This window comes from Neovison vison, chromosome 12 (genome assembly GCF_020171115.1).
Source record: "Neovison vison isolate M4711 chromosome 12, ASM_NN_V1, whole genome shotgun sequence".
Lineage (NCBI taxonomy): Eukaryota > Metazoa > Chordata > Mammalia > Carnivora > Mustelidae > Neogale > Neogale vison.
Genome location: NC_058102.1, coordinates 102,111,710 through 102,181,679, shown reverse-complemented (window position 1 = coordinate 102,181,679; position 69,970 = coordinate 102,111,710). Strand labels below are relative to the sequence as shown.

The window sequence follows — 69,970 nt, the reverse complement described above, 5'->3', positions numbered from 1 at the left end:
CCTCTGGGGAGGGCGCTGCCAGGCGGGAAGGAGGGAGATTTTACAGTGTATTCCCTTCTGTGCTTTTTCAATTTTAAAATAGTTAAATAAGTAAATATATGCTTTGACATACAAAGTAGTGCTTTGACTATTATGAGTAACACAGCACTTAGCCCTCCAAAAAAAAAAAAAAAAACATAGCCCTCAACTGAGCTATGTTGTGATATCATGACTGGAAATTCACCGTCCGTCCCCCACCCCATGGTCCCTCTGGCCCTTCCTTTCTCTCCCCTCCTTGGCTTCTAGTCAAAATCTTACCCCTACATCAGGCTCCAGCCCCGAGGCATCGCTATGAATCACAGGAACCAGTGACCCAAGTGTGGGCTTCCACTAGGCCTGTGAAGGTGGCAAGGCAGACCACATCGGGATCTGGGATCTGGGACGGTCCTCAGGCATCTCTTGGTTGCCACGTCACTCTCACTGAATTAGATCTTAAACTGAGAGGATTCTTGTAAGGAATTTGCAGCAAGAACGGTCTGAGGATTCCAGGAACAGCCATACCGAGGGTCTTCTAATTCAGGAAGGGGATAGTGCTCTGGACCCAGGGCACTCCTGAGCCCGGATCACCTCTTGGAGGGCTGTTGCTTTACCCCCTCTCCTAGGTGGCTTCCTGCTTGTGCCCTCTCTCTGTCGGAAGGTCCAGCCCCTCCCGGTCAGTCCCTTGTGGGCACAGTCCTGACACCAAAGCCCCACCGCAGGCCCCTGGTTCAGGATGGTTCTTCTCAGAAGGCCTGAGGGCAGGGTGGTCATATAGTACACCACAAAGTCTCCAGGACACCTCCAGGCCGGCCTGGCCTCACCTGACCCCCAGCACGGCCCCTCTTGGATGAGCTCCTGTGAACACTGGTGTGGACACCTTCCCCGAGTCTAAGAGCCAGAAGAAATAGCTCCAATGTTTGCTACAAGGGAGAAGGTCCAGATTTATAAATACCTGACTACAAAGGGCCCCACACAGGCACACCCCTGCCTCCTCTCTCCTCCTCCTCCACAGCCTCGGGCCGCCACCCCCACTTCCTGCCTTTGCCAGCCTTCTGGAGTCAGAAAAATATTTGGAGATTTTGGACAATCCATGCACACAAAAGTAAAGAGAAACAAACCACAGAGGCAGCATGGGATTTTTACAACAGAAAGCTCACAATGTGATTTCTACATCGGCGACTCTCTAGCTGTCCGATCTTGGGTCACTTGACCTCACTGAACCTCAGTCTCTTCACCTGTGAAGAGGGAGCAACGATGGCTAATTCACAAGGTTGACAGGAGAATTCAAAGAAAGAATGTGTGCGACAAAGCACATAGAAAATACTCCACAAATAATTCTTACCGCTTCCCCCTCTCCATGCACTTTTACTCTTCCGTCCTCCCTGCAATAAAGTCCCCTGACTTGAGTTCACCCGAGTCTGAGAACACAGTTCTGATAGAGCCCGTGACTCTCTCGCCCTCACCTCCCAGCCCCCACATAGTTCTACAGTGGGGGATATTTGTCCTGGTTTCTCACGGCCCAACACTTTGAATACCCTCCCTGTGTCTGGGGAATTCCCCTTTTCCAAGGTAGCAGTAGGAAAACTTGCTTTACCAGCCTCCTTTGGAGCTAGGTAGCAGGCATGTGACCGGTGCCCCACCAACCAGAGGCACCTTGCCAGTGAAGACAGAGCAAAAGGAGGCAGCCACCACATGGGCCGCACATCCGGGTGATGGAGGAGATGGAGGCACCGGGGTCTGGGAGCTGCTGGAGGGGCAGTTCCCGTGTCTGGGGCCAGCATGGGCAGCCTGAGAAGCACTAGCCGTGACCAGGGAGGGTGGCGGGCCTTTCTGATGTAGTCAGAGATAGGGTCTGGGTAAACTGCAAACTAGCTTCCCTGGTCCTTCCCAAGGTTCCCCGGGAATCAAATATTCCAAAATAAATTCCTTTTCTGACCACAACAGGAATGACTTCTATATTTGCAACTAAGGACATTGATACACACACAACATGTACAGTATCTGATTGTTTTTATTTCAGCCTTATCAAGGTGTAATTGGCATATAAAGTCACGAGATAGTTCAAGTGTACATCATTGTGGTGATTTGATATACATATGCACTGAGAAAGGGTACCCCTATTCTAGTTCATTAACATCTCTATCACCCCACATATCCACATATTTACCAATCCTTCTTTCCTTCCCTTCCTTCCTTTCTTTCCTTCCTTCCTTTCCTTGTTTTCCTTCCTTCTCTCCCTCCTTCCCATTCCTTCCTTCCTGTCTTTTTTTTCTTTTCTTTTCTTGGTGAGAACATTTAAGTTCTAGTCTCTCAACAATTCCAATTGTACAACACATTATAGTTACTTATAGTCACTATGCTCTACATTAGAGCCTCAGACCTTCTTCATGTTATAGCTGAAAGTTCATATCCTTTAACTAACCTCTCCCTACTTCCCCCAGCCCCTATCCCCTGGCATCCACTTTTCTTCATTCTGTTTCTGTGCGTTTTGTTTCCTTTTTAAGATTCCACTTCTAAGTAATATCACGTAGTATTTGTCTTTCTCTACCTGGCTTATTTCACTTAGCATAATGCCTGCAAGATCCATCCATGTTGTTACAAACAGTAGGATTTCCCTCTTTCTCATGACTAAATAACATTCCCCTATGTGTGTGTATATATGTGTGTAGTGTATATATATGTATATATACATACACATATCCCCTGTGTGTATACATATATACATATACACATACATATGTGTATATGTGCACGCACACACACACATATAACATCTTCTTTATCCTTTCATGCACTGACGGACACTCAGGTTGCTTCCATACCTTGACTTTTGTAAATAATGAGCACAGGAGTGCAGATATCTCTTCAATATCCTGTCTTCCCTCCTTTAGGTAGATAGGCAGAAGTGGGATTTCTAGATGGAAAGGTAATTCTATTTTTCATTTCTTGAGGAAACTCTGCACTGTTTCCCTTACTAGCACCAATTTATATTCCCACCAACAGTGCACAGGATTCTCTTTTCTCCACATCTTCACTGACACTTATTCTTGTTTTTTTTGCTGAGAACCATTCTAATACATGTAATGTGATATCTCTTTATGGTTTTGATTGCATTTCCCTGGTAACTGGTGACGTTGAGCACCTTTTCTTATACCTGCTGGCCATTTGTGTGCCTTTTTTAGAAAAATACCTGTTCAGTTCATCTGCCCATGCTTAATCCAATTAGGAGTTTTTTTGTGGATTTTGTTTGTTTGCTAATGAAGTATACAAGTTCTTTATATCTGTTACATACTAGTCCCTTGGCAGATATGATTTGCAAATATCCCATTCCATAAATTAACTTTTCCTTTTATTGATGTCTTCCTTTGCTGTGGAAAAGCTTTTTTCATTTGATGCAATCCTCTTGTTTGTTTTTGCTTTTGTTGCCTTCGCTTTGGTGTCAAATCAAAAAATCATTACCCAGGCTGATGTCAAGGAGCTTATCCCCTATGTTTTTTTCTGGAAGTTTTATGGTTTCAGGTTTTACATTCAAGTCTCGAATCTATTTTGAGTGGATTTTTGTGTATGATGTGAGTTAGGGATCATTTTCATTCTTTTGCATGTAGCTTTCTAATTTTTCCAGCACCATTTATTGAAGAAATTATCTTTTCCTCATTGTATATTCTTGTCTCCTTTGTCATAAATCAATTGACTAAATATGTGTGGGTTTATTTCTGGGCTCTCTATTCTGTTTGATCGATCTGTATGCTTGTTTTTATGCCAATACCAAACTGTTCTGATTACTGTAACTTTACAGTATAGTCTGAAATCAGGAAGCATGATGCCTACAGCTTTGTTCTTCATTCTCAAAATTGCTTTAGTTATGCAAAGTCTTTTGTGGCTCCATACAAATTTTAGAATTGTTTTTTCTATTTCTGTAAAAACATGCCATTGGAATTTTGATAGAGATTGCATTGGATTTATAGATTGCTTTTGGTAGTATGAACATTTTAACAATATTAATTCTTCCATATATGAACATGAACTATCCTTCCATTTACTTGTGTCTTTTTCAATTTCTTTGATCAATGTCTTACAGTTTTCAATGTACAGATCTTTCACCTCCTTGGTTTAAATTTATTCCCAGGTATTTTATTCTTTCTGATGCAATTGCAAATGGGAATCTTTTCTTTTCTTTTTTAGAGAGGGGTGGGGGGCAGAGGTAAAGGGAGAGAGAGAATCTTAAGCAGGCTCCACACCCAGTATGAGGCCTGATATGGGGCTCAATCACAACCTTGAGATTATGACCTGAGCCAAAATCAAGAATTGGATGCTTAATCAACTGAGCCACCCAGGCACCCCTCACATAAGAGTGCTTTCTTAATTTCTCTTTCTGATAGTTCCTTATTAGCATATGTAAACCTGATTTTTTGTGGAGTTGACCCTTGAACAATGCAGGAGTTAGAAGTGTTGACCCTAACACAGTTGAAAATCCTTGTATAGGGATGCCAGGGTGGCTCAGTCCATTAAGCAGGTGCCTTGAACTCTGGTCATGATCCCAGAGTCCGGATTTCAAGTCCTGTATCAGGATCCTTGCTCAGCAGGGAGCCTGCTTCTCCCTGTGCCTGCTGCTCCCCCTGCTTGTACTCTCTCTCTGACAAATGAATAAATAAAATCTTAAAAAAAAGAAAAAAAAGAAAGTCCTTGTATAACTTCTGGTCCCCTAGAAGTTAACTACTAATAGCCTACTATTGATCAGAAGCCTTAACAATAACATAAATATTGATTAACACAAAATTTATATATGTATTATTTACTGTATTCTGATAATAAAGTAAGGTAGAGAAAAGAAAATGTTATGAAGTAAACCATTAGGAAGAGAAAATACATTTACAATACTGTATTTATCTGGGAAAAAATCCACACGTAAGCACACCTATACAGTTTAACCTCGTGTTATTCAAGGGTCGGTGGTATGTGGATTTTGTATCCTGCAACTTTACTGAATTTGTTTATTAGTTCTAACTGGTTTTTGGTGGCATCTTTAGGATTTTATATATATAATATCAAGTCGTCTGCTGTTAGAGACAGTTTTACTTTTTCCTTTACAATTTGGATGCCTTTTATTTCTCTTTCTTGTCTAACTGCTCTGGCTAGGATTTCTTGTACTATGTTGAATAAATGTGGTAAAGAGTGGGCCCTCTTGTCTTGTTTGTGATCCTAGAAGGAAAACCCTTCAGTTTTCACTGTTGAACATGATGTCAGCTGTGGGCTAACATACATGGCCTCTGTGGTGTTGAGGTATGTTCCTTCTATAACTAGTTTTGTTTGCAACATATTCCTCTATTTCTCCACTTTTCTTGACTCTTTGCTTTGGATTCTGCACATTAGATAAAACAGCCTTCACTCCCCGTCTTGAAGGATGGTTATCATGTAGAAGATGAACCTTATTGTTCAGCCCAGTCTAAGCCCTTGGTTGTCTCTCAAAACTATGCGATTGTCCAAGCCACCTTCTTTGTTCACAGTGGCTCCCAGCAATTTAGGGTGTGCCAAAACCTGTCAGTGTCCCAGAGGGGAAGACTTTAGTCAGCACTTAGGTGCAAGCTTATTGGAAGCTGGACCCTCAGGGCAGCAGCTTTTAAAGTATGCAAGTAGATCTCCTTCAGAGAAAGACTGAGAGATGGACACTTCTGTCTGCTCTCGCTGAGTCCTAGGAAGATAGCTGGTTAAGAACTGCTTCTTTTGGTGCATATGGGTGGTTCAGTTGCTTAAGCATCCAACTCGTGATTTTGGCTTAGATCATGATCTCGGGATCCTGGGATTGAGCCCCACATCAGGCTCCACGCTCTGTTTCTTTCCTTTTCATTCATTCATTCTTTCTTTCCTTCTTCTCTCTTTTGGACACAATTCTGTGGGATCCACAAATACAAGCTCTTTTAGCTACCAGACCCAAGTGATCAAGGGCTGCATCCTCTAGGTAGCAGCTGCAAAAGCCAGAGCATCAAACATGTGCACAAGCGCTTTCCAAGAAGACACAGGCTACCTGGAGCAGGCCAGAGGGTGAACACAGAGACAACCCTGCCAGCCTCCCCAGCTCTGCTCTCTGGGAGGATCATAAGTTAGCCCCTAGATGTGTGCTAATTTAGAAGGCTGACTCTCAGGTAGCAGATTTTAATGTATGCAAATATGCCTCTTTCTGGGAAATACAGAGGTGAACATTTCTATCTGCTCTCTCCATACTGAGCCCTGGGGGTATCCCATTAAGGATCATTTCTTTGTTTTCTATAGCCTTGTGGGTCTTATGGATGCAAGCCCCATTGGTTTCCAGAGGTAGGTATTAGGGGACCCCAGCCCTCAAGTGGAAGTATTAAAAGTAAGATATGGGGTCTAAGCTCCTTGCTCTTCAGGGAGAAATTGGGAATTGTGGGTTCTCTCCCAACTGCATGTTGCTGTGCCATGGTGGGTAGAAGTGATAGAAAGAGTGTGTCTCAGGCTTTCCTAACCATTTTGATGTATCTATCCAACATATAGAAATCACCGATTTGATTTCTGTATCTCTTTCAGAGCAAACTGCTCCACGTGTAGCTATAAATTAGGTGAGTCCTCTGGGAGGAGGTGAGTATAGGAGCCTCCTATGCTGCCATCTTGGACCAGACAGTACCTGGTTGTTTCTTTTCTTTTCTTTAATATTTTATTTATTTCTTTGACACACAAAGAGGGATCACAAGTAGGCAGAGAGGCAGGCAGAGAGAGAAGGGGAAGTAGGCTCCCTGCTGAGCAGAGAGCCTGATGCAGGACTCAATCCCAGGACCCTGGGATCATGACCTGAGCCAAAGGCAGAGGCTTAACCCACTGAGCCACCCAGGCACCCTACCTGGTTGTCTCTAACACAGCCCGTTACACTGCATTAAATTTCACCACTGTGGAATTGAGTATAAAATACCCACTTTAAAGACTCCTAGGAGCAATCTTTGTTGCACTGATTAGGAGACTTTGCTTTCCTTATCCACTGTCCATGAGATCAGATGCAGTAAGGAAACAGGAGGAGATTTGGCTAGTTAGAGCAACAGGAACAGAGATCACCTGTATTGAGTTAGGGGCTTCAGTGAGGTTCTCCAGGGGCCTTCTTGAAGGCCCAAGGGCTGGTGTGTGAGACCTAAAATGTAAGTCAGACACAGAAAAGGAAGCAAGAAGATATTACAGCAAACCACTTCCCCTTGCTCACTCTGTGCTGAACACACTGGGCTTTTTATTGTGTCTCAGTGGTGCCAGGCAGGTTCCAGCTGCAGAGCCCTTGCTCTGGCTCTTCCTTCTGCGTGTATCACTCTCCCCTTTTACTAGCTGCCAACATCCCTCACCACCCTCTCCAGTCTGCTCAAATGTCAACTTCTCCATCAGGCTTAGCCCCAACACCCTACATAAAATTTCAATCACACCTGCCCCGCACCACTTATCTCCTGTACTCTGCCTTTTTTTTTTTTTTAAGATTTATTGATTTATTTAAGAGAGACATGGGGGCAGGGGGAAGGCAGAGGGAGAAGGAGAGAGAAACCCAAGCAGAGTCTGTGCTGAGTGTGGAGCCTGACGTGGGGCTCAATCCCACAACCTTGAGATCAGACTGAACCCAAACCAAGAGTCGGATGCCGAACCAACTGTGCCACCCAGCCCTCCTCTACCTGCTCTTTTAATTTTTTCTATGGCCGTCATCGTCTTCCAACATTATATGTACATATAATTTATTGTCTGTCTTTCTCCCCGATAGGGATCTTTGTCTATTTTATTCATTGATATATCCCAAGCACCCAGAACTGTGCCAGGAACATAGGAGGCACTCAGGAAGCAGCTGCTGAATGATGACTAAATTTATACACCATTTAGATATTTATTTAAATTTACCCTTCACCAGGCCCCATGACCCCCATGTCTACACGATGAAGACACAGACCTTGCATTCATGAAGATTACAGTCAAGCTTATCATCTGATGAAATTAAGACATGTTGAGAAATGACTGACACGATAACATGCTCCCCTTCTTAGGAGGTGTGTCATCTTTACAGATAAACATTTTAATTCCGAGAATTGTCCCTCCTCTGACTTGAGGGTTTCAGCCCGGCTATTTCTGAGCTGGGCACTCTTCTGGGTGCATCTCCGATGACACCGAGGAAGCTACTCCACCCACACAGCCAGTCCTGACCACAGAGGAGTCCTGAGACTACCACCTTCCTTCCTCATTGTTAAGACACTGTCTGCATCTGTCAGCGTCTCAGCGACGACAGAGTATGCATCCAAAAGGGGTGACTGAGAAGAGTTTAATGCAGGGGCTAACCACAGGGCGACAGGCTGGTTGAAGGAAACCACCTAGGGATGGTGAAGCACCCCGGGACTGGCCAGAGCTGGCAGCCTCTGCCTCTCTGAGGCATGAAGAAGTCAGGGCAAGGAAGCAGGAGCCAGCAAGGCCTGGAGCTTCAGGGAAATGCTACCTTCCAGGAACTGGAGACTTCAGGAGAGGAACAAAGCCTCTGCCAATCAGCATCCCAGTGGCAAGTGAGCCAGGGGCATGAGGGCCCATCCCATTTTTCTGTCATCCTCCAGGCCCTGGGGTGTCTCCCAGAGGCTGACGAAAAGCCAGAGGGCAAAGGAGCCCACTGGAAGAGGTCCACAACCGCCAGCCTGCTGGGGTGCAGAGCAGGTGGAGAAGACATATGGAGGGACAAACGGAAGAGCCAACATACTCTATTTTCCTTTGGTCAGGCTGGGAAACTGAGGCCCAACCGCGAAACCTGGGGCATCTGTACTCCATACCAGGCATGGGCTTGAGGTTTTCAAGTCTCAAGGAAAAGGCACAACAAACATTATTCAGTCCTGAGAAGAGGGGAAACAGCAGTGTGCTTGTCTGAACATCACCATGGCAACCATGGCACTGCCTACCAGACCCAAGCCCTGGAAATGGCTGGAAGTCACTTTTTCCATCACCCACCCATTCCATTCCTGTCCCTCTTTCCTTCCTCCTCAGTCCCAGAGTAACTTCCCTTGTTTCCTCCATTCCCAAAGAGCGTTTTTTAAGAGAACAATGGATGGCAGTCACGGGAGGGCAGGCGGCCTTTGGGTAGTGACAAATGATGTTCTGTTGGGGAGGAAGTCACAGAATGAGGTGGCACAGGGGATGCCAGAGAACCCAGTGAGGAGGAGAGTCGGTTGTGGGGGAGTCCTCTATACAGGGTGACCTGGCAACCTCACATGTTTAGACGGTTGTCAATAAGCAACTTTGACTGTGTTGGCCCACAAGATATATCAAACTATGACTACCTTGCCCCTGCCCCCCTCCAGGGAGATGAGAGGAAGAAGACTTTCATTCATCCTTCCTTGTCAGTGCACCTAAAATGGTTATCAGTGAGTGACAGACTCTAGAAGGGCATGGCACCAGGTCTCTCTTCAGAGGAGATTACTAGAATAAGGATTTGCGTTTTCGCTTGGAAGAGGAAAGGAAGGGGCCAGAGCCTCATTTGGTGAGCATTTATATGACACCCCTTTGTGATGCTGGTGCCTAAGAGGCCTCCAGGCCCCGGGTCAATCCCGCTGAGCTGGGATACAGTAGAAATCAGGGCAAGGGGTGGCCTTTAAATGCACTCTCTCTCCCTTAGGGCCCCCTTAGCCCAGCTTGGCAGCTCCTTTCATGGTCCATTTTCCCATATCCCCCCCTCCCTCCACCCACTTCCAATCTGTCCTCCTAGACTTAGCTGATTCCCGTTCTTTATCGGCACAAAGTATTTTTCCTCTGGTCATTAACGCTACACTCTCACTCTGAAATACCAAAGCATACACTGCTTATAGCCCTTAGTTTTCACCCAGCATTACACGCTTTTTTTTCTATATGGATTGCCTTGCTTCCCAACAAAAAGCCTAGAACCCTCTCATGCCTAACTCCATACTGGGAACATAGAGTAGGCTCTCAGCAAGTACACTCTGATTCAATGAGGAAGGGAGGCAAGCTTCTAGGATATACCATTGTCAGGATCTTTGCTGTCAGCTGCTGCCATCTTGGTTATTCCCTACGAGAGGGAGCTCTGCCCTTTCTGCCAACTGGGAAAGAGACAGTTCAGCTTCTCCAACTCAATGAATATAGACAACATCAGTGTCACGACTGATTTTCAGTCACCAAAGCACACCATTACAGACTAGCACATTTGAGCCCACAGAAAACTTGCGACCATTGAACAGATGCGGAATTTGAGGAGCAGAGAGGTTAAGTGATGTGGCCCAGGGCACACAATTAGTTCAGCACACAGGTAGGTAGGTCCCTAGACTCCTAGCCTAACGCTTACTGTAGTATGTGCACCTAGCATCCAGTTTTAAAACACTTAGTACCCAGGGGCACCTGGGTGGCTCAGTCAGTTAAGCATCTGACTTTTGATTTTGGCTGAGGTCATAATCTCAGGATTGTGAGGTCAGGCCCCATATCGGACTCTGCACTAGGAATTGAGCCTGCTTAAGATTCTCTCTCTTGGGCCCCCTAGGTGGCTCAGTGGGTTAAGCCTCTGCCTTTGGCTCAGGTCATGATCTCAGGGTCCTGGGATCAAGTCCCACTTCGGGCTCTCTACTCGGCAGGGAGCCTGCTTCCTCCTCTCTCTCTCTCTCTCTCTCTCTGCCTGCCTCTCTGCCCACTTGTGATCTCTCTCTGACAAATAAATAAATAAAATCTTTAAAAAAAAAAAAAAAGATTCTCTCTCTCGCTCTTCCTTTGTCCATCTCCACCCTCTCTTTCTCTGAAAAAAAAAAAAGGTGGGGGGCGGCTATCAGATGACAGATGGGAGATGACAGATACAACTTTACTCCAAGGTGGACTATGACACTGCATGAGAGGGATAACCAATGTGAGCAACGGGAGGGAAAGTGATCATTCTACCCAGCTCACAGGTTGTCTTGATAACACATTCTCCCAGAGACCTGGAGAAAGAAGATAGACATGAGGGTTCACTGAGGTCCTGGGGCTGCCCGCAGGCTGGTCGAAGTCGCCAGAGCTCAAGGGTCACAGTTCCAGCTGACAAGCTCAGAGGTGTGATCGCCCTGCCCAGGACAAGCTAGGAGTGAACCCTACTTGGTGGGTGAGAATGCCAGTGCCTGGGAAGAGAAGAAATCCTATAAACTGAGGCAGTGGCCAAGGGAGGTTGAAAAGCACATGACTTCAAAGCAGTGACACAGATATTTCCACTGGAAGACTCTGGAACACTGTTCAAGTTCAGTTAGAAGAAAGTGGGTCCGGTGTCGGTGGCAGGATGGGGTAATGTGGGGGGTGGGCATTAAGGAGGGCATGTGATGTGATGAGCCTAGGATGTTGTAGGCAACTGATGAATTACTGAAACCTCCGTCTGAAATTAATGAAGTCCTATGTGTTGGCTAAATTGAATTTACGTAGAAAATTTTAAAAAGAAGAAGAAAGTGGGTTCTACACCACAGGTGGTGAGCATGGCTTCCCAAGAAAATGGCAGCAGCTGTCTCTTAAAATTACTGATTCCTGGGGCCACCTCAACCCTACTGGCTCAGTCCTTGAGACGGCGGCACCTCATCTCAGCTGCACACCGGAACCATCCCAGTGCTCAGGCGGACTCCCAGATCTTGTCAACCAGTATCTCTAGAGTTAGAACCTAGGCTTTCTTCAAGTTCTGAAGTATATATCCTCACTGAGTATCCGTGTAGGACCAAGGCTGAGAATGTCTGCTTTCAGGTGGGCTAGGGATCTGTGTGTTTAACAGACTCCCTAGCGGACTCCAATGAACCCCAAGTCCACCTCACTCTGTGGACAAGTATTTGAGAAACCCTGCTAGAGGTAACTTTCCTTAAAGCCATAAGTGTGGCCTACCAAACCAGCAGGGATAATGGGGATAATGGTGGAGGCTAGAGGCCAGGTCCTGGCACAATGCAGATGGTCAGCAATGGGACAAGAGTGCCAAGCAGCGATTCTCTTCTGGCCTGCGGCACCTCAGGAAAGCCACAGAGCTTGGGCCTCTGGCAGGACCCGCAGAGCTGACAAGGCCGGAGGCAAATGGCTTGTCCCTCTGGTGCTGGGTTAACGCTGTCCTCTTCAGATACCCTGAACAAAAGCATTTCCAGTGTATTACCAGATGCCACTCATTCAAAGTCAGTCGCGTATACACGATGTCTAAAGGCAGTGGATCTGGGTTTAATCCCACACTGTACTTGCTAGCTGTGTGATCTTGTGCAAGTTACCTAAGTTCTCTGAGTCTCTGTTTACTCAGCTGCCATATGCAATCTAGTCTTTATGTCTCTATGTAGTTGTGAGAATCCAGTACGATCACTAATAGGTGAAGAACACTTGAAACAATACCAGGCATACAGTAAGAGCCCTATAAAGGTGAGCTACATAAATATATAGTGGCTGACTACGTGCCAGGCACTATTTGGGGCTCTGTCCCTGCACCTTGTGAGTGGGAGGCCCAGACCCAGGAACTCTGGGCTCCCTCTCCGAGGCCCTGGGACAAGCCACAGCCCTTCCGGGGAGGGATCTCCAAAGCGAGGCTCGGAGCCCAGGTCTCCGGAAACCTTTACAGCCCAAAGTTCTAAGCCAGACTCTCCGGGGTCGCCTTCTTCAACCTGCAGAACCCAGGGCTTCCTATTCTTTCCAACTTTCTCTGAGAAGAGGTGAAAACACCCGGGCACGCCCAAGAAACAGAACTGGCTCTTCCCGTGTGGTTTTTGGCTGGGGAAATGTTTCCCTCTGCGCTACGCCCACAGCCCAGCCCTGGTGCACAGAGAAGGCCCGCAGATCCCAGCCCAGGCCAAGGCGGGGCTCTGAGTCCCTTCTAGAAGGAAGCAATTCCCGACGGGAGGGCACCCTGCACCGTAGGAAATGCCACCCGGGCCGTGCCGCAGGAACACCCCTCGGGGCTGCCAGGGCCTGCGGAACGGGGCGGGGTGGGGGGGGGGCGCATAGCGGGCTTAGAGGGGGTGGCAGTACTGGAATCCCGGGGGCGCCCAGGGCCCAGGCGAGCACAGTCTCCTCCTGAAGCCCTCGTCTCACAAAGAAAAACTGCGGGCCGCTGGGTCCAGCGCGCACCCCGGTTTCGGGAAGGCCTAGAGTTCCTGGGCTGGGCCCAAAATGAGTCCCGAAAGGGCCAAGCCCGAGGAGAGGGTGCACGCCGACAGGGCGGCGCCCAGGCCCGACAGGCTCCCGGGGCCAGCTTGCTGCGCTGGGCCAGGGCCCGCCGAGGGGGGAAAGCGAGGTCCGGACGCGGCGCGGGACAGCTGACTCATCCTCCCACCGCCGCGGTGAGTCACCCGCGGGCGCGGCCGCCCCACGGTGCCCCGGCGCCTGGCCCGCGGCGCCCCCTAGCGGTCACACGGGACGCGTCGCCCGGGTCTCCACGCCCGCTGTCCCCACTCTGCTCCGCCAGCCGCTGAGTGGGGAGTGTCTCTCTCTCTGTCTCTGTCTCAGTCTGTCTCTGTCTCTGTCTCAGTCTGTCTCTGTCTCTGTCTGTCTCTCTCTCTGTCTCTGTCTCTGTGCCTCTCTCTCTGTCTTCCCACAATGCATTGTCCTTTTAAAAGATGAGTTTCTGGGCTCTCTCGGGGACCCCAAGCCAATGTCACATTGGAGCCGGAAGCTGGGAGGGCCTCCCCAAGCACCCCAAGCCCCAGGAGGAAAGACCAGTCCCTTAGCTTCCAGGGAGAAGACCTATGACCTAGGCTACCACCTACCACTCCTCTCCACCACTGTCCCCACCTGGGATGTGGGCCCGGGGAACAGTGAGCCTCTCTGGCTTACCCCCACCCACCCCCACACCCCCCTCCCCGCATGCAAAGAACAGGATTTTCATCCAGTAGGCCCTCCATGAAAATGTACCCAATGAATGAATGGGTGAGGGACTTCGGAGTGCAGGAGAAAGGAGCAAGCAAAAGGACAGCAGGGGTCTCCATCCACTCCTCCAGCTACACTTAGCCCTAGAAGTCTCAGAAGACTTCCTCATCAGTGGCCCCCTTCCTCCTCCTTCATCCTCAAGGAGCGAAGACACTACTGTGAGCCCCCACCACGCATTGCCTGCTCACCATATCAGGCCCAAGGGGATCCCAGGCCTGGTCCCCAGCATCCTGAACCCCAGCCCTAAGCCTGGCACAATTACCCATTTACTCGTCCTGGTGGAACTTTGTAGTCAGACAGCAAAGAATTCTCTGGAGATGAACAGGGGACTAATGATAGTGGCCAACATTTACCCAGTACGTGTATCAAACATCTTGCTAAGCCTTTTATGTGCTTTATTTTATTTAATGCTCACAGCCACCTGGGGGAAGTAAGTGCTGTTATGTGTCCATACTCAGAGAAAGAGATGAAGACTTAATAGCATAATGACAATTTGTAAAGAACTTAATTATTTAAGCAACACTTTTTTTTAATTCCACAACAATCCAAGGAATGAGAGATTATTCCCCTGCTTTACAATTCAGCCAATAGGACAAAGCTTTTAAAAAAAAATAAATGATTTATTCAAGATCACAGAGCCCCAGCCCTCAGACATGGAGCCCCCGGTTTTCTTTCTGTCTCTGTCCAGGGTCACCCCACCTCTTCCTACCCCCTGAGCAACAAGAGTGACTCACTCTCTTAATGCACTCCACATCCAGATTCCAGCACCCATGAGTAATTTACCCTGCTGGTAGCTTTTGCTTCAAAAACAAACCTAAACAAGGGTGCCTGGGTGACTCAATCAGTTAAGGGTTCTGACTCGTGATTTTCGCTCAAGTGGTTATCTCAAGGTTATGAGATCTAGCCCTGCGCCCAGCTCCGCACCCAGCATGGAGGCTGCTTGTCCCTCCCGCTCTGTTCCTCCTTCTGATCTCATTGGCTCTCTCTCCCTCTAAAATAAATAAAATCTTTTAAAACAACAATAACAACCTAAACAAATCCCCCTGCTAAGCCGCCAGCTTCTTGGGACAGGGATTTCTTTTTCTGTGCTACGTTCCCTGCTGTCTCTGCAGTGCCTGGAACAGTCTACAAATCTGAGGCTCAGTAGAATCGTGTGGAATGAATCTAGTCTCTACACCAAATGAGACCAGGCGGCCCCTAACAGACTTCAAAAAGATTGGAAGATAGGGAAATGAAGGCTTGGGAGGCAGGGGACAGTTGTGCTCCTAATCCTTTCCAGGAGAAAGGACACTTCCTAGGGCTCTGTCAGCTGCCAGTCTTTGTGCCTCATGCCCTGTCAAGGTCAGAAATTTCTTCTTCAAATCGAGCCTTGAACATACTCTCACATTCCCTACATACTTTAAGGGCCAGAAGTAGGGTTGGCATCCTTCTGGCTCTTTGTGGCTGCTTCCAGAAGTTACCCTCCCTGCCATCCCTTATAAACATCCTTGAAGAATTCGGGCATCCAGCTTTAACGCATTGTCCTCCCTCTTGTGGCATCTTCTGGCCTCCTAGCTACTCCCCTTCCTTCCCTGAAGACGAAGCTTCTAGTCCCCATCTTGCTCTACACCCCCTTCCTCCTGTTCCTTCAAGCAGCCTCAGCATCCACACATGGGACCTGCCATCGCTGTGGCCTCCCTTTTCCTGGTCCCCTTCCTTCCTGATGACAAATTTCTCCCCCCTCAACTTCCCACTCCTGAGCCACACCTTGGATCTTATCATGTATCTGAAACTGCCCCACCTCCCCAGGCACGTGTCCCATCATCCTAGCTCCCGCCACCTGCTCAGGGACTGCCTGTAAACCAATCCTTTGATGTCGCAGAGCTCTCCAGCCTGTAGCCCCTCCCCCTCCTCTGGCTTCTCTTCGCTCTCCACCAGCAAAGAGTCAGTGGATCGTCATTAGGCTCACTCCCTTCCACAAGTCCTCAGTCCCCTCCCTTCCCTCCCATCATACCCGCCTAACAAATCCTAAGCCCCGAATGAACTTCTCCAGGCCACACAGAGTCGAGAATTGCTGGCGCACACACAGCAGTCAGGCAGATGGCATTGCCGTGACTTCTTGCTTACCACCCTCCAGGGGGCCCCAGGAGCAGCCAGCCATCCTAAGACGTTTTTTGAGGCAAGCTCCCTGTCCCACTCCCGAATTTCACCAGACCGCTTTCTTCTCACCTCCCCAGAACACAGAGCCATCACACAAGAGCTTTCTCAACCTCCAATGACCAAATTCACTCCCCTATACCAGACCCCATCCCCTTCTCCTCTGCAGACACCATGGATGACGGATCCCTCCACCCAGAAACCAGCAGTCCCCGAGAGCCCTGGATCCATCCTGCCCTCTCGACATCTCCTCTTCGCCCTCTCTGCCAGCTGTCTTCATTCTCTCTGCCACCCGCATCCTTCCCTCCAACATCACACATGCTCCTAGAAAGACATTGGCTTTCTAGTTACATTTTCTTTATTTTTATTTATATTGAAGTACAGTTTTCAATGGGCAACACAGTGACTCCGCAGCTCTAAGCTTTGTGACAGACTCACCATGATAAGCGTAGTTACCACCTGTCACCGTACAAGGTCATTATGATATTATTGACTCTATTCCCTGTGCTGTTCATCCCCATGATTTATTTATTTTGTAATTGGAAGTTTGTACCTCTTACCCCCCTTCATGTGTTCCGTCCACCCTCCATACTCTCTCCTCGGGCAGGCACCAGGTCATCCTCTGTATTTATGAATCTCTTTCTGTTTGTGTGTTCATTTGTTTGGTTTTTTTGGATTTCACATATAAGAGATCCTGCGGTATTTGTCTCTGTCTGACTTATTCCACTTAGCATAATGACCATCCGAGTCATTGCACATGGCAAGGTATCATTCCTTTTTATGGCTGATAACAGCCCATTGTCTATCTACTACACCTTCTTTATCCAATTCATCTGCCGATGGACACTTGCATTGTTTCCTTATCTGGGCCATTGTAAATAATGCTGCAGTGGACATCAGGTGCCTTTATCTTTTGGGATTAGTGTTTTCATTTTCTCTGAGCAGATACCCAATACTGGAATTACTGGATCCTAATGCTCTATCTATTTTTAAATTGTTGAAGAGCCGCCATACTGTTTTCCACTGTGGAAAGCATTTTAAAAGCCAAAACAACTACCAGAACCCCTGTTCTTTCTCCACATCCCTCTTGCCCAGAACTGTCCCTTTCTCTGTCGATCTTGAGAGCCTAGATCTTGAGAGCAGCCACGAAGCTCGAGAGAGCTGTCTGCACTCCCGTACCCCTGTTCTCCCTCCTGCTGGACTCTGCCCCTAGCTTGGGCTGGGACAGCTCCATGTGGCCCAGCCCAGGGGGTGCTTCTCCTCTGCCTTCCATTGTCACAGCGACCACCCCACAGTGGATCACAACCTCCTCTCGTCCCCTGGGCCCCACGCTTCCTACGTGTCCTTCTAGTCCTCAGCGTCTGCCTCTTCCAGCCAACTGTAAACATCAAGGTCTGGTCCTAGGCCCCCATCTTCTCCAGTGTGCTCTGCCTCGGCCATCTCCACCATCCCCACGACCTCAGATATCATCTGTGTCACCGCAACTCCTGGAGTCTCTCTCTCCTCCCCACAAGACTCACCCAACTGCCTACTGACATGGTCCCTTGCAGGCCTCCTAGGACTTTAAAAATGGAACAACACTGTCCACTCTTCCCCATCAGCAGGCCAGGCCACCCTGTCACTGACCTGGACCCCATACCATCCTTGTACTTTGTGCTGTCTCCAACTCTTCTCCACCCCAAACAGAGTGATTTTGTGGCTTTTGAAATTTATCTCAAGCTTGTGCATTATCATTTCTAAAACATGAATTAAAAAGAAAAGAAAAACAATCAAAAGCAGGATCTGGAAGAGATACTGGTACACTCATGTTCCCAGCAGCATTGCTCACCATGGCCAAAAGGTGGAAACAACCCAGTGTCCTTTGACAGATGACTAGGGAAACAAAATGTGACATACATACCCTGGAATATTATTCAGCCTTAAAAAGGAAGGAAATTCTGACCCACGGTACAACCTGGATGAACCCTGAGGACATAACACTCAGTGAAATAAGCCAGTCATCAAAAAATACAGTGTTTGTGTGTACCGTATGATTCCACTTATATGGGGCGCCTGGAGTAGTCAAATTCATAGAGACAGAAGGACAATAGGATTGCCGGGGGCTGGGAAGTGGGTGGGGTAGGGGGAGAGTTGTTATTTAAGGGGTGTAGAGTCTTAATTTTGCCAAAAGACTTCTAGAAGTCCATTGCACAATGTGAATGTACTTAAACTACTGAGCTCACCAAAACTCACCAAATGGTGAGGATGGTAAATTTTATTACAGTAAATTTAAAATTTAAAAATATGGTAGATTTTTTACAGTTGAAAATAAAATAAGAAAAACTTAAATGAAGGGGTGTTTCTCACCTGTTTTAAACCCTACAACAGCTTCTCCTTTCCCTGAGAATATTGATGTAATTTTTGTGGAGAAGTGTTGGTGAGGTCCAGAGCCGACAGCCAAAAGGATTTTCATAAGCTAAAGAAGACTCACCGGATACCTAAGGTTGTCTTTCCCTCTAGCAAAGCATTCCCCTTAAGACAGTTGGGAGCTTCCTGAAGGAAGGTTATCATCTGCCTGCCTCAGTATTTGTCAGTGGGCTGCAGGTCATAAGGACATTTAATTTTATCAACATTTCCTTCTGCCTTTGTTGCCCACATCAAATGTGACTTCTGCTTCCCTGACAGCCTCAGCTCTGCTCCTGGTTCCCTGCTGAGCCCCTGCTCAGCCTCTCAGATGGACCCCTAGGCCAGGCTCTTCCTCCCCTGGAAAGCTCTGTTTCTGCCTCTTTTATCTTTTTTTTTTTTTTTTTAATACTCCATCTATTTATTTTAGAGAGTGGGAGAGAATGAAAGAGAGGGCACAGAGCAGGGGAAGAAGGGACAAGCAGGGGAAGGGGCAAGCAGACTCCCCACTGAGTCCCACTCAATCCCAGGACCCTGAGGTCAGGACTTGAGCTGAAGGCAAGACGCTTAACGGGCTGAGCCACTCAGGCGCCTCTGTTTTATCCCTTAGTCTCATCGGAGCTGCTATTTCCTCAGGCCACCCCTAGCCAACCTCCCCAGAGATTTCCCCATTTTTCCATGTTGCTGTCCCCTGTTCATTTCCTTCAGAGCACTTTCCTTAATTTGCAGTTGCATGCGGGTATATTTACTCTCTGTTTCCCACTAACACAACTGCCACTACCAGCGCCTCCTCCTGGCACTAAGTTCAGGAAAGCAGGAAGCAAGTGTCCCATTTCCCCCCCTTCCTCCTGACACCCAGCACGCTGCTGGACACACGCTAATGCCTCCTGTATGTTTGCAGGTGAGTGGGTCCCAATTGCTCTTTTTCCCCAGTGATGAGGAGGGAGCAGAAGGCTGGCTGAAGACAAAGCAGAAGGGAACCCTCTGCAACCTCCCCCACCCCCACTCCTGGGTGGGATGAGTGGGATTCTTCCAGAAATCTCCCAACTACCTTAAAGTTAATACCTTCCTGGGGGGGGGGGGGGACAACCTTAACTTGACAATGGCAAGGCCACAGGTATCTGATAGGTCTTCTTTAGCATAAGAAGGTTCTTTTGCCCCAGCCCCACAGTATATAATCAGCCACCCCTCACTCCCCAAGTTCAGCTCTTTCTGCCCCCACCCCCAACCCCAGCCCTGTCCCTGTCCTTTAATAAACCGCTTATTCGCACCAAAGATGTCTCAAGAAATCCTTCTTGTTCATCAGCTCTGGACCCCACCGAACTTCACGAATGTTTCAAAACCACATCAGTGAGCATGAACCACTCCCGGATTTAAATCCCAGCCTCCCCACTAAATAGCTGTGTGGCCTGGAGCAAAAAGCACTTTCGCCTCTTTGATCTTCGGGCTCTTTATCTGTGAAGTGAAGGTGTCTCACGAGGTAGTTTTGAGGATTATGTTAAACAACATATATTAAGTGCTTGCCACAGGTAGCCGTCAACAAATGAGTACCTGACATCAGTGCACTTGATACCAGCAAGGGGATAGTATTGCTTTGGGGTTTGGGGCGAGGGGAGGGGGTTGGTTGTCAAGACGTCACAAATCCCTTTGATAGTTTGATTAAAAATATGACAGTTAGGCACTTGGGTGGCTCAGTTGGCTAAACATCTGCCTTTGGCTCAGGTCATGATCCCGGGGTCCTGGGATGGAGTTCTGCATTGGGCTCCTTGCTCAGCAGGAAGTCTGCTTCTCCCTCTGCCCCTCGCCCCAGCTCATGCTCTCTCTCTCTCTCTCAAGAATAAATAAAATCTTTTTTTAAAAAAATTTATAAAACTTTCCTCTAACTAGAAATATGCAGCTTATCACAGGCATATTTTATATATAAGGTCTAGATGTTCACTGACCACGGTCACCAGGTGACGAACCGTCAATACCAAGGAGAAAAATAAAACAAATAGGATTATATTGCTGAGGCCTGGTAGCTTTCGAGAATGCCTGTCGCAAACAGCATTCCAGACGGACTCTCAGAAGAACGCGGCTGGCGTCCCCTAGTGGTACAGTGCCCCCTGGTGGTGATGGGCTGTAATTCCGCCCTGGGACTTCGGGGCCAGAGGAAGGGCAGGATTCCCTGGGAATGTGCTCCACCCAGGGCGTGTACCCTCAACCCTTCCCACGGTCTGTGTCTACCTATTTCTCCTTCAGTCACCTTCCCCGCGTCCCATCTCTGTCCCATAAAAATCTCTTGGGGAAGTGAGATGTTTCCAAGAACAGTTTACCAACTGAAGACTGGCAGTTTCAAGAGAAAAAAACAAACAAAAAACGATAAACAGTTCTCCTCCCCCTGTTTCACAAGTTTGAAATATGACATTGACTGTGGCTGTCACAGACATCTCATTATGTTAATAATCATTACATTCCTGAAGATTTCAGGACTGCTTTAATTACAGGAACCAGCTTACGATGCTTTTGCTTATGTTTTAAAATGTACTTTGTGTGTGTTCACACTGTTGTGCTATGTTATATCCCCAGATTATAAAAAAATCATTAATGGTTCAAAAGAGCTTTATAGAGTCATAAAAGTAGCAATGACGATAGTAATATATAAATCTGACAACCTAGAACAATGTCATGCATATACGGCGAACAGGATTTCTGTGGGAATATAATATGTCTGCATGTACCGAGACAAAGGAAAATGTAATAATGATTATTTTGCACAACAAGCAAAAAAGAAACTGCAGATAGGAGCTGCCACAAAGATTACCTGGAAACTAGGTTTTATTGACGATTCTTCCCTTGTCCCCAATGCATTATCAGCAGTGAAATGTCAAATTATGGTTCAAAGGCATCAAAACTTATATATCGGTCATAGACAGAGCCTACCGGTTTCTTTCTTTCTTTCTTTTTTTCAAAATAAGCACAGGGGAAAAAAAAAGAAACCATTAGTGCAAAAGAAGAAAGACAACAACCAAAAAAAGAAAAGAAAAGAAAAAGCACAAAATAGCACTTTCCAGAATAAAAATTTAATTTTGTGCCAAAGTCAGAAGAAGGCACCAGAAATAGAGCACATCTCTTAATTGTCCTCATTCATTCGAGCAAATACAGGTACAAGGCCACAACAGAGAAGACAGACGACCCAATTGTGAAGTTAAGGACCTAAACACTTAAAGAGAAAGCAGCTTTATCAAACAGCACGGCTGGCCATCACATAGCTGGCAGATCAGGCACTAACACGAACTGTGAAATTGTTGTGAGCATGAGGATGATAGATATGATGGCAAAATAGTGAAGTTTTGTTCTGCTTATCTCTAAAATTCCCGACTACTAGAGAGAAATATCTTGTAATTAGCAGAGAGTATCAGTACAGCTGGAGCACTGGCTTTGGGATCAAGGAGGCCAGAGGTTGAAGTTGTAATAAAGGAAGTTTACTGGGCACCTAGGTGGTTCTGTCTGTTAAGCATCTGCCTTTGGCTCAGGTCATGATCTCAGGGTCCTGGGATGGAGCCCATATCGGGCTCCCTGCTCAGCAGGGAGTCTTCCTCTCCCTCTCCCTCTGACACTTGTGCTCATTCCCTCTCTCAAAAATAAATTTTTTAAAATCTTAAATAAAGATAAAATTTACCTCTCTGTGCTTGTTTTTTCCCTCTAAAAATTGGAAATGATGATGATACTAATAGTAATAACAATACCTATTTCATGCAGTTGGGGTAAGGATTAGTACAAAGGGTAAGGATTAGATAAGAAATACAAAGTCCGTAGGAATGTCTGGCAGACAGCAAGGACTCAGTAAAGATTATTATTGTGAGCATCACATGAATGTCAGTTGGAACACTTTAATTCACAGAGAACCCCCGAGTGTCTTCAATATGCCTCCTGAATCCAATTTAGTGTTGAAGGAAATAGAAACATTTCACCGTGATTCAGGTTGCAGTCACCAAGGATGGATTCTTTCCAATGTGTTCAGGTAGAAACAAGCAGCACATAGAAGAAATTCCTTCCTCCTCCCAACACCTAGAAAGTACTCTGACTCTAGAGGGCAAAGGTGCTCACATGAATTTGTTCTGCTCTATTTTAACGTTTTTATTGAGATGTAACTCACATAACATAAAATTCGTTTTTCAATCGTATGTTCCAGATGTTTTTGTCTATGTACTGTGTTTTGCAACCATCAGCACTAAATTCAAAACCTCTATCACCCCAAAAAGAAATCCCACCCCTATTAGCAGTCAGTCCAAATTCCCTCCCTCCCTGATCCCTTGGCAACTGCTAATTTACTTTCTGTCTATGAATTTGCCTACTCTGGACATTTTTTTAATTATTTTTTAAGATTTTATTTATTTATTTGACAGAGATCACAAGTAGGCAGAGAAGCAGGCAGAGAGAGAGGGGAGGAAGCAGGCTCCCTGTGGAGCAGAGAGCCCAATGTGGGTCTCGATCCCAGCACCCTGGGATCATGACCTGAGCTGAAGGCAGAGGCTTTAACCCACTGAGCCACCCAGCGCCCCTACTCTGGACATTTTATATCAATGGAATCATACAGTATCTGGTCTTTTGGGGTTGGCTTCTTTCACTTAGCACACTGTTTTCAAGGTTCTCCCATGCTGTAGCAGGTGTCAGTACTTCATTCCTTTTATGGCTGAATAATATTCCACAATATGACGATATCACATTGCTTGACGAACACTGTGTTGGTTCTACTTCTTGGCTATAGTGAGTAATGCTACTATGCATATTCACGTACAAGTTTTCCCGTGAACATGTTATCAGTTTTTGGGGGCATATGCCTAGGAGTGGAATTGCTAGGTCATATGAGAATTCTATAACACTCTGAGGAATTGCCAAACTGTCTTCCACAGCCGCTGAACCAGTTCACATTCCCAACAGCAGCTTAAGGGGTTCCAATTCCTCTTTCTCGTCAACACTTATTTTCCTTTTTGTCGTTACTATTATTCTTTTAACTATTCTAGTGGGTGTGAAGTGCCATCTCACTGTGGTTTTGATTTGCATTTCTCTAATAACTAATGATATTGAGCATTTCTCCATGTGTTTATTGGCCACTTATATATCTTTGGAGAAATGCCTATTCAAATCCTTTGCCTTTTTTTTTAATTGGGTTATCTTTTTTACTGTTGAATTGTAAAAGTTCTTTATATATTCTGGATACTACGCCCTTATCAGATATATGATTTGCAAATATTTCCCTCCTTCTGTGTGTTGTCTTTTCAGATTCTTGTTAGTGTGCTTTGGCCCACAAAAGTTTTTAATTTTGATATTATTTGTTTGTTTGTTTGTTCTTTTGGTACGCTAAGAAGCCATTGACTAATATGAAACCACACAGAGTTTCACTTGTGTTTCCTTCCAAAAGTTTTCTATTCTCAGTTCTTTTATTTAGATCTTTGGACCATTTTGAGTTAAGTTCTTGTATGGCATGAGATAGAACTCCAAAATTATTCTTTTTCATGTGGATATCCACTTATCCCAGCATCATCTATTGAAAAAGTTTTGTCCCCATTGAATGGTCCTGACACCCTTGTCAAAAATCAATTGACCAGGGCGCCTGGGTGGCTCAGTGGGTTAAGCCGCTGCCTTCGGCTCAGGTCATGATCTCAGGGTCCTGGGATCGAGTCCCGCATCGGGCTCTCTGCTCAGCAGGGAGCCTGCTTCCTCCTCTCTCTCTCTGCCTGCCTCTCTGCCTACTTGTAATCTCTCTCTGTCAAATAAATAAATAAAATCTTTAAAAAAAATCAATTGACCATCAATTTGTGAGTTTGCTTCTGGACTCTTGGTCTATCCTTACACTAGTACCACACTGTCATGATTACTGTAGCTTTGTGGTAAGTTTTGAAATTGGGAACGTGAGTCTTTCAACTTTGCTCTTTTTCAAGATTGTTTTGGTTATTCTTGGTCCCTTGCAACTCTATACGAAATTTAGGATCAGCTTGCCCATTTCCAAGGGGGGGAAAATGCAGTTTTGACAGGGATTGCATTGAACCTGGTGATCAACTTGGCAAGTTTTGCCATCATAACAATATCAAATTTTGCAGACAGTGAACATAAGATGTTCTTAGATATACATAGATCATCTTTAATTTCTTTTAACAGTGTTTCAGAGTGTATAGGTCTTGTACTTTTTTGGTTAAATTTATCCCTAAATATTTTTATTATGTTTTATGCTATTACAAATGAAATTGTTTTTTTTTAAAGATTTTATTTATTTATTTGACAGAGAGAGATCAAAAGTAGACAGAGAGGCAGGCAGAGAGAGAGGTAGAGGGAAGCAGGCTCCCTGCTGAGCAAAGAGCCCGATGCGGGACTCGATCCCAGGACCCTGAGATCAGGGCCTGAGCCAAAGACAGAGGCTTTAACCCACTGAACCACCCAGGCGCCCCAATAAATAACTTTTTAAAACCCATCGATGTTACTTCTTAAACATTTTATTACATTAGTTTAAATTTTGTGACAATTTTTTAAATGTATCAAAATTTCAGGTACTTTATGTGTACCAGACATCCATTAAAATGGTCTATGGATGCCAAAGTTTGAGAAATACTGAATTAGTAAAAAGAACATTGGATTGGGAGCCAGGAAGGCTAGATTTTAGTCCTGGTTTTGACCTTGGCTATGTTAATTTCTATAAGCCCTAGCCTCCCCATTTTAAAATAGATTGGTATTTTTTGTCCTGGCTTCCTCCCAGGGCTTCTGTGAAAAGCAAATGAGACGATAGGTACACAAGTATCTATTGTGTAGATCTGTAAGACTGTGCAAATGCATTAGATGAGATAACTTTTAAGATCTATATTGTGGCTTCCCCTTCTTTTGGTTCCTTTGTGTATAACCCCACCATTTGTCAAGTAGTCCATTCCTCCTGGCTTTGCATTTATAAATTTGGCTTGTAATAGGGTACAAACCCTGCTTGTCCCTGGTGAAGAAGGTTGCCAGGTCTCCCAAATCCTGCTCTGACCCTTCTGTGTCCCAATGTTCCCTGTCTCTCCATTTCCTGGAGTCCTCCCACAAGTATTTGGAGAGAGCGGAGGCTGCACGGTTCTCAGCCACACACTGCGTATTACCACCCCCCCACCCCCCCGGGCCTGAGGACAGCTCCATGCCCCAGCTTCTTTCCTCCTCTCCCAAGGAAACTCACACCTGAGATACTGTAGACAAAGACGTTCTCCCCACCAATCCCCTCTACTACATCCTGGGCAGCTCAGCAGACAAGGGAGAGAAGAGCCCCACCTGCAGACCCCACCCTCCAGGACTGGATTTATGCTATATTGTGCGCGGCAACCAAGGGAACCACAGGTGACTGTGAGTCAGAGGATAATAAACAGGATTCTTTACTAACAGAAGTTGCCTGGGGCAACTCTGGGAGGGCAGGGCCCTGGATCACTGGGTTTGGCCTCTGAGAACCTCCTAGGACCACGGAGGTCCCAACTAGGATATTAAGTAAGGCTCACACACACCGATATATCATTTGCCATTCTTCTGGGGTTCCTTCTCAAGACCCCCAATATCCTCTTGAACTTTGAGCTTCCCCATCTGGAGCTTCTTTCCTTTCCACAAACTCGCCATGCTATCTCTTGACTTTCCTACCTGAGCTTCCCGCTCCCGGAAATCTCTTCTTCCTTTGACTCAGAAAACACCTATTCATCCTTTACACCTCCGGTCCCTTAAATGTCAGGGCCTCCCCACCCTCGGAAGTATCAGAACCCCAGAAAACAGGGAATCTTATTTCTCTCTCACTTGAGTCAAGTCTGGAGATACAGGGTGCTTTTCATGGAGTTCTCGGGGTCGCAGGCTCCTTCCCACACTGCCAGCCCTACAGGTGAGTCCCTCAGCCTCATGATCCAGGATGACCGGATCTGCTCCAGAAATCAGGACTGGAGACACCAGCAAGTAAAAACAGGACCGAGGGCTTGTGCTAGCTGCTGTGTGAAACAGGTCATTAAACCTGCCAACAGGTTCTCGGCACCATTGGAAGGCAATTGACTTCTTTCCATCAGCTCCCATATTCCTGTCGCCTCCTTCCTGAGACATTCCTGCCTGCAGTCAAGGCAACTGCCAATTCTCCCATCCCACCTGCCTCCTGGCATTCACCATGGTTCTGCCACTTTATAAGACCTCTTATCAACGGTGTGCAAGCGCAGGGAAGTGGGAACTGTCGCCCCACCACCATGGGCAGGCTGAGGGGTGCACTGGAGAAAATTTAAAACAGTGATCAACCAAAAGCCAGCCAGCCTCAAGCAGCAATTCCAAACAACATCAGTGATAAAATATTCCTTTCCTGAAAAAATATTTGGTGAGTCTAAGCTCTAAATCTAAACTAAAACGGCAGTTACCACTAGCTTTCAACAATAGGTATTAGTCAATTAACATTTTTTATAACGTGTTTTTAAGAAACATTATATTCTACAGAGAATTTCACTTCTGTGATTTCCAGTGATACAGCGGCCCCTCGACTCCTGACTCAGGCGAGTGTGCCCCTTTCCAGTTGTAAGACCCCTTCACGCTAGGTCTGCACATCCATCCGGGCAAACTACTCATGTCCGCGTTTAAACAGGAGGGTCAAAGGAAAGGATGACAAGGCTGAGAATGTAAAGACAGAAGAAGTAAATCGAGTTCTTTTACCTCTGTCTACTTGGACTTTTTATTTGTGTTTAAAATTTAAAACAGTGAAAATGAGGATTGATTCCAAGTGGGACAATTTTGTTTAGTAAGAGGAGGCATGAAATGAAGTCATTTCATTTCACGATTACTGCGGAAAATAATTTTGTCTAAAAGAGGAGAAAGGTGTTAAAAACATAATCCACACATTGTCAAACACATCAGCCTCAGCCCCTCATCTCTCCTGACTTTCATTAAGATATAATGCTTAGAGGGCACCTTGGTGGCTCAGTAGGTTAAGTATCTGCCTTGGGTTCAGGTATAATCCCAGGGTCCTAGGATTGAGCCCCACATCAGGCTCCCTGGTAAGCTCCCCGCTAAGCAGAGAGCCTGCTTCTCCCTTTCCCCCTGCCTCTCTCCCTGCTTGTATGCTTTCTCTCTCTCCCTGTCAAATGAATAAATAAAATCTTTAAAAAATATATATATAATGCTTAGAGTCAAAAAGCTTGGAGGCCCCAAACAAAAAAGACACCAAAATACAGGTTTTGGTGAATCTCCTTGTAATCGAATCAGCACAGACCTATGATAGGTCTTCATGTCTTCTCTGTCATGTATATATTTTTGTTGTGGGCACACTGCAAAATTAAAAGGAAGCTAGCATGGCCCATGGATTCGGTTAGAGCATAGTGCAGGGCAGTGGGATGGCAGTATTAATTGGGTCCCAAGTTGTCCCAGAATGCCTAAGTCTTGAGGGAGAATACCTTAGCACAAAGCAATGAATTACTAAAGGTATCTTCTATCATGCAGGTGCTACCACAGCAGAGCTCCATGCCTGATCTATCCATCTTAAAACTATTCATGATTCCCAAGGGCACCTGGCAGGCTCAGTTAATAGACCCTATGACTCTTGATCTCAGGGTTGTGAGTTCTAGCCCCACGGTGGGTGTAGAGAGTACTTAGAAATCTATTCATAGGGGCACCTGGGTGGCTCAGTGGGTTAAAGCCTCTGCCTTCAGCTCAGGTCATGATCCCAGGGTCTTGGGATGGAGCCCCGCATCGGTCTCTCTGCTCAGCAGGGAACCTGCTTCCCTTTCTCTCTCTCTGCCTGCCTTTCTGCCTACTTGTGATCTCCGTCTTTCAAATAAATAAATAAAATCTTTAAAAAAAAAATCTATTCGTAGGGGTGCCTGGGTGACTCAGTGAGTTGGGCACCCAACTCTTCATTTCCACTGAGGTCATGATCCCAGGGTGCTGGGATTGAGCTCCTCCTTGCCACAGGTCCTATGCTCAGGCAGGGAGTCTGCTTGAGGATTCTCTCCTCCTTCCGCCCCCACCCCAAATAAATCTTTTTTTAAAAAATCTATGTGTGGGCACCTGGGTGGCTCAGTCAGTTAAGCGTCTGCCTTCTGCTTTGGTCATGATGGGACCAATTTCCCCACTGGGATCCCTTCTCAGTGGGGAATCTGCTTCTCCCTCTACCCCTCCCCCTGCTTGCGCTCTCTCGCTCGCTCTCTTTCTTTCTCTTTAAAAAAAAAAAAAAAAAATCTATTCGTGATTCCTAAAAAGGATCTGGACAGTGCTGACCTGCTCCGAAGCCCATTCTGCGCCTTCACTGCGAAACCCGGGGTTAGACAGGGTGCGGCACGCCAGAACCCTCAGCCATCCGGTCTGGGTCTTTTCTCCTTTGCATATTTGCATGACTTCAAGGAGGAGGAAGTGAAAAGTTTCACATTTACTTTCAACAGATGAACGCAACATCTTTAAATAAAAAGAACCTATATCAAAGGCATTTCAGTGTTTTACATTTTCGTGAACATTTATTGACTTGTAGAAAAAAATTTCATTTACTTTACTCCCAAATTATTGAAAGATGGAAAGTCATGGTCTTTTCTTCTCTCTAATTTGGGTACGAGTCTCCTGCTTGCTGTCAATTATCAATCACTCCCTGGCTCATTTATTCATTCCAACCATGTTGCTACTAGTAATTTAATTACATCTGTGATGTGCTCTCCTGTAAATACTGCATTCAACAACAATCATTGATACATCTTTCCTAAGCCTCCAATTTTCTGCTAATCCATATTTTCTTGTTAATTTGCTCCAAACCTTAATTATTTTAGGAATAAATAATTAGGTGTCCATTGATGCATTCTATTTGCATCATACACATAAATTGCACTTAACAATAGATCAGGTAAAGCTCTAAGGACCTTATAATATTAACTTCTTACGTCCTCATCACAACCATATGAGATAGATATTATTATGGAGATACTGAGACACAGAGAAATTAAATAACTTGCCCAAAGCCAAATGGCTAATAAGTGGCAGAACCAGGCTTCCTGTCCAGGCTGCCTGACTCCATTCATGAGTTAAACACCCGCACTCTGATGCCTCTCTAAAAAATTTAGGTCAGGGGGAAGTTCTGCCCATCTCACTGGGGAAGTACAATCCCAATAAACTTCTAAGTTCAATGTGAATTTGAAATATATTTCTGGTTTTGATCAATTTCATTCTAATCATTCTAATGATATGTAGAGTATGGGAGACAGCAAATAGGACAAAATATTGATAATTGGTGAATCTAAGGAAAGAGCATACAAGAAGTCATTGTATTATTTTGCAACTTTTTTTAAAAGATTTTGTTTATGTATTTGTCAGAGAGAGTGAGCACAAGCAGGCAGAGTGGCAGGCAGAGGCAGAGAGAGAAGCAGGCTCCCTGTTGAACAATGAGCCCGATGTGGGACTCGATCCCAGGACCCTGGGATCATGACCTGAGCCGAAGGCAGTGGCTTAACCAACTGAGCCACCCAGGCATCCCTATTTTGCAACTTCTAAAAAAAATGCTTTTAAAATTAGTTAACATAAAAAATCCTTTTTTGATGTTAATACACTAAAAGTTACATTTAAATCCATAAAGAAAAATGTTAGATCTAAAAAATACGCAAGGATCTATATCGTTCTCCAAAATTCTTTTGGATGTAGTAACAAAGTTTGAAATGAGCAGTTTTAATAAGGAATAGTAAGGAAACTGCCATGTGATTCTTTTGCTTTCACCCCACTCGTCAGCACTCACCACGCAGTCACTGGCCGACCTTGTCAAGGGTGAGTTCCTGGAAACAGGACTCTAAGATGAAGATATGAATGGAAGAGGCTCAGCGGAAGCACTCTTGGCCTCAACCCCTGTGGAGGGCAAATGAAGCAGGACTAGGCAGAGGGAGAAGTAGGGAGACGACATAGCTGCAAGAGAAGCCTTAGCTGACCCCACAGGCAGCCCCGGAGCTGGGATGGCCCTGCAGCATTGTCCCAGATTGGAACAAGGGGGTCAGAACTTTATACATGCACATAAGCCAGTCACTGGATATAAGCTATCCCAGAGGAAGGGGCAGACATGTGAGTAAGGCAGCTCTTCAGCTGAAGCAATCCGTGGAAGGGGAGACTCAGCTTCAAGTTATCAACAATGCACCCCCATTTCACAGATAAGGAAGCTGAGGTTCATGGAGATGAAACAGCTTGCCCAGGGGCCTGCCGGGTGTCTCAGTCCATTAAGCATCTGCTGCTTCGGCTCAGGTCAGGATCCTAGGGTCCTGGGCCAAAGCCCCACATGGGGCTCCCTGCTCAGAGAGAAGCAATCTGCTTCTCTCCCTCTCCCTCTGCCACTTCCCCTGCTTGTGCTCTCTCGCTCTCTCCCGCTGTCCCTCAGATTAATTATTTAATTATTTAATTAAAATCTTTGAGTAGCTGGCCCAAGGTCACAGAGCTGGTAAATGGCTGTATCAGTTCTCTATTGCCCCATTAATGCTGCATAACAAGCATCCACAAAACCTCAAATAACAGGCCAGTGATAAGTCATTAGTTTTGTGCGTGAATCTCCCCATTGGCTAAGAAGGTCTGCTGATTTGGACCAGGCCAGGCCCTGCAGCTGGGCTCACTCCTGCATTTGTGGCCATGGGGGGTCATGTACTCTGCCTGGTCTCAATCAGGATAACTTGACTGCTCTCCTGGTGGTCTCTCCTCCTCCCACAGGCTACCTTGGGCTTATTGTATGATGGTGGGAAGGTTTCCAGAGAGGATAAAAGTGCACAAAGCCTACTGAGGCCTGAGACTGGAGCTCATACTTCATCACTTTACCACTCTATGGGCCAAAGCAAATCACCAGGCCAGGTTCAGAGGGAGTATGGGAGGGTGCTCTCAGATGCAGAGAGCCACAGAGGCATAAAAACCCAGGGATGATCAGCCACAGTGAGGGACCCAGGGGGAACATTTCAGAGACCTCTCTTACCATTATTTCCCAGCCACCTCCCTAGCAAATCTTTCAGAGCATCCATTTCAAGTTCCATCATTTCATGCACCCAGCACCTCGGTGAGCACTATGGTGAGACAAGGTCTTACTTTCAAGGAACCTACAGTCTAGCTAAGAAGAGGAGACCACTTTGGAAGGCTTGGTGACAAGAAAAGCAAGACAAATGGTGGGGGGGGGGCAGAAACAATGGGAACCAAAGGTAGGAAAGGGCACTGTGCACTGGAGAAGTGGGGAAGGTCGGGCGGGGGTTCATTTGGGTCTTGCACAAATGTTCAGCATTGACTCGGATGGTGAGTAAGGAGGGACAGATCACTCCAAGTTCTCCTCCCTCCCCCAGGTACTAAAGGGGGGGATAAAAAGAGATGGAATGGGGGACCCAGGAGGAAAGTCAATTTTTTAAAATATTTTATTTATTTACTTATTTGACAGAGATCACAAGGAGGCAGAGAGGCAGGCAGAGAGAGGGAGGAAGCAGGCTTCCCACTGAGCAGAGAACCCGATGCGGGGCTCAATCCCAGGACCCCAAGATCATGACCTGAGCCGAAGGCAGAGGTTTTAACCCACTGAGCTACCCAGGTGCCCCTGAAAGTCAATTTTTAAATCCCCACTGTGTCCTCAGCTCCTGGGTTGCTTGGACAAGCATTCTGTGCCCAGTATGCCAAGGCCAATCCTATTCAATTTGTATACGGGTTTCCTTCCCTCTTTAGAGAATAGCAGGCTCTGAAAAATCTTTGCTTTTACTGAGCAGAAGAGGGGACGGAGCTGCAGGAGGCAGATGAGAATGGATGGCTTTGAAAAGGAAAAAGAATGGAGCTAGGGAGGGAAGGACCAGGCAGAGGGGCTCGAAGGAGACAGAAAGGAGGATGCTAGAGGTCTGAACAGAGGCTATCAGGTGGGATTTTTGGGGGACAGAGAATGACATGCAATGAGGCTTCTTTTTAAGAAATGTTTCTGTGTGGTAAGCCGCAAGACCCTGTGACCTAGGTCAACAGCCGTTAGCAAAGACCAGTGTTGCTTCTCAAGGCTTCGGGAGTTGGATTTCTGTTTCTTTGAATACTGAGATGACCTTGAGAGTTGAAACAAGACACTTGGTGTTCCTTGGTTTTCTTGTGATATGGCAAACTACACACAGCCACCCATTTATTTTCCCATAGGATAATGGTAAAAGGTGCAGGCTTTGGAGTGAGACAAATAGGAGTTCAAATTTTGGCTTTTCTTCCTGCTGACTCAGCCACCTGAAGCATGTCAGGTAACTGCTCTGAGCCTATTTCCTCATTTGTTCTAGGAGGGTAATATCTGACTCAGAACTTTGGGGAGGATTAAATGAAATGAAACCTGTGAAGTGTTTAATTATGCCTGCACATAGTAACTGCTTTATTAAAATATTAGCTGTGATTATCATAATGATCCCAAAATTTAATATTATTATCCTCATTTCACATATAAGAATGGAGACATAGAGAAGTCAATTCCTTTTGCCCCAGAAGTCCTTGAGAAGGGCTTGCCTTTGAACAAAGACACGCGGAACAAGGAGCCAGAAAGAGTGTGTAAGGCCATGACTGAAGGTCAGTCAGGCAGGTTGAAAGGATTAAGGCAAAACTAGGGTGGAAACCAATGTACAAAGGAAGGAAGGTCAGAGGAAGACATGTGTCCTAAATGCTCACAGAGGTTTCTTGTTTGGAGGTTAGGGGTTGGACCAACTCCCAGCTCTAGAGCTCTGTTAGATGTGGGGATGAGATCCCAGTTGTGCCGCCACATGCTAGTTTTGTGACCTTAGCCAAGTTACTTTACCTCCAAGACTCAGCCTTGCTCTATCAAATGGGATGATACCAGTTGTACCTGTTTGCTTTAGAGTGTAGCAAGAGAATGTTGGTTAATCTACACGGGGCATCCAATACCATGCCTGGCGTACAGACCAAGGTGCCTCAGCCTTGGGTGTCTGTACACGTGAACCCAAACTGAGAACCAGGGTCTCTGAAGGATGGTCTCTAAAATGACCCAGACTGTGGTTCAATGATCTGGAAAGGGGTTCATGCTACAGAGAAGGCCAGATTCAGGCGTTTGAGGAAATTATCTTAAGTTTGAGCTGGAGGCATTTGGGTCAGAGATGAGAAAGAACTTCCTGAAAATCAGGGTTGTCCAATTAAATTAGAAATAATGGTTAGGACTGTGGTGCTGGCATCCACTCAAAGGATAAAATACCCGCCCATCTTCCTGGACTGGGCAAGATGTGTCATAATGAGATGGGAAGAGACAGTCAGCTGTCCTGGACAAATGAGCCTCAAAATACACATGCCATGAGCAAGGGCTGGCGACAATCCTCGACTAAGTAACAAGGGCCACAGAGCTAGAAGTTGACCATGGCAGGGAGCCAAGCTCTTCTAACTTGGAGAACATCTGCAAAGACCCACTGAAGCCTTAAACTTCACAATTACAAGTACTTTTGAGTTAACCTCAGGCTGAAGAGGTGGGGAACCATGGTCAGCATAGACCTGAGGGAGGAAATCAAATGACTCCTCAGGAGGAAAGGGGCTTGAAGGAAGTGAGCATGCCCTTACTAATCAAAACCACTTGAACAAAAGCACAGACCCTGGGAGCAGCATTGTGGAAAGTTATCAGGTAGAGGCCAGGGCTGTCTGCCAAGGTCATTAGCCAGTGTTCTTGCCTGAGGAGGCATGTTGGTTTGCAAGACCGCATGGGTCCATTCAAGTGGGAAAGGGTAGGGCTTGGGGGCGTGCCCACTCCTGGCCCCAGAAACCAAGTCATAGCCTTTCCAGGGGATGCCACTAGGGGAGACCATACCCCTCAAGTGCAATGGAGCAAAGATAGGAAGCTGGGAAATAAAACATTGTTAGATATTAATCACTTTTGATACATTTTTGTCATTATTTTAAATTTTTTTTTAAGATTTTATTTATTTATTTAGGGGCGCCTAGGTGGCTCAGTTGGTTGAGAGGCTGCCTTCGGCTCAGGTCATGATTCCAAGGTCCGGGGATCAAGCACTGCATTGGGCTCCCTGCTCAGTGGGGAGTCTGCTTCTCCTTCTCCTTCTGCCTGCCGTTCTGCCTACTTGTGCTCTCTATCTATCTGTCAAATAAATAAATAAAGTCTTTTTTTTTTAAAGTTTTATTTATTTATTTGAGAGCAAGAGAAGGCACGCACACTCAAGAGGCAGAGAGGGGGTGGGACAGGGACAAGCAGACTCCGCCCTGAGGAGGGAGCCCAACCCAGGGCTTGATCTCACCACCCTGAGTTCATGACCTGAGCCAAAATCAGAGTCAGATGCTTAATCGACTGAGCCACCCAGGCGCCCCTCTTTCATTCTTGAAGCCTCAGCTGCCTAGGAGGAGAGAGGAATCAGGGACATTCCCACAGGTGGGAATGTCATCACCTTAGCATTACCTGCTAAGGAATCTGCTTGGAATCCTGAACCACGAAGCCCTATTGGTCTGGCTGAGTCCACAGGCCCCTCTGGGGACTGATCATGTCAAGAGGAGGAGGGAGCCCCGTGAGAACACCAGCCCGGATGTTCAGACACTGGATTCCAAGGTCTGCTCTAGAAAATCTCAAGAAGCTAAATCTACCCTTGGAGTCCTCAGCTCTTCTGCTCACTGTCCTCCCTCAGCTCCCTTGAAAGGCAAAGGCCCCAGGCTCTCCCAGTGCTCCAGTCTTGGCTTCATGGAAGTAAAGATCTGATGGACTAACAGAAGGTGGAGGGAGTCCTGCCTCCTCACATGGCGAGTGTCGCTAAGCCATCTTAGCGCCCCTTCTTCTGAGCCTTCATCATCCACAGAATCCTCCTTGCCATAATATTCTAGGGAAACCGGTACTAATTCATCAGCAGTGATGTGCAAGGTAAAACTTACACGGTGTGTTCATCCTAACAGGTCAGAATCCTTTAGCAGGAGCACCAAGGAAATGTTGAAACTCTATAATGAAGCAGGAATGCCAAATTAAAGTTAGGGAAGACTCCAAGATATTTAAAAAACAAAGGTGGTTCCTTTGAGCCAGGACAGAGAGATGACAGAATAGGCAAGCCTACCCACAAGTCGACTCTATCTGGATCAATACAGTTCAACACCACAGACACTGGTTGGGCCAGTCCTAGGCCAGGCCTCATGCTGGGGGCTGGTTGTCTTCAAGGGGCTTGGAGTCTAGTGAGGGACATGGACATATGGAATAGCAACAGTATTGGGCAGGATAAGAGCAGTGTCTTAAAAAAAAAAAAAGATTTTATTTTATTCATTTGACAGCGAGAGAGACAAGGAGAGAGGGAACACAAGCAGTAGAAGCAGGAGAGGGAGAAGCAGACTCCCCATGGAGCAGGGAGCCCAATACGGGGCTCAATCCCAGGACTCTGGGATCACAACCTGAGCAGAAGGCAGATGCCAATGACTAAGCCACCCAGGTGCCCTGAGAGCGGTATCTTTTAAAGAAACATAGCAGGGATGTCTGGGTGGCTCAGATGGTTAAGCGTCTGCCTTCGGCTCAAGTTGTGATCCCAGCGTCCTCAGAACGAGTCCCACTTCAGACTCCCTGCTCAGCGGGGAGCCTGCTTCTCCCTCTCCCACTCCCCCTGCTTGTGCTTTCTCTCTCTGTCAAATACATAAAAATCTTAAAAAAAAAAATAAAAAGAAAGAAAAAAAGAAAGGAAGGAAGGAAGGAAGGACGAAGGAAGAAAAGAAAGAAACACAGAGGCCAAAGCAGAGAGCCTTGAAAGCAGGGAGGAACGTGGTCTTGAAAGCAGGGAGGAACGTGGTCCCGTTGGTTGGGGAACCAGCAGGAAATGGTTCATGAAGCAAACAGCTAGTGGGAAGGACCCTGAAGGGGGCAGAGATGGAGACGGGAGGACAAAGGGCCAAGAACATTGTGCCAGCTGAGAGGAAGGGCTTGAGCAAAGGCATGGAATCAGGGCCACTAAGGCAGACTCAGAGACTGGGGACATGTCCAGGGATAGAGTAGGGAAGTAGCAAGGAAAAGGCAGGAAGTGTCATTGGGGTCATATTGAGGAGGTCCTTGAATGCCAGGAAGAGGGTTCGTCCTCCCAAGCCACAGCCCAGAGATCGGCTGCTTGGAGGGTACGAGGTCCCCAGGAAGCCTCCACAGCTGACTTTCAGGAGGTCTTTGGGAAAGCCTGCCCATTCCCCCTTGCCTTTTAAACACGCTCCTCCACGTGTCAGGGTCTTTGTTCACACTGTTGCCTCTTCCAGAAATACCCTTTCCTCCTCCTTGGCGCAGCAAACTCCTACTCATCCTTAAAGTCCCAGCTCAAAGTTCACCTCCTCTATGAAGCTCCCCTGGCTGCTTTATGTCGCTGTCAGTCCCTCCAAAGTGCTCCCGTACATAACTCTTGGCTCGTTCCTTTTATGTATGACTTGTACATCAGTGTTCTGTTCACCATCTGTCTGTCTCTACACTTGTCTGTGGCCTCCTGGAGGCCAGGAACTGTCTCTTATCCTAGGAAGAGGACTATTCCTCATACTGGGAATCTTTGTTCTATACATTCCTCGTACCTTCTGGTGTGGATGAACACTGTCAGTAAGTGTGGAAGGCGCAGAGTGAGGGGGGCAGAAGGAAAGCAGCAAAGGGAAGGAGGGCATCAGTTCTGGTCTGTGCCCAGTGGCCTGGCCTCCTGGTGATAAGCTTCCTCACGTGCCCTGGTGCCTCCCAGCTCGAGCCCTCAGGTTCCTTCCTCTTCCTGACCCTGGGCCAAGGAGGATGCCCCTGCTAGCACCTCATTAACCCGGATGGCCTCCGCCCTTCCCTGAGAGGTGCCGGCCAGGCAGAGCTCTGGGCTCAAGTGAGTCTCCCTGTGAGGGAAGGGAGGAGGAACATGGAGCCCCAGAAAATCACCCTCACGCTCTGGATCCACAAAGCTCTGATCTTGGACAGACAGACCCTTTCTCATCAGCTGTGGTGTGGAGCTGGGGCATCCCTTGATGAAGGCTTTCCATGCTAAGGGTGAAACTCGGGCTCAGAGAAGGAATAGGACTCAAGCCAGAGGTAGGAGGAAAGCCCGGGCCGGCCAGGAAGAAAAACAATCATCCAGGTGCCCCTATCTGGGCCAAGGGCCAGGTGCTCCCCAGGGCCCCAGAGTAGAGGCCGACACTCCAACCCTCTGGCTCTCTGGGTTTCATTCAGCTGCCTGCCACTGAGGTGGGTTTCATTCCACCTCAGTCTGTCTGAAGGCAGCTCTCCACAGCAGAGTCAGGGCTCTGGGAAAACAGAGGTTGTGAGGGCAAGGATCTGACAAAGCCAGAAAAGAAGGACTAGAAGCCAGGAGTTCCACCTCTTGACCCACAGCTTGCACCCAGCCACACCTCCCACTTTTAGACTCCAGCTTTCCCTGGGAACTTCTCCTCCCAAAGAGGGCGAAGACAGGCCCTGAGGCAGTGTCGGGCAGAGATTGGATCTCAGACTAGAGGGAAGTGAAAGGGTTAACTCTCTGTGTGTCCACTGGGCCAGTCCAGCCAGCTCGCCCAGAGCGCTATAAGTCCAGGCCTGTCTCTGGTGTTCTCTCAATCTCCCTTCCCCACTTACTCCTCCTTCCCCCTTCTTCTGACTTTGGGAACAGAAGCTAGGGGCCCTTTGGCACCAGCTCTCTCTGGGGTGTCATTTAATACTGCCTGTAATCACCATCTCCTGGTTTATTACCTCTCTCTCTCTCATGGCTACTCTTGTCACCCCTAAATTTATCTCTCTCTCTCACACACACACACATAGACACACACGAGCTGGGAATGGAAGAGAAAAGGGCTTCTCTTCAGTACAGTTCTGCCCTACTCGAATCCTCTCTGGGAAACCAATGCTGGTCAACCCAGAGGCGGGAAGCAAGAGGTAGGATACAGGAAGCTGGAGGAACTCTTCTGAAACAATGGAGCAATCACATAACAGCAAGCTCAGAAAAAAAGAGGATTTGGGAGGGCAAATAGGAGGAGGGCGGAGGAAATCGGAAACCATCCCATGGTTTTAGGAGGAGAATTAGGTGGAGGAAGTTAGAAATCATCCCATAAACATTCCTCTCCCAAACAAAACGGAGTCATCAGAGTCCACATGAGGACTAGAATCCAATCGTTTATGGATTTAAGCTGGCAGACAGGAGAGGAGCATGGAGGACCCTTTCCCTAGTGCTACAATGAGATTATGCTTTTGAAAGTGCTTCATAAATTCCCGAATGCTCTACAAATGGAAGGAGGCCTATGGGACACTGCATGGCTGGCTGTGGCAGGAAGACCACAGGGCAGGGGGAGGTGCTGGGGCTCACCCCCCCCCCGGCCCCCTTCCCCACCCCACCACAGACTCTTTGGTTTCTTGATTGTAAGATCACAATGAGCCTGCACCGTGGACACTTCTGATCACCAATACCCAGCACTCCTGTCAGGCGGTGTGGGCCGGCCATGAGGTGGGAATGTGAGAATGTGGTCCTTTCATACAGCGCCCCGCCAGTGCCCTTCCTGGAAGGCCTCTATGTCAGCAGCCCCAGCCGGGACTGGGATGACACCCTCACTGGGGTGGAGCCTGGGACATGCCTGTTGGCCAGTGAAGGGTCCTCCCACCCCCAGTCTCAGGTAGTGGGAGAAGCATTGGGTCAGGTCTTTGCCTGGTACCATCCCTGGAGCAAAGGCAAAGTCCAGACATAGCCTTCCACCCGTGACCAGGGCAGGCATGTGAGAGATAAGGGTCACACTTTGGACTCAGCCCAGAATGGGCACGAGGGGGCACAGGAGCCTCACTCAATGGCAGTCCCACTCCCCTAGAGCTGGCCACTCACTGCACCTGAAAGCAAGGTGGGCACCAGAGGACTCCGGGTCATTACTCTCGCCGCCTCCTGCGACGCCCAGCTTCGCCTGTGTGCCTCATTACTCTGGTGCCCGGAAGGGGTCTGGCAGCGAGGAGAGAGCGCCAGCGTGGCGCGCGGTTCCCGGGCCGGTGGCTGGCGAGTTCAGGTGCGAAGGAGGGAGGGGAAGAGGAACCCTGCGCAGTGAGCTCTTCTTGCCCGGGGAGCGTGGCGGTTGCGTCACGAGCACCAGACCCTCTGTCCCCAGGGCCACAGGGCGCTCACACGGCACCGCCGGGTCCCGGGCCCGTGGTGAGAGGGCGGCGCCAGCCTGCGTCCCCGCCCCTGTCCCGCCACCTTCCCTCCCGGCCCGGCCCTGCGCTGCCCCGGTCCCACGGGCCGCTCGGTCCCAGACCCAGGCCGGGCAGCGGGGCTGGCATTGCCGCGGGAGCCGTCGGGGACCGGGAGCCCGGCGGGCGGCAGCGAGGGCGGCGGGCACGGGGACACCTGCGGACACAGGTGAGCGGCGGCGGGGCCGGGCGGACGGGGGCGGGGCGGGATGGGGGCTGGAGCCGGTGCGGGCTGCGCGGGCGGCGCGGGGGCGAGAGGCTGAGGCCAGCCGGCGTCCCAGCTCGAAAAGGACCAGGGGCAGGGAGAGGGCAAAGGAGACGGCGGAGGCAGCCCTCGCAGGGAGGATTATTGGGAAGGGGCCGGGTAGACAATGAACTTTTTCCTCTTTCGCTCATAAATCAGAGAAAAGTAAGGGTAGGGCTGAGCAGGGGCCTCAAGCCCATTTGTAGGGGAACAAGCACATGCTTAGGCCTCTGCTCTCCAGGTCCTGCCCACTCAAAGGGTGGGTCCTCTATCCAGGTTTAAGGGGAAGAGATGGAGCCCCTGGCTGGCTCCCAGCTCCATGGAGGTTTCCCAGAGGGCGGGGAAGACCAAACATAGCCTGCTGTCTCTAAGCCCAGCCACCTGATAGCTGTCCTCCCTCCCCTCCCTGTCTGTGGGCAGGAGGGTCCAGGTAAGGGGTGAGCAAACTGTCAGTGAAGAGCCAGACAGTAAATATTTCAGACTTGAAGTCTATAGGGACAGTCTCTGTCTCAACTAGCAAGAAAGCAGTGGTAGACAACTGGAGATGTGTAAATGTGGCTGTGTTCCAAGAACACTTGATTTAGGGGGGCACCTGGGTGGCTCAGTGGGTTAAAGCCTCTGCCTGCGGCTCAGGTCATGATCCCAGGGTCCTGGGATTGAGCCCCACATCCAGCTCTCTGCTCTGCAGGGAGCCTGCTTCCCCCTCTCTCTCTCTACCTGCCTCTCTGCCTACTTGTGATCTCTGTCAAATAAATAAATAAAATCTTTTTAAAAAGAAAGAAAGAAAGAAAACTTGATTTAGGGACCGTGAGATTTGATTTTTATATACTTTCCATGTGTTAGGGAATATTATTCTTTTAATTTTTTTTCCAATTATTTCTTCATGTCAAAAGCATTCTTAGTTTAGGGCTATACAGAAATAGTGGGTAGGTGGTACAGTCTCCAGGGTGCCCCCACCCGAGGGCTTCCCAGCACCTCTTCCCTAGGCCACAGGGAGGGTATGGCTCGGTGCCTGGAAAGGAGGGACATCCAGGAAGCCTGGGGACCCACCTGTGACCCTTGCACCCAGCTGCTCTGAGGACTACAGCATCCTTTGAGGCCAGTGAGGGAGCACATGCCTGATGTGCTTACATGTAAAGGAGGAGGTATAGCTCCATGGGGCTCCCTCCCCAGCATGTGTGGCCATACCCTAGCCCCACCAAGTCACAGGTAGACAGCTATACTCCTGCAGTAAGTGACAAGCCCTTGACTCTTCTTCCCCCACTCCATCATCTTTCCCATCCCCCTCCCTCTGTTGGTCCCCCACCTGGTGCCACCCACTGATCAAGGCTGGCCCTTCCATTCCTTTTTTTTCTTTTTTTTTTTTTTAATCTTTGCAGCCACAGGGGAACCTTTTCTCCTTGACATTGAAGCTATGACCCTTCAGAGGTGACCCAGGAAAGAAGAGATGCAGACTTTTGTTCCTCCAGATGAGTGTCCCTTCCAAGGACTTGTGGCATCCCGCATTGAGACTTACGGGGGCCGTTATCAGGCCTCCAACCAGGGTTCTGCTGACCGTCTCCATTCCCAAGTTGCCTCTGGGCTGGTGAGTCCAGGCTGCCCCAAGAGTGACCTGGGAGGGGCAGGAGGGAGAATAGTGAGGCTTTCACATCTCTCTTGTAGCTTCATGAGGTGGTCTATTCCTGTCCCTCACCCCTACCTTCTTTCCTGGGTTTCGAGGGAGAGCAGGTTAGTGTTGATCCAGGCTCTCAGGACTCCACACCCATCCCAGGCAGATGGGTGAAGCCAGGCCCTTGGAGGAGGTGCTGTTAGACAGGTCTGAGGCCTGGAGTTGGTTGGGGGGGGGTCACGGGGAGCAGGGAGCCTGGCACTTCCCAGACTCCCGCCTCTACTTGGGAGGAGCCTGTGGGTTCCCTGAGGCCCACTCTGTCTGAGTCAGCACTGAAGGAAGAGCAAAGGTTCAGGGTGTCCCTACTCTGCAAGTGGGGAGGGGTGTGGGGGCCTGCCTTGGCTTCCCCACAGCTCCACCCGCCTGGCCTGCCTGAAATGCCTTTTCTTAGCCTCCAAGCTGCCCCTGCACCCTGAGTACAGTTCTGTTTCCACTGGGGGTATTCCCTGCCTTCCTGGAATAGGATTTGGCCCTGGGAGAGAGGGAGGACAGCTGGGGACTCTCCCGGGCTGAGGGCCGGAAGGGAGACTAGGAAGTATGTGCTGTTAGGCCACAGGCAGATCAAGGAATGTGACCAGGCCTGCCCAGGAGGAGACTTGTGGCCGTGGTCTCAATCTCTCATAAGGAAGCACAGCCACTCCCAGCTGGAAAGGACACGGGCCGCACGCCCCTGGGGAGGAGGCCACACATGTGTGTGCCCTCATCCCCACATGCGAGGGAAGTCGTTCCCACGCAGGGGGAGCTGGAGGGAGCCAGAATGCTGTCCGCACTGTGCCTTGTGCACGCACGCCCGCAGAACAGGGAGCACACATGTGAGCGGGCGGGCCCTGGGGGAGTATCCACACTGGAGCCCAGGCTTGTAGGTGCCTGTGTTCCTGCTCTAGAGGCCCCCACTTTTGCCCCTAGGCCCTCTAGGGGAGCCAAGTTGGCAGGCCCCTGCCCAGCTCAGCTTGGCCTCCCCGGCAGCAGCTGCTGTGACTCAGAGCAGGAGTGACTCACCCCAGACTGGTTTGAGGGGAGAGGTGAGCCAGCCCCACTTGCAGGGGTAGGGGACACCACCTGCAGTCAAGTCTGGCCCCGCTACCTCTCTGGGACTTCGGGGAGAAGGGAGGCCCCCTAAGAACTTACCCTGCTCTTCCTCCTCCTCCAGGATCCCGGTCGCCGACGCCTCCATGGCTATGTCCCCTTTGCCAAGGGCTCTGGCCAGGTCCGAGGTGTGTCTCCTCTGAAGATGCAAGAACCAGAGCCCGAGAAGAAGTATGGAGGCCCTTTTGGGTCTGGCCCACCACACTCCCCTAAATTCAAGGTAAGAGGTCCCTCTTCTCCTGTCCCCAGGCTCACAGCCTGAGCTGTATGGTCCACAGATGATCAGAGCAGAGACAGTGGCCGGCCCCTGTACAGCACGGGATTCAGTTCTGTGGAGAGACCCTCTCAGGGACACATCTGCAAGCCATGCTGCCTCATAAAAATGTCCGTTTTGTAGGCAAGTGTCAGAATGTTGCCTGAGACCGCAGGTCCCTTGGTCTCCACCTGGAGGTCCCTATGAGGGGTTCTGACTCAGAAGAGCCTAGAAAGTATCTTTCCGGTCAGGGAGCCTCAGTCAGACTCCTCTGTCTGGCACGTTTTTTGCAGGCCAAGTTGCCTCTCTGCCTGTGTTCCAGCAACGCCCTTCTGCCCCCAGGCTTCTGTGTCCCCACTCAGGGACAGTGCTACCTCCCATTCCCAGACACACACACGCACGCACGCACGTACCAGCACTCGCAGCCATCCCCAGGCTGGGGGTCTGCGTGCCCAGGATTAATCCCCTTTTTGGCTCCCCCAGGAAGTCAGCAAGGCCCGCCAGCTGGAGATGAGGCTGCATACATTCAGCATGTTTGGGATGCCCCGCCTGCCCCCTGAGGAACGGCGGCACTGGGAGATTGGAGAGGGCAGCGACAGCAGCCTGGTCATTGAGAAGTCCTGGAAGGAGCTGGTGCCTGGGCATAAGGTGGGCCTGGAACACAGAGTCTGTCCCTCCAGTATCATAGATGCCCACAGACAACTCAGATCCGCCCTGGAAGGGGGGGAAAGGCCTTGGGAAGTAGGGTCACGTGGGGAAAACATTTGGAGACATCTTGCTGTAGGTTCTACTCCTGGGTCTGCCACTTACTAGTGACACCTTGATGGAGAAAGGAAGCCTCTCTGGGCCTCAGTGGCTTCATCTGTAAAATGGGGATAAAACCACCTACACACTTGAGGATTAAAAGGTCATCATCTGTGAGGTAGATCTAGTAGCATTCCCTAACTGAACCAGTGCTGTCCCCACCCCAGGAGATGAGCCGAGAGCTTTGCCACCAACAGGAAGCGCTTTGGGAGCTGCTGACCACCGAGCTGATCTATGTGCGGAAGCTCAAGATCATGACCAATGTGAGTTGCTCCCGTCCCCGGCCCAGGCAACACCTCAGCCATCCACCCATCTCCCTTACATGGCCCCCACTCCCCCAGGCCAGGAAGGGAGGGCCATGGAGAGGGGCGGAGGGAAGGCGGGGACACGTAACCAGGAGATCCCTCCCCCGCCATTGGAGACCTGCTGGGGATCTCGGGAATCAGGTTAGCAGTGGTGAAACTGGGATGGGGCTACATTGAAGGGCTAGGTTGGGGTCCCCAGAGGAGAAGTCAGGTGCCTACACCCTTGGCTTTCCCTGCCTCCAGCTCCTGACCGCCGGCCTGCTGAATCTGCAGCGAGTGGGACTACTGACCGAGGTGAGTGGGCACTCGGGAGGACCTGGCCACATCCCAAGCTCTGAGGCCACAGAATGGGGGTGGGCTCCCAGAAAGCCCCCCAGGCTGCTCTGTCTGGATTCCCCATGGCCTCATTTTCCAGGACACTCCCTGCCCTCCTACTCTCCTTCCTGCTCTAGACCCCAAGCAGCCTGGCCTCTGCTCTTTTCCAGGACTCAGCAGAGCTCAGCCCAAGTGCCAGAGGAGTAGAAGGGAAAACCCTAGCCCCTTAGATCTCTCAGCTCCCCTGCAGGTTTCATCCTGAGCCCACCCTCCACCAGCCAAGCTTACAGGTCCTTGCCTGTCGGTGGCCAGAGCTGTCTGACGGTGACCTGCCAAGGCTTGTGGCTGAGTTCTGCTCCCTCCTCCAGGTATCAGCTGAGATCCTCTTTGGAAATGTCCCCAGCCTGATTCGAGCCCACAAGAGCTTTTGGGAGGAGGTGCTGGGGCCCACCCTGAGGGAGACTCGAGCCTCAGGCCAGCCTCTGGACCCTGTCAGCCTGCAAAATGGCTTCTTGACGGTGAGACATGGCAAAGGGCTACATCTGGCTGGGGCAGGCCTGGGAGGGCCCAGAGAGGTCCTGCCTGCAGGGTATGCCTCTGTCACTTGAATTCTTCTGTGGCTTGAAGGGGGTCTGAGAGCACAGCCCCCACCCCAGAATATCTCCTCACTTCCTGCCCTTCATTCCACAGGTATGACCTCTGTCCCAAAAGTTCTTTGGTGTTTGGGTGACTCTGTCGAAATGAAATGCAGCTATCTCAGGGAAGGGTTATACTTGATCTCTTAACTACAGAATCTTACTTCTTGGCCAGAGATGCATTGCCAAACAGCTGGGAGAAGAATGGGGTCTAAGCAAGGCATCTTCTGGGTAAATGAAGGAGGGGCCGTAAAAGGCCCCAGATCACCCAGATCATAGAGAAATGGGACAAGAGAAAGCAAGAGGCCTGGGGTCAGACTTTCTTCCACAATTTTACCTGACCAGGAAGAGGTCTGGGCCTTGCAGAGCCAGAATGGGGTACAGAGGTTGGGGGGAGCACTCATCTCCTGGGAACAAGCCCAGGAACAGGTCTTCTGGGCAAGACTCAGGTCACTAGCCACCACCTGTGTGAAACAGGACCTGCAGAGTCCTGCAAACATTCCAGCTGAATTATTGATGGTGGGAGAGTACGTCCAGAGCGGCAGGGTAGGTCAGGGGCTGTGCACGGGGCCTGAAAGAGTAGCAGTGGGTCTGCCTCTGGGGACCTCATCTTCTCCCTGGACTCCAGAGAAAGGGACTGGCAGTCACAGGTAGGGGAAAGCACCATGGGGGTTAGGGATTGGCGAGAGCTAGACTAAGGGTCAATGAGAGGCTCTCCCTCGTGCTCCCCGTGCTCTGCAGCTGGAGGCCAGATTTCATGACCTTTTTCCCCCTGCCTGCCCATATCTCTTCTTAGTTCAGCCAGCGGTTCCAGCCCTATGTCCAATACTGCCTGCAAGTGAAGCAGACCATGGCTTACGCCCGGGAGCAGCAAGACAATAATCCTCTCTTCCATGCCTTTGTGCAGGTGGGAGAGGGGGTGCTGGGAAGGGGGCTGGGGCGGACCCTAGACCTCCAGGTCATCCCTGAATTCCAGCTGGGTCTGAGGCCGAGGCTATCACTGGAATGGAGCAGCAGGGGGCTTGCAGACTCCTGACCGTCCCCTGTCCTCCTCTGCTGGCAGTGGTGTGAGAAGCACAAGCTCGCGGGGAGACAGATGCTGGGGGACCTGCTCATCAAGCCCCACCAGCGGGTCACCAAGTACCCACTGCTGCTCCAGGCTGTGCTTAAGAGGAGTCCTGAGGCACACGTCCAAGAAGCACTGAGCGCCATGGTAGGTGGCCTGGCAGTGCCATGCCCTCGGGAGCTGGGAACTGGCATGTGGGAACTGATTTCCTGGAACTCTCAGGGGTCTCTTTCTTCATATGTATGTGGCCGCGTGGCACTGACGCCGCCCGTGCTGTCACTGACTGGGGGAGACGTACAGGGGGAGGGGCTGAGCTCTTCCTCCTTCCACACCCCACCCATCACGTAGATTGCCGCTGTGGAGTCATTCCTGCGACACATCAACCAACTCGTCCACCGGAGCGAAGAGCAGGAGAGCCTAGTGGCTGCAGCCCGACGCATCGGGCCCTACGACGTGCTGGAGCCGTCCAGCGAGGAAGTGCAGAAGGTGAGGGAGGGCAGAGGCAAGGAGGCACAGAACAAGCAAGGTCCCCAGGGAAACAGAAGAAGCAGAGGCCTGGCGGAGAAGGGGCAGAGGGGCCACAGAGGGGCCGTGCACATCACTCCTCCCACATGAGGAGTTCCAGAGAGTGAGAAGGAAGTACTCGATGCTTCTTCTCCCTCCAAGAGGGCAAGGATGAGAAGGGAAGGTGCCAGTGACAGAACAAAGAACCACCATGGCTGGGAGGGGGAGGCAGCCCTGCCCAGCCCCACGATCCTCCCCACCCCATGTCCCTCAGAACCTGCGTCCGTTCTGCACCCTGGACCTGACGTCCCCCATGCTGGGGGTTGCTTCTGAGTACATCAGGCAGCTGCTGCTGGAGGGACCCGTGCGAGTGAAGGAGGGGCGAGAAGGGAAGGTGAGGGGCTATGGGGAAGCTCGGAGAAGGTGGGACGGAGATCGCAGAGAAGGGAGGGATGCTGGGAGACTGAATAAGAGTCAGGAAAGCTGGAAATGGCAAAGAGATGTGTTCGTGTATCTGTGTCTGTCTCTGTGTGTGTTGGGAGGAGGACATGGCATGGTGAAGCTCTGGTTGTTTGTATGCCCCTGAGTCAGCCACGTTCCCAGCCTATAAAGTGAGAGACGGGACCAAAGTGACACCCCTTCCAGCTCTAGCGCTCCACAGTTGTGCACTTGTCCCCCGTGCACATGTGCACCCATGCACGCACACAACGCGGGGCCTGATCCATGTCCCACTCTCTTCCCCTGCTCCAGCTGACCCTGTCTCTTTCTTCTACGCATGGCTTCCCAGCTGGACGTGTACCTCTTCCTCTTCTCTGACATGCTCCTAGTGACCAAGCCCCAACGCAAGCTCAACAAAGCCAAGGTCATCCGCCCCCCACTCATGCTGGAGAAGCTTGTGTGCCGACCACTACGGGACCCTAGTATGTCTCTTCTTTGGGGACCTTTTCCTTCTCCTTTCCTCTTGGCAAGGGGAAGGAGCAGTCAGGATGGGCATCAAATAAGGTCTAGCCCTTGAGCAGACCTTCTCCTCCGCCCAGACAGCTTCCTGGTGATCCATCTCACTGAATTCCACTGTGTCTCCAGTGCCCTCATTGTGCAGTGTCCCAGTGCTACAGACCGTGCCCAGTGGCTAGAGAAGACCCAGCAGGCCCAGGTATGTGAAAGCCAGAAGTGGGGAGGGGTGGAGGGGTCCTCAGAGGTCAGAGATGGGAATGCAAGAGGGAAGGAGGAAGAGAAAGAGGCTGGGATGGATGCGGGTTCAGTCCGGTTCGGCCCCTCGGGAGGGAGACATAGCCTTGACCATCCACAAGAGCAGGAAAGAAAGCCTTTGGCCAGCGACTGTACCAGTCACTGGGAGAGCCCAAGACAGCGTCCCCTAAAGGTCTTTACACCCCAAAACAATGATGTTCGGAACTTCGTCTTCCATTTGACACCAGTGGAGCCCTTGCTAGGTGCAGGCACTGGCTGGGTGCTAGGGACTCAGAAAAGAATAAAGCATCATCCTGCCCCTAAGGGAACATGGCCGGCAGCCTAGCTAGACAGATTAGTATACAAATAATGGAAACATGTATGCAGAATGGAACTGTGGCCGAGGAGGGAGTAATTGTTCTGTCTGGTGGGTTGGTTGGGAAAGAAACAGCGCAGAGGTCAGATACTGTGACGACAGAGGGGTGATGGTCTCATCACCATTTGTGGGGATATCTAGGAGTTTGTAGGGGAACAAGGATGGGAAAGAAGGGTATTCCAAATGGAGAAGCAGAATATGCTGATGTGGAAAACATGAAACACCATGTGTGTGGAGAGAACCACTGGCCTAGGAGTTCATACTACCAGGATATGAAGTCCAAGGGCAGGTGTAGTGGCAGAGAGGCTGGGAGGTAGGTACTACCAGATCGTGCCTACTACTGGATGCTATGCTAAGGAAGTTGAACTTTGTCCTACTAGAGATGACAAGGAGCAAGTGAAGGTATTTAACAGGGCAGATTCATGTGATAAAAGCTAGAGGAATTCAAAAGATCCAAATGGAGCTGTACCAGTTACCACAAACTTAATGGCTTAAAGCAGCAGAAGCTTATTCTCTCACAGTTGTGGAAGCCAGAATTCAGACCTCAAAGTGTCCACAAGCCCACTTGTTTCCCCTTCAAGACGCTAGGGGAGAATCCTTCGGTGGCTTCAAGTGTTCCTTAGCTTCTGTCCATGTCACTCCAGTCTCTGCCACTGTCTTCTTGTGGACTTCCTCTCTGTACGTCTCTGTGTCCAAATCTCCCACTCCTGTCTCTTACACAGACTCCAGTCTACCCTAAAGCCAGGATGATCTCATCATGAGATCCTTAACTGAAGATCTTGGCACATCTGCAAAGACCCTTTTTCCAAATAAGCATAGAACCTTCCAAATAGGTTCTAGGGGTGAGGACCTAGACGTATCTTTCTGGGGCCACTATTCAACCCACCACTGGAGCAGAATGGCCAGAGAGTAAAGATTTAAATTGGCCTTTTAAGTCTAGGGAAGACCGTGAGCAGAACGTCAAGGGAGCAGTTGGGTTGGATTATTTTGGGGACAGTGACCATGTCTGTCTAAGTCTGGAGCAAAGGATTTGTGTGAGCAAGTGATGAGAAGGCCAGTTTCTACAGGACTCCCAAGAGTTACAGAAGAGTGTAGACAGGACAAGGTTGAATTGAGTGGGTTGACAAGACAGCCACCATAGATTCTTGAGCAAGAAATTGCCATGGTGAAACCCTTGTGTTCGTCTTGAATTGACAGCTGGCAGGGTGATAGGTGGGCTGGAGGAGGAAGAGATTGGTGGCAGGAGATTTACTGTACTAGTTTTGGTGTGAAATACAGAGGTTTAGTGCCATGTTCTTAGGAACATGTTGCAAAAAGGGGTGAAAAATGTGTAGGGGATGGGGGTAGAGAAAGGAACTACCTCTTCTAGCTAGGTGATCTTGGGTGAATTATGTGCCCACCCCACCCCCCACAAGCTTCCATGTCTTCACCTGCAGTTGACTTAAATAATAACAGTCCTTGCCTCATGGGGAAGAGTCAAAGAAGTCATTCTGATTAAGCAGGCAGCCTACTACCCAGCCCTAGGTAAACGCTCCTGATGCAGGTCATAGGTTAGAAAGGACAAAGCATGACTTCCTTCCCAAAGTTCCCATTTGAAAGATTGCTTTGGCAATGGAACCCCGGAGTGAAATGAAATCTTAACAAAAAGAGAAACCTGTTGGGTTAGTTGTTGCTTCCTGGGAGGGGTGAGTCGAGGGTACTGTCCAGTTTTAAGCAGAAGCACTTTGAAAAGGATGTAGTGGGGGGTAGCCAAGTGGAGATATCTTAGGGGCTTTGGAAAGGATAGAAACACAGCCCTGAGGTTCAAGTGGGGACAAAGGATGAACTATGAAAGTTGCTAAGAGAATAAATCTTAAGATCTCTTACCACAAGAGAAAAAAAATTTTTGTGTGAAGTATATAGTGACAGATATTAATGAGACTTACTGAGGTGATTATTTTGTAATATATACAAATATTGGATCATTATTCTGTATACCCAAACCTAATATAATGTTATATGTCAATTATATCTCAGTTACCAAAAAAGGGGACATTTTGAACTATTTCTAAAGAAATTTGGACTATTTCTAAAGAACGCAACTTCATTATTTTTACAGTTTAGTCAAATTAGTGGTTCTCATAGTGCTTGCTTTAATGAATAGATAATAATGATTTGTCATTGGCACTTTAGGTCATTAGGGCTTCTGGAACTTGTGAAAATAGTTTTGTTCTTTAAACAATTTTAAGCATCCTTCCTGCTGTCTTATCTATAATACCGTACCATCATGAGGAGAGCTTATTTAAAAGAAGGAAATTTGGAGCTTAGTCTCTGTTTAAATAGTATATTGAAAACTATGAATTAGGAGAGTAAAAAATAAATATGAGGATTTTGCCATTAAAAAAAGAAAGAAAGAAGAATGAAAGACAGGGCTTCAAGATCTTGTGTCTTTCAGCCCTGCAGGACTGCTGCTTCCTTGACTACCTAAACAAGCCACAGAACTCCCCAGGCAGCAGGTGGGGGGCCCTTACTGGAGCCCGTTTCCTTCACCACCCCACTGTCAGAACTTTCTCTTCTTCCTTGGGTTCCCGGTCCCAAGATGACACATACCCACCCCACCCCCAGGGGACCCCTAAAACGATTAGGATTTTATTCCAACCAATTCACCTTCAGAAGTCTCACTCCTGGTTAACAGGGGAAAGGAGGTCACTTCTTTTTTTTTTTTTTTTAAGATTTTATTTATTTATTTGAAAGACAGAGTAGACAGAGAGGCAGGCAGAGAGAGAGAGATAGAGGGAAGCAGGCTCCCTGCTGAGCAGAGAGCCCTATGCGGGGCTCAATCCCAGGACCCTGAGATCGTGACCTGAGCCGAAGGCAGCGGCTTAACCCACTGAGCCACCCAGGCGCCCCAAAAGGGGGTCACTTCTGATACATAACCAGGCAGCGCACAAGCTCCTGGCCTCGTTTAGCAAAGCAAAGGACAAAGAAACTGAAATTAGTGTGTCCTGCTGTTGTCTCACACAGAATTCTTAAAGAAAGCTGCTCTCTATTGCCACCAGTCTTTGTAAACTGATGAGGGCTGTAGAACGTCTGTGGGGCCCCTAGATAGAGCAACTGCCCAGGGATGGCTCTACTGCTTTCTCCCCTCACAGAAATGTAGGTGCAGCTTTATTCCCACAGGTCTAGCCTGGAGAGCCCAAGCTTTTAGGAAAAAATGAACTTCTCCAGGGAAGACAGACTAAATCCTGAGAAAGGTCCACGCTTAGGGTCTGAGAAGTGGAAAAAGGAACCAGTGGTGGGAACAAAAAAAAGCCGTCAAGAGACAGAGGTCGAAAAATGGCCGGAGGGAGGCTGAAGCAGGCAGCTGAGGAACTAGCTAGAGCCCAGCTCTCACCTGTTAACTGTTGCTCTCACGGAAGTTACATCGCGTCTCCAACCCCGGTCCCCATCTGGGGAATTGCAGTGATAGTGGGCACCTCTGTGCAGGAGCAATGGGACAATTATTATTGCCGCTTGGCACGAGGCCCAGCACTTAATGGAGCTCCATGAATGTTTGTTATTGTCATCACTAGAAGACAGTGGCGGTCAGTGGCGCCTGGGCAGGGCTGTGTGCTGACTGGGGAAAGGCCTCACAGCGGTTCAGAGTCCGTGGGCACCTTGAGAGATCCGGGCTAGTCCATTTGGGCAGCTCTGGGAGGAGCAGATGAACCTAGGAGCCACCCCAGAGGCAGCAGCGGGAAGAGGCGTTTCCGGTCAAGGCTGTGTTCTCTATCAGAGCAAAGGAAGAAGAATCCTGCTGGGGGGGCCCTCCCTTCCTCTTCTTGGCTTTGTGGAGGGGTCGCATTTTGGCTCAGGAACCAATTTCCTCTTCCCTTCCCAACTTGTCTGTCCTCTTCCCCAAACTGAGAAGATCCTCCCAGGGTTGCTGGGGAGGCTTGGCATGTCCGGGAGGACCTCCAACAGGGGGTTCCTGATGCCTCCCTCGCTGCTTTTTCCTGTGGTCGGGCCAGGGGCACACTGAGTGGAGATGCCTGTATTACCCCACCCCTTCCTTCCAATTCTTTGCTTCCCCACACCATCCCTGTCCTAGACTTCCCAAACACTCTATTGAACTTGGGTTGTGTGGGGCCAAGGGCACAGCATTTCAGCCGACCAACAGGCTGCTCCAGCTCCACCCTGGCCCCAAGAACGACTCCGCCCACCGTCCTTATTTCTTGTTCCATCCCACACTGGAGAGGAGGGAGGAGATCATAGAACGTGGCCCTGATACGCCGGTTTCCTACCCCCAGGCACCATCATCCCTAGCTCTGGCCAACTCTCTAGTCTTTTGAGACTGCTAAGAATCTTTGCACTGCTTTGTCACTCATGAGACTGAGGGACTGGACACTCAGAGAAAGGAAACTTGCCATATAAACCTGATGCCAGTTTCCTATCCCTGTTCATCCACTTTTCCAACATGTCTCTGTCCTGACCCAGATGCCCGCTGTGTTTCTGGAGAGGCTTTGAGAAGGCCCAAGTGCCCAGGAGTTGCGAGTTCATATACCTCAAGCTGGGGAGATAATCAAAATATTTAACAATCAGTATGGCATGGTCATTATCGAATTAGAGTGGGGCACCTTGGGAGTGAGGGGGTGCCCTAGAGACCCCCCCGCTGTGCCATGTTATCGCTCTAGCCACTGGATCTTGAGGGATGGGGTAGTCCTAGGGAAGGGAGACAGGAGGCTGAGAGAGCAATTATGGAAGTACTCCAATATTTGAACAAGGATATGGCCATTCTAGAGAGTACTGATATCAGAGCTGCCCACAGCTGCCACCAGCACCTCCTTTTTGCCCAGCCTCTGCCTTCAACCTCTCTGCAGGTTCTGCTGCCTTCCCTCCCCCTCCACAAGCAAACATTGTCCTTTAGCAGCTTTCCACCCTTTAAGGCTGCCCTTCAGTGCAGTTGCCAAACCAGGACTCAAAGAGAAGGCCCGGTCCCAGTTCTGCTTCTCTTCCCGTGGGACCTCGAGCAAAGCCTTTGCCTCTCTAGGTCCTGTTTCCTCATCTGTAAAATGGGCTGGTATCCATGCTATCCACCCCGAAGGGTGACGGTGTGTATCAGATTACCGCAGGCCTGTGGAGGGGCCCTGTTAGCCACTTCTCAGATGTCACTACTTGATTCTGAGAGCACCTGTGTGAAAATGTTGGGGGAAGAAGACAGAAAATATAGTGTATCCTCTCTCCATTCCTCTTGCAATGGTCTTGCTTTCATCCCTGAAGGAGAGCAGAGGAGAGAGCCTGACCCTGTCCACCCTGGTGGCAGGAGTAACTCGAGGCCCAGCACCATTCAGGACACTTACATCGCCATCACTGTCTATGAGGGAGGGCTTCCTAAAGGAGGGCACAGACTGGAGAGAGGGCTGGCCAAGGGGACATGAGAAGCAGGAAGAACTGTGCAAGCTGGAAAAGGAGACTTCTGTTCCTCCCACCCACCCTTCCCAGGGCCAGCTCGGGAGATCAGATCCTGACTCCATCCCACTGTCTTTTGCTTTGTGACCTTGAAAGTTACTTATTCTGTTTTTCTGTAATAAATTAGGAGGAATAAAGAGTATCTGCCTCATAGGCTTCGTAATATATTCAGAATCTGTGAGGATTAAATGAAATAATGTCTGTAGCACACTTAGCACCAGTCTGGCATACAGCAAGTCTTCATCAATGAAAGTATGGCTATCCCAGGTCACCCTGCAAAAGCTGAAGGCAGAGGAGTATGTCCAACAGAAGAGGGAGCTCCTGGCTCTCTACCGGGACCAGGACCAGGAGTCCCCAGGCACCAGGCCCTCCTCGCCTTCCCTGGAGGGCTCTCAGAGCAGCGCAGAGGGGAGGTAAGACCCACAGGGACCACAGGTCTCTCAAAGTAGGGGGGTTGCGGGGAGGAAGGGAGAGAAGAGAAACCCACGAGGCAGAAAAATGTCAACACAGCTTTCGGGAGCACTGGGAAGAGATTGAGGAACTCGGGCTATGGGTTGGAGCAGAACAGGTTTGGATCAGTCACGCTAAGGACCCCATGGGGCAGCCTCGGGGATGAGTCAGTCTCTGGCTGCCTGGGGGTGGGGTGGGAGGCAGCAAAGGAAACAGACACAAGCAACATGAGCTCCCTGAGAGGAGCAGGCTCCCCAGGCCGGGGATGGAGAGGGAAAGCCAATGTGGATTTGCAGAATGTTCCAGCTGCAGGGATCTGGTGAGTCCAAATCCCCAGAGAGGGTGAGAGGTTCATTCACAGTGACACAACTGTTCAGCAGCGTGGTTAAGGAAAAAAAGACCCATCACTGGGGGATAACCTCAGGGGAGCTCAGGCAGCCTTTGGCAAATACCTGAGCACCTGCTTGGTACGAGGTCCTGACCCAGGTGCTGTGGCTAAAATGCCTTAGGGGAGCTCACAGTCTAGCCAGCAAGATGAGAACATATTCTTATGGTTTAGAGGTGATACCGAAGCAAGTTTGGAGGAGGGGCCATTTCTGGATGGGATGAGACTTCCTGGACTTGAACTTGACCCCTCAGCATGGGATTCTAACCATTTACTATTATGGTTACTTGTAGGACCCCTGAGTTCTCCACCATCATCCCCCACCTGGTAGTGACAGAAGACACAGATGAAGACTCTCCATTGGTTCCAGATGATACCTCAGACTCTGGCTACGGCACCCTGATCCCAGGCTCCGCCAAAGGGCCCTACCATTTGAGCCGACTACGCCCACAGGCCCTTCGGCGTGACCCTCGCCTCATCTTCTCCACCCTGGACCTCCGAGATGTTCCTCTGCGCCCTCAGCCTCCAAACCCCCAAGCTCCCCAACGCCGAAGTGCCCCTGAACTGCCAAGGGAAGTTATCCAAAGAGGAAGCAGCCTTCCTAGGGGCAATCCACCAACCTGGTCGGAGGAAGAAGACGGGACCTCAGTGGGAGGGAATGTGGTAGCGGAAACCTTGCATCGGGCCCAACTTCGGGGAAAGCTCCCCCCATCCCCGACCCACACAGACTCTGCTGGGGAAAGCCCCTGGGAGTCCTCAGGGGATGAGGAAGAGGAGTCCCTCTTCCTGGAAACTGGCTGCACCCCCCACTCCCGTACCCTCCGGGCTGAAGATATGCTCAGAGAGATCCGGGAAGACCTGGCCAGCCAAAGGATCGAGGGCATCCCCGAGCTTGGGAACAGCAGGCCTCGGAAGCTGACCCGGGGCCAACTGCAGAGGATGCGTGGATCCTGCATCGTACAGTTGGACACCCCCATGTCTGTGTCGTAAGTGCCAAAGGGAATGTGGCCTGGGAGGGAGCAAAGAAGGCTGGTATGGAGTGGGAGGGGGTGCCAGAATAGGACCTCAGTGGGGATAGAGTCAGTAGAGGAGGGCAATACCAAGGCGGGGGCCATGGCAAGGAAGGGCACTCAGCCTCACTCTTCACGCCACATCGGACTTGACCCGACTCCCACCTCCTTTCTTTTCAGAGAGGTGTGAGGAACCCTCAGGACTTTCGGCATTTCTCCCAGAGGAAATCTCTCCCCAAGAGTGCTGGTCACCACCCCATCCCTGGACTCTACCTCAAGGACCACACCTCCCACTGAGAAGCCTGGCTCAGGCACTCTGCCTCCCCTGCTCTGAGGGCTTTGGGATCAAGTGCTGTACATTTTTGTACCGTGGACATACCAGAGCCCCACATAAAGTCGTGCATAAAAATGACTGCCTAGTCATCCGTAGACAAGGGCAGAAAGAACCTGATGGGGAAGGGGTCACAGAGTTCACACAGGCTACTCTGTCACCTGGTGGGGTTCCTGGCCCAATCTCAGGGCCTTTCCCATCCCCCACCCCACATCAGGTGCGGGTCTCTGCCCCAGCCTCCCACACCCACCACTCAGAAGGACTATCCCCTCCAGGAGCAGAGCTTTAATTCCAGAGTTTTAGTGTATTTACAAAAGTCCACAGCTCCAGCTGGCAGCCCTATTGTTCTGTGCGCTGTGCTCACGCCTGCCTTCGGACGGTCAGCTCACTCTTTGCTTGTGCAGGCAGGGGGCAGAGGGGTGCCCAGTTTCTATTAGTGTAACATAACTGATACAAAGATTGCTTATCTACTGAGAAAAAGGCCCAGGGACCAACCAGAGGCCCCTTAGCTGCCTTGCTTGGTTCTTCAAACCCAAAATAGGCGGTGAGGCGAGGCACCCCATCTCTGCAGCCACAAGCTTGGGCTCCTGGCACACTCAGCCTCTCTCAGGATCACACACACACACACACAAACACACACCTGTCTCACACACAAGGCTGAGCCCCTGGCAGTGCTCCGGCAGCTGAGAAAATCTATGTACACTTGGAGAGTAGCACCAAGTAGGTGGCTGACAGCCATGCGGGCCCTTCCAAGGCCCTCGTCCACAAAAAGGGTCCGAAGGGCATCCAGCACTGTCCTTCCAGCCCCCCACGAGGGGGCGGCGGTCCTAAGGGCAGGCCCCTCCCGGGGAGGGGCGTGGCCTCACCGCAGGAGGCGGGGCGCCGGCGAGAGAGAGGGTGGGGCACGCAGCGCCTCCTCGATGTCCTCCAGGCAGCCCAGCAGGTCCATGTCGCGGAGCACGCGGCCCAGCAGCTCCAGCGTGGCCTCGCGCCGCGGCGTGCGCCGCCGCCAGGCCGCCAGCATGCTGTAGTGGGCCTCCCGCAGGCAGCACCCGTTCTGCAGCTCCAGCCGCTCGATCTCGTGCTCGCTCAGCCCCAGCCGGCGCACAAACTCCTTCCAGCGCGACGGGGGCACGCCGTCCACCACGGCATACAGCGTCGCCGGGTCCGCGGGGTCGGCTGCGGGGAAGCAGGCGGTGAGCCTCCCACAAGCCGGCGCCAGCGGCCGCCCGGCCCGCCTCCTGCCCCGCCTCCGCCCCCCCCCTACGCGCACGCGCACTCTAGGAGCCCCGCCTGCTGCGGCAGGGAACTCACCTTCTGCGCGCTGAATGTGGTGGGTTCTGTCCTCCCACTTCTGAACTGGGGTGGGAATGGGGGTGGAGGCCGGAGCCGCGGAGAGGATGGGGCCAGCCTCCTGGTAGGGTGGGGCCATCTCTCCAGAGTCTGACGGAGCCCTTAACTTAGACCAGTCACGTGGGGTGAAGACGGACCTGGGGGTGAAGGTGGGGTTGGGGATGGGACTGAAGCCCGGGATGGGACTGAAGCCCGTGGTGGGACTGAAGCTCGTGGTGGGACTGAAACCTGGAACCGAGGCCAGGGTCTCAGGCTCCCCCTAAAATAGAGAAGGCACAGCATTAGCAAAGGAGAGGGAAAACAGCCCTAACCTTCTTTACTCTTGAAGGGGGCTGGGATTAGAGGGAGTTGGGGTTCATTTGGGTACCACAGGATTATTATGGAAAATCAGGGAAGGTTGGGGGTAGGTTCCTAGTTTCATCTTACCTCCTTTGTAGGTGTCGATTTCCCACAAACTGAGAAAAAAGAAACAAAGCGTCACAAATTTCACTTCCTCTCTCAGCCCTGGCCGTGGGGACTTGTGGTGACATGCTTCAGGGCTAAAGTGGCCCCAGGGACAAGAGAACTATTGATGCAATTTGACCTTTCACAAGCCATCCGAGCTGTCTCCTGCCGACAAGGTTCTCAGCAGCAAACTAAGGGGACACTCCTCATACCCCTCCAGGTTGGTCCATCTTGCCCATTCACCCTCCTCCCACATCCCTGCCAGCATGCTTTCCCCTCCCAAAGGCCCCACTCACTCACCAGTGGAGAAGAACCTGGGCATCTTCCGTTGGTAGCGGCACATTAAAACAATGGAGAAGGATAAAACACAAATGCCAAAGAAGATCACCAGGGGCAACAGCACTGTGGTACCTGGAGACAAGGCAGGCTGTGGTCAGAGGAGGGGGCAACAGGAGGCAGCAGGGCTGGCTGGGTGGGTGGAAGATCAAGGATTAGGACAGGGCAGGTGAGCATGGGAACAGGGTGATCTGTCCTCACCTGGGTCCTGAGGGACCGTAACCTTTTCCACAGGGAGTAGACACAACTTTTTGCACTCTGTGTTTTCCTTACAGCTAAAAGAAGAGATAGCACAGGTAAATAGGGTTCCTCCCATAAGAGGAAGAAGGGGGGGGGGAATGACACGGGACAAAAAACTCCAGTGTTGCAAATCCTTTGCTTTATGATTATTTTAGCTCTCTCTTGATATAATGGAAAATGAAACCTCTGCTGGGAAATTAAACTGTTCCTGATGGAGAGGAATGAAACCCAATTAATCACAAAATCATTAAATTTTAGAACTGATCTCCAAGAGGCTGTGTAGAAAAAAGTTAAAAGCAGTGAGAGGTGGGTTATGAATTGCAGCCTATTCATTAGCTAGCAGCGTGTCTCCAAGCAAGCCATTTAACCAGTAAGCTTCAGTTTGTTCATCTGTAAAATAAGGCTCTTGCCCACCTGCCAGAATTGAGGAATTAAGTGAGATCTGTATGCCTGACATATAGTAAGTGCTCAGTAAATGGTAACAGCAACTGAATCCCATGAGAATGATGAGAATCCCCTGGTAAAGAGAGACTGGAGAGCTTTTTCTTGAGATAAACAATCCCTGACTTTGGGAGAGGGATCAAGCATGCATGTGAAAAGTTTTGAAATACATATTGTTGGGGGCAGCCAGAGAGTACTCTCGAACAAGCATATCTTTCCCTGTTGGGAGCATGGAGTGATAAGAACTTCATGGAGGACTAAAAGGAGTTCAGGGGAAGGTGAATTCTCAGCAGGAATCTGAAAGCAGGAAGAGGCACTTTTACCCACCTCACAAGCTCATGGTGAGAACCTCATGGAATGAGTGTGAAAGCTCTCTGAAGCAGCAAAGCAGACTCAGTAGGAAAACAAAACAAGGGGTGCCTGGGTGGCTCAGTGAGTTAAAGTCTCTGCCTTCAGCTCAGGTCATGATCCCAGGGTACCAGGATCGAGCCCCGCATTGGGCTCTCTGCTCAGCAGGGAACCTGCTTCCCACCCTGCCTCTGCCTGCCTCTCTGCCTACTTGTGATCTCTGTCAAATGGATAAATAAGATCTTCAAAAAAAAAAAGAAAGAAAGAAAACAAATAGTTCAGTGTCAGACACTTTGTAGCTCTACAACCGTCCAAGTGAATGTCATCAGCCTTACTGTGAAGGTAAGAAAACTAAAACCCCGAGATGTTAAGTAACTTGCCCAAGGTCAAACACCCTAAGTGGCTTGACTGATATTTAAACCCAGATCAACTGAACTTTAGAACCCTGAGTTCCTTCTTTGCAAGCAAATGTGTAAGACTAGGCTCCGTGGAGCCAAAAGAGGTAAGGAGGCCTGAACAGAGACTGGGGAAGAAATACCATATTGCAGCAAAGTTGCCATCAGTGATAAGAAGCACCATCACTTACTACACCCACCCACCCACACACACACACACACACAGAGCTGCCAGTTAAACCATGATACCTCTCAATTATTAGATGAAGCCTGATTTCAGAGATGTGAAAATGCACGTCCTAGAATCAATGAACTGTAGTAGATCCTGTCACCCCAAAATCCAAATGTCTGAATTAAAAGAACTGCAAGTCTGTGAAGTATGAGCCTCCATTCCCAAAGACTCCTTCAGATTTTAGAAGCAAGTCCCCAGGGGGTGGGGAGAAGGAGTAGCAGGAAGGACTGTCTGGTGTACTGACACGAAGTGACAGCCACTCAAACAGCCAGTAAGAGCCAGAGCATCTTGGGGTGTCTCCCTTGCCCTGCTGCTGGCTCTCACCTGCAGCCACCCCATCGCACCCCAAACCCCCTCCCCACCCAATCCAGTGCCCAGCAGCTGACAGAGATACTTACTGAACACAAGGTATGCATTCATTGACTCTTAGAAAGAAACCCGCGTGACAGGTGCACACAGTGTTCTGTTTCTCTGTGCCTGTAGGGGGAGATGCAGCATAGCTAGGGGAGGGCCCCCCTGCAACCCCAAGGATCACAGGGAAAACCAGAAGGGGCAGGGGGGTAGATGGCCAGAGTGTAGGTGGTCCCACAGACTTCGGGAGTGGGAAGGAATGAAAGTGTTGTGTGGAGGGGGCGGCACAGAGGTAGAGAGCTTCCTCCTGAGCCTGAGCCGGGGCCACCCTGAGGCAGGGGGGAGACTGGGGTTGGGAGAGCCATGCTCACAGGAGATGTGCACTGTGCCATTGAGACAGAGGCTGCAGTTCATGCACTCGAAAAGGGTTGCACTCCAATAACGCCGGTACTGGTTCTCCCGGCAGCCGCACACAGTGTCCTGGGACACAGTGCAAGGAGAAATCTCCACCTGGTTCATTTCTGGAGAGGGGAGGAGATGGAGTGTGAGCCCCTGCCCCACAGCAGTGTGAGTCTTTCTCTGTACATCCCCACCCATGCACTCACCCATGCACAAGCATTCCCGCCCACACCCACGAGCAGAGATGTCTGCCCTCGCACACAGGCGTAGGCACTGCTCTAACCTAGCTACCTGACACTCTGTTCAGAGCCCTTGCTGCCTCCTAAGACTCACCTTTTCGGCATTTGGAGCAACTGAGGCACTGTGTGAGGTGGTTCTCCGAAGCTGTAAAGGTGCCATTTTCACATTCCCTGCAGTCTGTGTCCAGCCCCAGGCCGGGACAGTCCTTGTACAGGTAGGTCCCTGTGATGGAGTAGCAGGGTTAGGTAACAGCGAGAGCTCAAGGAAGGAACCCCTGCTATAGAAAACAGCCAGGATCCCCCACCCCCACCCCAAGTGTCTAAGAGAGGAAAGAAGGGACAAAATCCCAGCCCAGGAGAGGCAGCAAAGTCAGGAGACTGGAGGTAAGGTTCCAGGTTCTAGAACCTCTGGAAAAGGCAAAGGAAGAAGCAGGACCCCATTACTGAGCAGGTTCGCTGTTACCACTTTCTCCTACCTTTGTGGCACTTCGTACAGCAAATGGAATTATCTTGAGGGTGAATATATTTTCCTTGGGGACACAGAATAGCTCTCTTCTCCCGGTTCCTGACGTGAGGGACCAGTGCCATAACCCTTAAGGGGTATATTTCCACCAACAGAGCCAAGAGCACCTGGGGAACAGTCAGACAGAGGAGATCCCATCAGGAGAGGGTGGATGGGAGCCTTGGAGGTAGCAAGTCAAAGCCTTCCCAGCACAAGTCCTTTCTCAGTGGAACATTCTCCCTAGGCCACTCCTGCTCACTCCATGTTCTTCCTCTAAGCTCAGACAGGTGGCCCCATGTGATCCAGTGCTTAATTCTTCCCTCGTTGTTCTGTGGACTAATTTTTGTCCTTCCAGGTCAAGGCTAGTGGACCCCAGGCCTGAGCTCTATTTTATCCTTCTTTTTCCATAGCAGCTAATAGTGCTGGACACAGGGCAGGTGTTTAAGGAAGGGGGGGGGGTGGTTGTTGTTGTTGTTTTGATTGGGAACTAGCAAGTGACTTCAGTTATGGCCCTTCCTTCCAACAAGGAGCCTTAAGAATTGGGGTGACGTTTCTCCATCAGGATGCTATGATCACAGTGTATTCGCCTTATGAACATTCACAAAGGTGAACAGTTAGGTAGGATCTGTGCACATTCCTGGATTGTGTTCTATTGGCAAAAATGTTTTTTATAAAATCAGATTGGCGTGGAAGTAAGTGAGGTTTCTGTGGGCACCATTCCTGGGGAGTGGGCAGAAGCAAAAGGAAGAATTTCTTTATACATCTCTATCAGAACCTCACTTAGGAGGGTGCCTGGGTGGCTCAGTGGGTTAAGCCTCTGCCTTCGGCTCAGGTCATGATCTCTGGGTCCTGAGATCAAGGCCCGCATCAGGCTCTCTGCTCAGCAGGGAGCCTGCTTCCCCTCTCTCTCTTTGCCTGCCCCTCTGCCTATTTGTAACCTCTCTCTGTCAAATAAATTTTAAAAATCTTTAAAAAAAAGAAAAAAGAACCTCACTTAGGATTTTGCCCTGGGCCTCTAGGCCATATCCCCTTCCACCACTAAATCTGCAGAGGCCCCAGGCTAGCCAGGGCAAATGGGGAGGGGAGTAAAAGGGAAAGTTCTGGGTTGGGAATGAGGTAGGTAACTGATGAAGTTTAGGAGAGGACAAAGGCATGTAGGTTCCTCGCAGCTGGAGCTGGCCAGAAGCGGGTGGTCAGGCTCAAAGGACCAGCAAGTCTAGAGCTGAGGGTGGATGTGGGAGTCCTGAAGCCCTCTGCACACCAGGGCATTCTGGGAGGCGTGTTCACAGTCTCACGCGAGCGCACGGCAACCGAATCACCGGCTCTGTTCTGGCCTCAGAGCCAGGGACAGCAAAGCCAGGAGTGGGGGTCGAGCTCCAACCCAGACTTTGTCCCTTGATCTCCGGTCAGCCTCTTTCTGACTCTCCCTGGGCCTGAATTTGTTTTTCCCTCTGTATACATACTTTATGTCAAGATAAGAGGATGTCCTCAAACTGTGTTAAACACTGGGAAGCAACAGGCTAATAATCAGATCATGGAAACCCCCATCTGGGATAGGAGGGCACGGCAGCCCACCGCCTGGGCGGGCAGGCAGGTAGGCAGGTAGGGAGGTCATGCTCTGAGGCACCCTCTGGGGGACGCTGCAGCCTGGAAGCTGGAGGCTCAGCCAAGAACAGAAACCACCCTGTGCAGCACGGCAGCAAGGGCTGTGGCGAGGGCAGCACCCTCCTTGGCCCACTCCGGAACTGTCATCTCCCCTGAACAAGATTGGGGCATTCAGGGCAACAGGAAGAGTTTGGGGTGGTTATGGGAAGATCCCAATCCTGAAAGTGTGGTTCCTTTCCCTGAAGAAGAGCTCTCAGCGCCTAAGGTTACTGGCACTTAAAATTCCATGGGAGCCCGCCCACCCCTCCACCCCGAGAAGCACAGCCAAGCAGCAGAGACAGAGTCAGGGAGAAAAACTAGGGGCTCCAGTTCTGGGACAGCCTTGGTGGGGAGCTTTTCGGGGACCACTGGCATGTCAGGTATAAGCTTCCCAGGAATGGGAGCGAGGGAGGGAGACATTAGGCTTTGTGAAGCCTAGTGTCTCCTTCCCTCTCCAGCACTTTGGGGGTTAAGTCAGATCCGGGAAAGGGAAATCTTTTCCCAGCAGCTCCGCCCAGTGACTCAGGCCAGGGAGGGAGGGCATCTAGGGGAAGGGAGAGAGAAGAGCAGCTTCCCCAGCTCCTCAAGGGTCATGAGTCAGCACAAAGACGGAGGGACTGGCCAGCCATTAAGACCCCATGTGAGCCCTTCATCCTGTGGGCCAGGCTCTCCCTCCAATCCCCACTCAGAGTACACTTCCTCCCCCTCCCTCTCCCTCTCAAAAGAGCCAGGCAAAGGACCCCTGTCCCACTTGGGCCACGTATTTCGGGAAATGGCTCCCTCTCCCATTCCATCCCAAAGGGAAGTCTCCTCAACCCCTGGCTTCCTCCCATCGGGGTCACTACCCACCCCTCCCTGAGGGGCCTCTCAGCTCCTTCCCGCCCCTCAGCATCCTTCCTTTAGACCAGGGCCCCGCCTGGCTCCTCCTCCCCATTCCACCAGTCCCCAACCGACAGGCCCGTTCCCTGGGTTCTCACAGGAGACCCCTGACACTCCCCAGCTCCAAAAGAAAGCAAACCAAGCAAGGCTGCCCTCCCACCCGGGGTTCACTGCATTCCCACAGCCTGGCTGGTTCTGGCCAGTCGGGTTGGGGTTGGGGACTTCCCTGGGGTCCCCAAACAACCCTTAGGAAATAAGGCCAGTTCTGAGTCTCCACAGCCCTCTCCCCTGCCCCAGAAGTCCACTGGCAGCTGAGGAAACATTCCAGAACCCTGAACACCCACGTCCAGGACTGAGGAAGCAGATGAGAAGAGATGGAAGAGGGCCAGCCCTATTTCCCAGGTCTCTGTAGCCTCCACAATACCCCAGCCAGCCCTCTCTGACCCCTAGTAGCCAGGGCCTCAGGCATGGGCTGGCTTCAAGGAGCAGGTCCTCAGTCGCTGTACCCTGCAGCTAAATTAGGAGGTAAGCAAGCTCTGAGCCCCAAGACCCTAGCCAGCCTGCACCTGTCACCAGGAGCAGGGGAAAGGCAGGAAGCTGGGAGGTGCCTGTGGAGAGTCAGTTGAGGGGGTGGCCCAGCACCCCTCTGACTCCCCCACAACTTCCGCCTGGGGAGACTTTAAAGTGTGACTTCCTGTGCTGGGGCTGCAAAGGGGGCGGAGAAGCCCCAGGAGAAACCCAGAGAACGTGAGGGACCCTGTGGTCTAACCCTGGCCCAGCACCTCTGGACCTTAGCTGGGCCCTTCCCCTGCATTAATTTGTTCATTAAATTAAAATGCGTTTGTTCTTGGAATGTCAAAATTTCTGGGGAGTTTTATGACAGCTTCTCCTCCAAGAGCTCAGTTGCAATCCCACCTCCTTCCCCTGAAGCCCCCATTAATCCCACTTCCCCCGCTCAAGCTCATTAGATGCTCAGCTCCCTCTGATCTTCAATACCGCGGATTAACAATATCTACTTTTGGCTCTTGTTATAATTATCCTGGGGAGTCGATATGATCTCCCCAACAGACCATAAACTCTATGAGATGAGCGATCAGAGAGAGAGTGTGGTCAGAGATAGCATCTTATCCTCCTGGGTATCTCCTCAGCTCCCAAAATGACAGGAGCAAAGTAAATAATGATGGGTTGGCCAGTCTAACAACTCACCTGTGCTCCCCTCCAGCTGAAGCCACTGCTTCCCAGAGAGGGAAGGAGAGAGTCAGTGCCCCTTGTAAGAACAGACCTGCCTCCGGGGGAGAGTTTTCAAACCATGCCCCGTCCTTCCCACACACATGCGCACCCACCCACACACTCCCCCACCCGAGAGTCCGACAAGTGCTCCTCTCCTAAGCATCACTGGTGACTGAAGGCAGCCCATACAAACGATAGGAAGGCAGAAAAGGGTTTGAGAAGCCCCGCTCTAGCCTGTTAGTTGCATACTTCATCTGGCTATTCCCGAACCCTTAAGGAGCCCCATACTCAATGGAACCATCTCCTGGGCTAGAAATGTCACACAACATACTTCTCAGCACCAGTGCCGAAAGCTCTGCGGCCCTTCTCTCCTCGAGCGCCCTGCCCACCACACCTCCCCACCCAGTCCCAATCCATTGGGTCTGCCGGTTCATCTTGCCAGTCCTCCTTCTGTGATCTCTCAGTCCTGCCATACCCACAGGTTGCCTCACACTTGGATTATTGCAACTGTCTTCCCGCTGACTGCTCCGATCCATCCTACACACTCGTCTGTGTTCACGCTTCAGCTTGTACTTCTCCAGAGCCTGACCTGGAACATCATGTCCACAGGTCCCTCCTTCCCTGAATGAGCACTTGCAGGGGTCCGTTGCTGCTATTCTGAACATTCTCAGAAGCCATGGGCCCTCAGAGAACTGTTTCTGAATGAATGAAAGAATGAATGAATGAATGAATGGATTCCTCTACCTAGGACCCCATTCAAGATTCTCTCTTCATTTCCTCCCCCAATCCCTCCAATTTTCTCATTCTCATTTCTTCTTGTTCCTCAACCTGCTCCTTCCACTCCAGCCAAGGGGTCCTTCCACCCCTACCTACTCCCAACACAAAATCCCACCTCTCCCTTCCCCCTCTCTCCCCAAACCAGTCTCCCTTCTTTCCAGTCACCCTGCCAGCCACTGACTTCAAATCTCAGCCCCAAAACCACTTTTCTGTGAGGTTTTCCCTTCCTCATTCCATCTGACCCATGCCTGTTCCTTGATTCATGCAACAAAGAGTTAGGGAGCACCACTGCTCATGCGCCCCATTCTCTGCTGGGTCAGAGACAGCAGTCTAGGCAGAAGGTGCTCCTGGAGCATCACCAGAGTGGAGACAGCTGGGCCAGAGTGGAGACAGCTGGGTGATGCACATTCCCTTCTGTGGTTGTGCCTCCCATTTCCCCATCAGTGTTCTAGGACACCACACCAAAATGCTTTTGTGGGTATTTTCCCCCTAGACTGTGCTGAAATGATTTTTTGGCTGTAAGCTGTCTTGGGTCCCAGACTATAAGCTCCTTGAGAACGGCAAAATCCTACAGACTTTGTCCCAGTCTCTCCAGTATTCTTCCCCACTGTCCCCCCACACAAGCCTAACTCCAGTGCTCAGTATTGCCCACTGAATGGCCAGCAATTGAAAAGCTCGGACAGACCTCCATATCTTCCGTTTCCTTCCAGCTCCAGGCTGAGCTTGGGTCCCTCACCATCTCCACCCCAGCCCCCAGGCACTTTCCTTTATCTGTTGAGACTACCCTTACCTTCTGTTTTCTAAACACAGTAGCCACCAAACAATACTACTAACCGGAACAAGACAAATCTAAGTGCTTTCCACTTGTATACCTTATTCCTCTACTAGAATGTAGACTCCATGGGGACAGAGATTTTGTTCACTGCTGTCATCCCAGCACTTAAAATAATGTCTAATACAGACCCAGCACTTGATAAGTTGAATACTTAACCCACAGTTGACCTTGAACAACACAGAAGTTAGGAGCACCGGGTAACACCCCTCCCTTAATGAAAAATCCATGTATAACTTTTGACTCCCCCAAAACTTAATGACTCATAGCCTACCTTTGACTGGAAGCCAAACCAAGGGCGGAAACAATTGATTAACACACATTTGGGGGGCGCCTGGGTGGCTCAGTGGGTTAAAGCCTCTGCCTTCGGCTCGGGTCATGATCTCAGGGTTCTGGGATTGAGCCCCGCATCGGGCTCTCTGCTCGGCAGGGAGCCTGCTTCCTCCTCTCTCTCTTTGCCTGCCTCTGCCTACTTGTGATCTCTGTCTGTTGAATAAATAAATAAAATCTTAAAAAAAAAAAACAAAAAACACACATTTGGTATGTTCTGTGTTTATACCATATTTTTACCATAAAGTAGGTTAGAGAAATGAAAATGTCATTAAGAAAACCATAAACAGAAAATACATTTACAGTTCTGTAGTTAATGGGGAAAATCTGCACATAAGTGGACCTGTGTTGTTCAAACCCCTGTTGTTCAAGGGTCAACTGTGTATCAATCTACTTAATCTTCAGAACGACATTTGGAGGTAGTGTTTATTACATAGGTTTTAGATATAAAGAAACTAGGACATGGAAGGTTCTGTAGCCTGCCCAAAGTTCAGGCAACTAGTCAGTGAGGGCGCCAGGATTTAAATCCAAGTGATCTACCCCTTAAGAGAGATCGGAAGTAAGACCAGGCAGCTAGAGGGGGGCAGAGGGAGCCTGGGAGAAGGACAACCTTGAGAGAAGTCAAGAGACTTCTTGACTTCTTTGTGACTGGGGAGAGAGGAGGTGGGAGAGTGAGAAGAACAGTGAGGCCCAAATGGAGAGAGGTGCTGACTGGGGGGATCAGGGTCTAGAAATGTGGACTCCAAACAGAGGAGAGGGAGAGGGAGGAACCAAAGAGAAAAAGTTTCAAAAAAGGAGACTCTCGTGGGGAAACCGATGGAAAAGATAGGAATGCTTAGGAGAGCAGGACAAGACCCAGAGAAGATGGGAGGAGAGGAGAGTGGGGAGGACCTAGGCTAAGGAAGGGCAGAGACATAGGAGAAGCCAGCCAGCACACGCCAGGAAAATCCACCCCAGCAGGTGGGAGAGAGGCGCTTGGAGTATGACCCAGGATGACTCCAGGACAGGCACGGAGATCAAGGATACACTGAAATGAGGCTGAGGCACAAGAAAGGGACATTTTCCAGTGACGAAAACAACTTTCTACTAACTTCCCCAAACCGCGCTGTAAAAGAAGAAACCAAGAGATTGTTGTTTAGGTCTGTGGGAAGGGGGCCGGAAGGCGCGGGCACAGGGACAGGACTGGACCAGGTGGAGGTGAGGCTAGTTGTCCAACAGAGGCCACCCATCTAGAAGCTGAGCCAGAGGCAGGGGGTGCAGAATGCCTCCAGGTGGGCGTCCTGGCCCCGGGGAGTGCACTGGGGACACACTCTGCGGGGTTGCCCTACCCCTGTCCAGTTCCAACGCTACTCCCAAATATGCACCTCCACACAGGCAAAAGCACATAGCATCCCAAACTTACCCACCAACCCACAGCCGTTCCCAGACTCAGTTTCCCCCTTCACTAGCATCCAACTCCTACCCTCTGCCAGGGTTTACTCAGCCCGGGCCCAAGCGCAGCCCACCCCCCCTGCCGACGCACAGGGTCCACCCCCCACACACACCCGCTGGCCAGCTGACCAGAGGACAGAACTCTGAATCATGGGGACTCCCTTCTTCCATTCCTTTCCTTACTCTCTGGAATCTGCCCCAACAAATCTGGGATCACCTGCCCCCACATTCCCCGCCACCTCCTAGGCCAGCAAACTTCCTTGGTTGTCCTCAGGTTCCCTTTCACTGTCCCCCTGGCCTCCGACTAGGGCCGGCGGCCCGAATGAGGAACCCGAACTTCTGGCCGCGTTTGAAGTGGGGCCACGCTGGCCCAAGGCCAGGGACCAGGACGATGGCCCACTGGGGCAAGGCGGCGTCCTCCCCTTTTCTCCCCACCCCTCCTCCTCCCTCCCCCTCCCCCAGCCCACTCGGCCCTTGTCCCAGGACTCACCAGTGGCAGCAGCAGGCCAGGCACGGTGGGGAGGCCCATGACCGGCCAGCGGTGGCCTCTTACTCCCCCATTAGGGCTCAGGCAGTGGTGGCGGCGGCGGCGGCGGCGGCGGAGTCCGGGGTGTGAGGGCCCGCCGGGTCCCAAGAGCAGCCCGGGGCCGCGGGCAGGGGAGCTGAGGTGGAGACTAGGGTGAGGATCACGGCTCAGTCTCGGGCCGGGATCTCCAACCCCAAAGTACGGAGCTGGAGCCCGAGTCCTGAGAACTGGGAGAAAATTAAAGCAGAAAGGAGCGAGGAGGTGGGAGGGAAGGGAGAGAGCGGCAGCTGGGGTGTTGCAACTGCGGGACAGGAAGAGCCTGGGGGAGGAGAAGGGAGGAGGCGGGAGGAGGGGGCGAAGGGCTGTAACCCTTTGGAGCTCAGTCAGAGGCGCCCGAGTCCCGGATCCAGCGGCCTCTGGCCCCCAACCCCCCAATCCGACCCCTCCCGAGCCAACACCAAGGGACCCTAAGCCCCTCCCTCCTCATTCACCCGGTCACCGACCTTTCCCACGTGAACACCGACTCAGGGCTTTGGAGTCGCAGTCACTGGGTTCCAGCTCAGAAGGCTCGACTTTTTAGCTCGGTGGTCCTGGACCAGCAAACTATGGTCTGTGAGTCTGTCTTCCAATTTGCCACGTGGAGAGAACCTAGCTCAGGGGGTGGGTGTAAGGGTTTTACTGAGACAAAACAGGTTGAGTGCCTGACCCATGACAGGTACTCAGTGTTCCTTAGTAGCTCTTCCCTTGCCCCCCAAGTTCTCCACTGACACCCTAGTCTCCCACTTTCTTGGGTGTTTATCCCTCCAACCCAGACTGGGAGTGAACCCTCACCCTAGTTTTCCATCCTGACTGGGGCCCGGACACCCTCCCCCCCTACTCTGTTCTCATCCACCCTGCCTGGCTGGGTTGCCTAGCTGCTGATCCTGGCTCCCCCACAAAAAATCGAGGGACCTGAGGCAAAACCTCCTCCGAGCCTCATTTACTAAGTGAGAGTAACATTGCCTGGCCCACCTACATGGGGGAAATGATGTCATGAGGGTTAATGAGATCGTATCTGTGAAAATGCTTTGGAAATTAAAGATACCTCGATCACGTTTTACCAGTACATTCTCAGTGCTCCTCTCCCAAATATTCTGATATATCAATCCTAATTGACCTTGAACATGATCTGCCACAGCCTTCTGTTTTATAGGTAAGAAAACTGAGACCTGGAGTTACACATGCAGGTTCTCTGCATGCCAGCTGAAACCGGGAGCTCCAACTTCAGCCCAAGGGCCCATTTTACTATGATAGACAACATTGTCACTTTTCTATCTGTCCGCTTGAGTCAGACGATACCATCCTCTGGGTATTTCAGGCCACTCCCCTTTGTGCAGGATATCTCCCAGATGAGTCCCACAACAAGGGTACAACTTTCACCCTAATAACCTCTGGGCACAATGACTTTCATAGTGCCCTGCCCAGGCACGAGGTACACCCCCACCCCCCCCACAAAAGGAGACCGGAGACTTGGAACCAGAGCTCCTGGCCCTTTCT

General features: G+C 50.2%; 2 protein-coding genes across 5 annotated transcripts; one reads left to right on the top strand and one right to left on the bottom strand.

The window, feature by feature from the left end:
- The first annotated feature begins 39,259 nt into the window (after window positions 1–39,259).
- Window positions 39,260–55,584, top strand: PLEKHG6 (pleckstrin homology and RhoGEF domain containing G6). 4 transcript variants are annotated; one of them, XM_044229118.1, is made up of 16 exons: window positions 39,260–39,276; window positions 41,081–41,286; window positions 42,521–42,676; window positions 43,193–43,357; window positions 43,681–43,776; window positions 44,062–44,112; window positions 44,502–44,651; window positions 45,565–45,675; window positions 45,832–45,981; window positions 46,183–46,320; window positions 46,613–46,732; window positions 47,126–47,258; window positions 47,376–47,491; window positions 53,597–53,742; window positions 54,458–55,150; window positions 55,355–55,584. In XM_044229118.1, the coding sequence occupies exons 2-16, from the start codon at window positions 41,149–41,151 to the stop codon at window positions 55,362–55,364; spliced, it is 2,373 nt and encodes a 790-aa protein (XP_044085053.1). In that variant the 5' UTR covers window positions 39,260–39,276; window positions 41,081–41,148; the 3' UTR covers window positions 55,365–55,584. The 4 variants fall into 4 exon arrangements, with proteins under 4 accessions (XP_044085053.1, XP_044085052.1, XP_044085055.1 ...); XM_044229117.1 differs by lacking the exon at window positions 39,260–39,276 and adding an exon at window positions 39,563–39,626; XM_044229119.1 differs by lacking the exons at window positions 39,260–39,276; window positions 41,081–41,286 and adding an exon at window positions 42,011–42,182.
- Window positions 55,585–55,775: 191 nt separating this feature from the next.
- Window positions 55,776–68,882, bottom strand: TNFRSF1A (TNF receptor superfamily member 1A). The gene is made up of 10 exons (XM_044229121.1): window positions 68,399–68,882; window positions 60,760–60,913; window positions 60,378–60,506; window positions 60,017–60,166; window positions 59,693–59,771; window positions 57,840–57,913; window positions 57,603–57,713; window positions 57,285–57,313; window positions 56,820–57,117; window positions 55,776–56,684 (listed from the first exon to the last, which is right to left on the bottom strand). The coding sequence occupies exons 1-10, from the start codon at window positions 68,435–68,437 to the stop codon at window positions 56,368–56,370; spliced, it is 1,380 nt and encodes a 459-aa protein (XP_044085056.1). The 5' UTR covers window positions 68,438–68,882; the 3' UTR covers window positions 55,776–56,367.
- Window positions 68,883–69,970: the final 1,088 nt, after the last annotated feature.

Coding starts and splice junctions, on each gene's coding strand:
- PLEKHG6 (XM_044229118.1), top strand. CDS start 41,149: ATGCAGACTTTTGTTCCTCCAGATGAGTGTCCCTTCCAAGGACTTGTG. Junction 42,677..43,192: donor CACACTCCCCTAAATTCAAG/GTAAGAGGTCCC, acceptor TGGCTCCCCCAG/GAAGTCAGCAAGGCCCGCCA. Junction 45,676..45,831: donor TCTTCCATGCCTTTGTGCAG/GTGGGAGAGGGG, acceptor CTCTGCTGGCAG/TGGTGTGAGAAGCACAAGCT.
- TNFRSF1A (XM_044229121.1), bottom strand. CDS start 68,437: ATGGGCCTCCCCACCGTGCCTGGCCTGCTGCTGCCACTG. Junction 60,914..68,398: donor CTGGCCTGCTGCTGCCACTG/GTGAGTCCTGGG, acceptor ACTGTTCCCCAG/GTGCTCTTGGCTCTGTTGGT. Junction 57,714..57,839: donor TACGGTCCCTCAGGACCCAG/GTGAGGACAGAT, acceptor CCTTGTCTCCAG/GTACCACAGTGCTGTTGCCC.